The sequence below is a fragment of the Mus musculus genome, chromosome 4 (genome assembly GCF_000001635.26).
Source record: "Mus musculus strain C57BL/6J chromosome 4, GRCm38.p6 C57BL/6J".
NCBI lineage: Eukaryota > Metazoa > Chordata > Mammalia > Rodentia > Muridae > Mus > Mus musculus.
In genome coordinates this window covers 80,736,792-80,808,880 of record NC_000070.6, presented here as the reverse complement: position 1 = coordinate 80,808,880, position 72,089 = coordinate 80,736,792, and the positions used below count along the sequence as shown (strand labels likewise).

At 39.4% G+C, this 72,089-nt stretch overlaps 1 long non-coding RNA gene and 1 other non-coding gene across 2 annotated transcripts; both read right to left on the bottom strand.

Moving 5' to 3' along the window:
• Nucleotides 1-39,627: 39,627 nt before the first annotated feature.
• Nucleotides 39,628-39,765, bottom strand: LOC115490061. Its single transcript, XR_003955494.1, has one exon. It is a non-coding gene; the product is annotated as a small nucleolar RNA SNORA48 (small nucleolar RNA).
• Nucleotides 39,766-64,752: 24,987 nt separating this feature from the next.
• On the bottom strand, nt 64,753-68,582 carry Gm42304. The gene is made up of 3 exons (XR_881377.1): nt 68,454-68,582; nt 65,675-65,788; nt 64,753-64,805 (listed from the first exon to the last, which is right to left on the bottom strand). It is a non-coding gene; the product is annotated as a predicted gene, 42304 (long non-coding RNA).
• Nucleotides 68,583-72,089: the final 3,507 nt, after the last annotated feature.

Genomic DNA, 72,089 nt, shown 5'->3' with positions numbered 1-72,089 from the left:
GTAAATATGGAACCAATGCTAATTTTACCTTGGTGCAGTTAGACAGGCTTGCCGGCATGGCACTAACTCCTGCCGACTGGCAAACGATTGTAAAAGCCGCTCTCCCTAGTATGGGCAAATATATGGAATGGAGAGCTCTTTGGCAAGAGGCTGCACAAGCGCAGGCCCGAGCAAACGCAGCTGCTTTGACTCCAGAGCAGAGAGATTGGACTTTTGACTTGTTAACGGGTCAGGGAGCTTATTCTGCTGATCAAACAAACTACCATTGGGGAGCTTATGCCCAAATTTCCTCCACGGCTATTAGGGCCTGGAAGGCGCTCTCCCGAGCAGGTGAAGCCACTGGACAACTAACAAAGATCGTCCAGGGACCTCAGGAGTCCTTCTCAGATTTTGTGGCCAGAATGACAGAGGCAGCAGAGCGTATTTTTGGAGATTCAGAGCAAGCCGCACCTCTGGTAGAACAGCTCATTTATGAGCAAGCCACACAGGAGTGCCGAGCGGCCATAGCCCCAAGAAAGAACAAAGGCTTACAAGACTGGCTCAGGGTTTGTCAGGAGCTTGGGGGACCTCTCACCAATGCAGGCTTAGCGGCCGCCATCCTTCAATCCCAAAACCGCTCCATGGGCAGAAATGATCAGAGGACATGTTTTAACTGCGGAAAGCCTGGGCATCTTAAGAAAGATTGCAGAGCTCCAGATAAACAGGGGGGGACTCTCACTCTTTGCTCTAAGTGTGGCAAGGGTTATCATAGAGCCGACCAGTGTCGCTCTGTGAGGGATATAAAGGGCAGACTCCTTCCCCCACCTGATAGTCAATCAGCTGATGTGCCAAAAAACGGGTCATCGGGCCCTCGGTCCCAGGGCCCTCAAAGATATGGGAACCGGTTTGTCAGGACCCAGGAAGCAGTCAGAGAGGCGACCCAGGAAGACCCACAAGGGTGGACCTGCGTGCCGCCTCCGACTTCCTACTAATGCCTCAAATGAGTATTCAGCCGGTGCCAGTGGAGCCTATACCATCCTTGCCCCCGGGAACCATGGGCCTTATTCTCGGCCGGGGTTCACTCACCTTGCAGGGCTTAGTAGTCCACCCTGGAGTTATGGATTGTCAACATTCCCCTGAAATACAGGTCCTGTGCTCAAGCCCTAAGGGCGTTTTTTCTATTAGTAAAGGAGATAGGATAGCTCAGCTGCTGCTCCTCCCTGATAATACCAGGGAGAAATTTGCAGGACCTGAGATAAAGAAAATGGGCTCCTCAGGAAATGATTCTGCCTATTTGGTTGTATCTTTGAATGATAGACCTAAGCTCCGCCTTAAGATCAACGGAAAAGAGTTTGAAGGCATCCTTGATACCGGAGCAGATAAAAGTATAATTTCTACACATTGGTGGCCCAAAGCATGGCCCACCACAGAGTCATCTCATTCATTACAGGGCCTAGGTTATCAATCATGTCCCACTATAAGCTCCATTGCCTTGACGTGGGAATCCTCTGAAGGGCAGCAAGGGAAATTCATACCTTATGTGCTCCCACTCCCGGTTAACCTCTGGGGAAGGGATATTATGCAGCATTTGGGCCTTATTTTGTCCAATGAAAACGCCCCATCGAGAGGGTATTCAGCTAAAGCAAAAAATATCATGGCAAAGATGGGTTATAAAGAAGGAAAAGGGTTAGGACATCAAGAACAGGGAAGGATAGAGCCCATCTCACCTAATGGAAACCAAGACAGACAGGGTCTGGGTTTTCTTTAGGGGCCATTGGGGCAGCACGACCCATACCATGGAAAACAGGGGATCCAGTGTGGGTTCCTCAATGGCCCCTATCCTCTGAAAAACTGGAAGCTGTGATTCAACTGGTAGAGGAACAATTAAAACTAGGCCATATTGAACCATCTACCTCACCTTGGAATACTCCAATTTTTGTAATTAAGAAAAAGTCAGGAAAGTGGAGACTGCTCCATGACCTCAGAGCCATTAATGAGCAAATGAACTTATTTGGCCCGGTACAGAGGGGTCTCCCTGTACTTTCCGCCTTACCACGTGGCTGGAATTTAATTATTATAGATATTAAAGATTGTTTCTTTTCTATACCTTTGTGTCCAAGGGATAGGCCCAGATTTGCCTTTACCATCCCCTCTATTAATCACATGGAACCTGATAAGAGGTATCAATGGAAGGTCTTACCACAGGGAATGTCCAATAGTCCTACAATGTGCCAACTTTATGTGCAAGAAGCTCTTTTGCCAGTGAGGGAACAATTCCCCTCTTTAATTTTGCTCCTTTACATGGATGACATCCTCCTGTGCCATAAAAACCTTACCATGCTACAAAAGGCATATCCTTTTCTACTTAAAACTTTAAGTCAGTGGGGTTTACAGATAGCCACAGAAAAAGTCCAAATTTCTGATACAGGACAATTCTTGGGCTCTGTGGTGTCCCCAGATAAGATTGTGCCCCAAAAGGTAGAGATAAGAAGAGATCACCTCCATACCTTAAATGATTTTCAAAAGCTGTTGGGAGATATTAATTGGCTCAGACCTTTTTTAAAGATTCCTTCCGCTGAGTTAAGGCCTTTGTTTGGTATTTTAGAAGGAGATCCTCATATCTCCTCCCCTAGGGCTCTTACTCTAGCTGCTAACCAGGCCTTACAAAAAGTGGAAAATGCCTTACAGAATGCACAATTACAACGTATTGAGGATTCGCAGCCTTTCAGTTTGTGTGTCTTTAAGACAGCACAATTGGAACTTCTGGCGGAATCACCATGCCAGACCTAAAGCTTTACTACAGAGCAATTGTGATAAAAACTGCATGGTACTGGTATAGAGACAGACAAGTAGACCAATGGAATAGAATTGAAGATCCAGAAATGAACCCACACACCTATGGTCACTTGATCTTCGACAAGGGAGCTAAAACCATCCAGTGGAAGAAAGACAGCATTTTCAACAATTGGTGCTGGCACAACTGGTTGTTATCGTGTAGAAGAATGCGAATCGATCCATACTTATCTCCTTGTACTAAGGTCAAATCTAAGTGGATCAAGGAACTTCACATAAAACCAGAGACACTGAAACTTATAGAGGAGAAAGTGGGGAAAAGCCTTGAAGATATGGGCACAGGGGAAAAATTCCTGAACAGAACAGCAATGGCTTGTGCTGTAAGATCGAGAATCGACAAATGGGACCTAATGAAACTCCAAAGTTTCTGCAAGGCAAAAGACACCGTCAATAAGACAAAAAGACCACCAACAGATTGGGAAAGGATCTTTACCTATCCTAAATCAGATAGGGGACTAATATCCAACATATATAAAGAACTCAAGAAGGTGGACTTCAGAAAATCAAATAACCCCATTAAAAAATGGGGCTCAGAACTGAACAAAGAATTCTCACCTGAGGAATACCGAATGGCAGAGAAGCACTTGAAAAAATGTTCAACATCCTTAATCATCAGGGAAATGCAAATCAAAACAACCCTGAGATTCCACCTCACACCAGTCAGAATGGCTAAGATCAAAAATTCAGGTGACAGCAGATGCTGGCGAGGATGTGGAGAAAGAGGAACACTCCTCCATTGTTGGTGGGAGTGCAGGCTTGTACAACCACTCTGGAAATCAGTCTGGCGGTTCCTCAGAAAACTGGACATAGTACTACCGGAGGATCCAGCAATACCTCTCCTGGGCATATATCCAGAAGATGCCCCAACAGGTAAGAAGGACACATGCTCCACTATGTTCATAGCAGCCTTATTTATAATAGCCAGAAGCTGGAAAGAACCTAGATGCCCCTCAACAGAGGAATGGATACAGAAAATGTGGTACATCTACACAATGGAGTACTACTCAGCTATTAAAAAGAATGAATTTATGAAATTCCTAGCCAAATGGATGGACCTGGAGGGCATCATCCTGAGTGAGGTAACACATTCACAAAGAAACTCACACAATATGTATTCACTGATAAGTGGATATTAGCCCCAAACCTAGGATACCCAAGATATAAGATATAATTTGCTAAACACATGAAACTCAAGGAGAATGAAGACTGAAGTGTGGACACTATGCCCCTCCTTAGATTTGGGAACAAAACACCCATGGAAGGAGTTACAGAGACGGAGTTTGGAGCTGAGATGAAAGGATGGACCATGTAGAGACTGCCATAGCCAGGGATCCACCCCATAATCAGCATCCAAACGCTGACACCATTGCATACACTAGCAAGATTTTATTGAAAGGACGCAGATGTAGCTGTCTCTTGTGAGACTATGCCGGGGCCCAGCAAACACAGAAGTGGATGCTCACAGTCAGCTAATGGATGGATCATAGGGCTCCCAATGGAGGAGCTAGAGAAAGTAGCCAAGGAGCTAAAGGGATCTGCAACCCTATAGGTGGAACAACATTATGAGCTAACCAGTACCCCGGAGCTCTTGACTCTAGCTGCATATATATCAAAAGATGGCCTAGTCGGCCATCACTGGAAAGAGAGGCCCATTGGACTTGCAAACTTTATATGCCCCAGTACAGGGGAATACCAGGGCCAAAAAGGGGGAGTGGGTGGGCAGGGGAGTGGGGGTGGGTGGATATGGGGGACTTTTGGTATAGCATTGGAAATGTAAATGAGTTAAATACCTAATAAAAAATGGAAAAAAAAAAAAGACAGCACAATTGCCAACCGCAGTTTTGTGGCAGAATGGGCCATTGTTGTGGATCCATCCAAACGTATCCCCAGCTAAAATAATAGATTGGTATCCTGATGCAATTGCACAGCTTGCCCTTAAAGGCCTAAAAGCAGCAATCACCCACTTTGGGCGAAGTCCATATCTTTTAATTGTACCTTATACCGCTGCACAGGTTCAAACCTTGGCAGCCACATCTAATGATTGGGCAGTTTTAGTTACCTCCTTTTCAGGACAAATAGATAACCATTATCCAAAACATCCAATTTTACAGTTTGCCCAAAATCAATCTGTTGTGTTTCCACAAATAACAGTAAGAAACCCACTTAAAAATGGGATTGTGATATATACTGATGGATCAAAAACTGGCATAGGTGCCTATGTGGCTAATGGTAAAGTGGTATCCAAACAATATAATGAAAATTCACCTCAAGTGGTAGAATGTTTAGTGGTTTTAGAAGTTTTAAAAACCTTTTTAGAACCCCTTAATATTGTGTCAGATTCCTGTTATGTGGTTAATGCAGTAAATCTTTTAGAAGTGGCTGGAGTGATTAGGCCTTCCAGTAGAGTTGCCAATATTTTTCAGCAGATAGAATTAGTTTTGTTATCTAGAAGATTTCCTGTTTATATTACTCATGTTAGAGCCCATTCAGGCCTACCTGGCCCCATGGCTCTGGGAAATGATTTGGCAGATAAGGCCACTAAAGTGGTGGCTGCTGCCCTATCATCCCCGGTAGAGGCTGCAAGAAATTTTCATAACAATTTTCATGTGACGGCTGAAACATTACGCAGTCGTTTCTCCTTGACAAGAAAAGAAGCCCGTGACATTGTTACTCAATGTCAAAGCTGCTGTGAGTTCTTGCCAGTTCCTCATGTGGGAATTAACCCACGCGGTATTCGACCTCTACAGGTCTGGCAAATGGATGTTACACATGTTTCTTCCTTTGGAAAACTTCAATATCTCCATGTGTCCATTGACACATATTCTGGCATCATGTTTGCTTCTCCGTTAACCGGAGAAAAAGCCTCACATGTGATTCAACATTGTCTTGAGGCATGGAGTGCTTGGGGGAAACCCAAACTCCTTAAGACTGATAATGGACCAGCTTATACATCTCAAAAATTCCAGCAGTTCTGCCGTCAGATGGACGTGACCCACCTGACTGGACTTCCATACAACCCTCAAGGACAGGGTATTGTTGAGCGTGCGCATCGCACCCTCAAAGCCTATCTAATAAAGCAGAAGAGGGGAGTCGAGACTCTACCCCGAGTACCAAGAGTGTCTGTGTCTATGGCACTCTTTACACTCAATTTTTTAAATATTGTTGCTCATGGCCATACTGCGGCTGAACGTCATTGTTCAGAGCCAGATAGGCCCAATGAGATGGTTAAATGGAAAAATGTCCTTGATAATAAATGGTATGGCCCGGATCCTATTTTGATAAGATCCAAGGGAGCTATTTGTATTTTCCCACAGAATGAAGACAACCCATTTTGGATACCAGAAAGACTCACCCGAAAAATCCAGACTGACCAAGGGAATACTGATGTCCCTCGTCTTGGTGATGTCCAGGGCGACAATAATAAAGAGAGAGCAGCGTTGGGGGATAATGTCGATATTTCCACTCCCAATGCCGGTAATGTATAATGCTCAAGTATTCCCCTCCTTTTTACCACTAACTAGGAACTGGGTTTGGCCTTGATTCAGACAGCCTTGGCTCTGTCTGGACAGGTCCAGACGACTGACACCATTAACACTTTGTCAGCCTCAGTGACTACAGTCATAGATAAACAGGCCTCAGCTAATGTCATGATACAGGGTGGTCTCATGCTGGTTAATCAACTCATAGATCTTGTCCAGGTACAACTAGATGTATTATGGCAAATAACTCAGCTGGGATGTGAACAAAAGTTTCCGGGATTGTGTGTTACTTCCATTCAGTATGAGAAATTTACTAGGGCAGCTAATTTGTCAAAAAGTCTTTTTCAGTATATGTTACAGAATTGGACGGCTGAATTTGAACAGATCCTTCGGGAATTGAGACTTCAGGTCAACTCCACGCGCTTGGACCTGTCCCTGATCAAAGGATTACCCAATTGGATCTCCTCAGCATTTTCCTTCTTTAAAGAATGGGTGGGATTGATATTATTTGGAGATACACTTTGCTGTGGATTAGTGTTGCTTCTTTGGTTGGTCTGTAAGCTTAAGGCCCAAACTAGGAGAGACAAGGTGGTTATTGCCCAGGCGCTTGCAGGACTAGAACATGGTGCTTCCCCTGATTTATGGTTATCTATGCTTAAGCAATAGGTCGCTGGCCATTCAGCTCTTGCACCCCACCAGGCTAGTCTCATTGCACGGGATAGAGTGAGTGTGCTTCAGCAGCCCGAGAGAGTTGCACGGCTAAGCACTGCAGTAGAAGGGCTCTGCGGCATATATGAGCCTATTCTAGGGAGACATGTCATCTTTCAAGAAGGTTGAGTGTTCAAGTGTCCTTCCTCCAGGAAAAACAACACGGGACCAGACCAGGACCCCTCTAGGTGATGAGCCTGGAAGGAGGTTATGTGTACGGCTCCTTTACCTGCACACTGGGGATTTGACCTCTATCTCCACTCTCATTAATATGGGTGGCCTATTGCTCTTATTAATAGAAAAGGGGGAACTGTGGGAAGCCGCCCCCACATTCGCCGTTACAAGATGGCGCTGACAGCTGTGTTCTAAGTGGTAAACAAATAATCTGCGCATGTGCCAAGGGTAGTTCTCCACCCCATGTGCTCTGCCTTCCACAACTCAGCCATGGGCTGCAGCCAATCAGGGAGTGATACGTCCTAGGCGAAGGATAACTCTCCTTAAGAGGGACGGGGTTTCGCTTTCGTTTTTGGGCTTGGGGCTTGCACTCTTGCTCCTGAAGATGTAAGCAATAAAGTTTTGCCGCAGAAGATTCTGGTTTGCTGTGTTCTTCCTGGCCGGTCGCGAGAAAGCGTGTAAGAAATAAATTTTCAGTTGAGTGTAGAGAGTAAAGAAGTTAGTCTATATCATACACAGTGGCAAATAAGGGCTGCATGTGCTGTTGCTCAGTATGGCTTTTTAGAATCAACAGCTTTCTAGAGTGGTGAGTCATCTTAGAGCCAAGTAACAGATCACGCTGTTGTTTTTTTAAGGGCATTGATGGTTTCCATCAAACATGGAATAGGGTCCTAATCCTTTCTGATGCTACAGGCCAAGAAGAACTTATCATTTCAGGTCTCCTGGATCTTGCTGCTTTTTCATTAAGTGCATCTAACTGGGTGGTTCTCAACCTGTGGGTGGAGACCACTTTGGGATTGACAGACCTCACATGAGTTGTCTAAGACCATCAGAAAATACAGATATTTACATTATGGTTCATAACACTAGAAAATTATAGCTATGAAGTAGCAATGGAAATAAATTCATGCTTGTGGGTCACCGCAACATGAGAAACTGTGGTAAAGTTTCAGAGCATGAGGAAGGTTTAGAACCACTGATGTAAACACTGCTGTGCATCCCTCAGCCTCTTCCTGTGACTTCTGGTTAGAGCTCAGCATCTTTCTTTTCTTGTGATGTTTGCATTTGCTGTCCTTTCTCAAAAACCCTGTAGATCTTAACTAGCTTTAAAAATTAATTAGGACTCAGTTACAACTCTGAATATGAGGCTCTCACCCATGTTAGCCATCTTAATTTTTCTCCCACTTACCCTTTCAATGAAATAGTTTTGTATGTTTCCCTCTTAGTCCCCATTTTTCTTTATGTTTTCTCTTTCACCAGAATGAAAGTTGCTAAGGTAAAACCTACTTGCTGTTCTTCTTCAGTGTTGTAGTTGCAGTTTGTGGAACAGAATAATGAATATATAGTAAATATCCACTGCAGAAATGAATGTATGAATTTTGAGTTTTTAATCAATAGAAATGAATAGGCAAAGGTGGCCAGTCTTCTCACTGTCTATTCAACCCCCAAAGTTCTTATAGAGGTTGAGAGCTTACCTGCTGATAGTAATAAAGAGAATTTCTTCAAAAGGATACCATATTGGAATAGACATACTGTGCTTTACATGTCTTCAGTGGGATCCTTAGGGCTTTCTTAGAACCATGTTTTCCTAAGTAGTCACCTAGTCAGTGCTCAATTCCATCATGTACAGGGAGTAAAGCAGCTTTTGTTCTTCCTCATTGTAATCATGATATTTAATGTCGTGTCTTATATGTTGGCTTAGTCATCTGGTTTCTTTCCTTTCACTCTGTCATACAAGCATAAAACCAGCTTGAACTGTGACTGCGCTGTGGCTTTTACCTGTAACTGCCAAATTTTACTATTTATTTATTTTCATGACTATATCCAACATATATACACACATATATATATATATATATATATATATATATATATATATATATTATATATGTATATATAAAACTTAGATTTTTAAATTGTTCTATCTCCAGGCCAGTTCTCTTAATGTCCACCTAATATGTTTCCAGTGGTTCATGCTACACTTGAGTTGTGCTATATAGAACTGAATTTAGCTTCTCATCATCTCAGCATAAAATAGCAAAGTAATTGTTGTGTATCTTATTCTTCAATTAAAGTAGTAGTAACATGCTTGTTACTTGGTTTTCCAGTAAATCCAGAGTCTTCCAAACACATACAGCTGGTAAAGAAGTCTGTCCAGTCAACTCCCTCTTATGTTTTTGGTGCCTAATTTCTACCTGCTCAAAATTTCTACTTCTGTAGAATGATCATTCTAATTTTCCCAAAATTCGTTATATCTCATCTTGTCCCTTTTGAATTTGATCCACACATCTACTCTCTTTTTGTTCAAAACATTGTCATAATCTTTATGTTTGACTCTATAATTCTGTATTTTAGGTTTTTTTTTTTTTTTTTTTTTTTTTGTTGTTGTATTTGGCCTTGCTAGCCTAATGACAACTCTTTGGAAAAAACCTGTTATTTTACTGAAAAGCCACTTTAGTTCAATCCTCGTTGTTTTTTGATTTTACAAAATGAATTCATAATGACATAAAAAAGACTCATTTGAAACCAGAGATACTATGTCTACAGTATTCTAGTGACTTTTCTAGAGACATGATTTTAACTGAGATCAATGGATAAAATTAAACTAAGATATTCAGATTAAGACTGTAACTTTAGTTTTAGTGTTTTTAGTTAATTTAAAACACTAAATTTTGAACATCAATGCTCCAAAATCCAAGGGCACCCACATTCATAAAAAAAACTTTACTAAAGCTAAAAGCACACATTGCACCTCACACAATAATTGTGGGGGACTTCAACACCCCACTCTCATCAATGGACAGATCAGGGAAACACAAACTAAACAGAGACACAGTGAAACTAACAGAAGTTTTGGACCAACTGGATTTAAAAGATATCTATAGAACATTTCATCCTAAATTAGAAGAATATACCTTCTTCTCAGTACCTCATGGTACCTCCTCCAAAATTGGCCATATAATCAGTCACAAATCAGACCTCAACAGATATAAGAAGATTGAAATAATCCCATGCCTCCTATCAGATCACTATGGATTAAGGCTGATCTTCAATAGCAAAACAAAACAAAACAAAACAAAACAGAAAGCCCACATACACATGGAAGCTGAACAACGTCCTACTCAATGATAAGTTCGTCAAGGTAGAAATAAAGAAAAAGTAAAAGACTTTTTAGAATTTAATGAAAATGAAGCCACAACATGCCCAAACTTATGGGACATAATGAAAGCAGCCCTAAGAGGAAAACTCATATCTCTGAGTGCCTCCAAAAAGAAACTGGAAAGAGCATACTCTAGCAGCTTGACAGCACACCTAAGAGCTCTAGAACAAAAGGAAACAAATTCACCCAAGAGAAGTAGACGGCAGAAAATAATCAAACGCAGGGTTGAAACAAACCAAGTAGAAACAAATAGAACTATACAGAAATCCACCTGCCTCTGCCTCCCAAATGCTGGGATTAAAGGTGTGCACCACCGCTGCCTGTCTATATAGTCATTATTAATGTTATTATTTGATTATAGTCATCAACATTTGTGTAAAAAGTAATAATAATAAATAATAATAATAAAGTGTACTTAGCATCTGTTATATGCCAGGTACCTTGAAATTGCTAACAAATTTTACATAATTTTATAATCTTATGAAAGATATCTATTAGTGTTAATTTCTATATTAAAGATAAATGTGGAGAATTTAAACTTATTAGCTATGGAGAAGTGAAGGAAAATAGAGGAACCAGAAATTTCATTCAGGTCATTTGTGTGAACTGCAATACTAATGCTATCCATTAAATACAAGGGATAATGTATTAACTATGGACCTCAAATATCACCTGATACAGCTGAAACATTCACAATGAGAAAGCAAAACTCAGAAGGCAGGGACAGTTTGAATCACACTGACCAAGCCAAGTAGGGAAATTCTAAAGCCAGAAGAGTAAAACCATTTCACTGTTTCTTCTTTATTTTTTAAAGAAGAAAAAACCCAAAGAAATTTTTATAAAAGGATGTAATTGAATAAGTTCTATGGGTGCAGTTCTCATGGATGCTTGGCATTATTCACAGAACCAAGTGACGTCAGTCATGTACGCAGGATTTGTACAAGTTCCTCATGACTTGCGAGACAGACAATGCAATATTGTCTCCCTTCACAAGTATGAAAGTTACCAGTTTAAACCGAAAATGTTCTGTCCTCAAAATCTAGCACCACCACTTCTCCTTCCTAATTAAGTTTGTCATGCCACAGTCAGACTCTTGTCAGAGTCACAGATCTAAGACTGAGACCATCAAGACAAAAATAGCACCTTGAGATAAGTGCAAATAGTTGAGAAGTAGATTACTAGTTTTCCAGAAAATCTGCCAGCTCCTGAAACAACACTCTACGTTGACATTAGCATCTTAATTATATAGGCACAGTAATTAACTTCTGGGAGCTATTGACTGCTGAGAAGCAACTATAAATGTACCTACCATGTTGCTTATTCATCAGGAATATGAAAAACTATTATTTTTAAAACTTATAAAGTAAATCCTCATAACTTAAGTCTGAGAATCTCATAACTGATTCTGGGGACAGTGACAAAACACGGCAACATCATAGAAGAAGAAAGAAGACACATTGGTGAAGAAGATGCAAAGGCTGTGCTGTGTTAGTGGTTTTTTTTTTTTTTTAATTTGCTTTTTTTTTCTCCTTGGTTACATATAAAAGGTAAACCTTACCTTATGTGGGGGCATACACACACACCCCCCACACACACATTGCTGCATTTATGGCTATTGATTTCCTGAGACCATGTGCTCGGCCATAACAGAGGATATTTGAAATGTACTTGAACTAGTAGCAGGTCTTGGTTTTCCAGGCGTGAAGGTTTTCTGTATCATTTAATATAGTTGTATATATTTGATGAGAAACTTGAAGGAAAAAAATAGCTTAATCTTAGACCTGATTATTTTCTATCTGTAATGGAGATGACACATAAAACTTCACTCTTCTACAAAATAGTTCAGGTTCTTTGCTATTTTTCTTTATGAAAATACTCAAGTTTGAAAGGAAAAAATGTGTTTAAATGCAGTAATTTCAGTGCAGTGAGACACATTAGCATTTTAAGTTGTACATGAACACAGTAGAAAGTAAACTCACCAGGTTCATTCCCTAGGATTTTCAATCCTAAAACATCAAAAACACGTGTGTCAGAAAACTGAAGCTACAGAAAAGTTTCACAGGAAACATACACACACACACACACACGCACGCACGCACGCACGCACGCACGCACACGCACGCACACTTGCACACACATACCACACACAGGCACACATACACACCAGTAAACAAATTCCAATATGATGTTAAAATATAATAACCCTTAATTGTGAATTTATTTAGGGTATATAAGTAAGCATTTGGTTTCAGAAAAATTATTAATGTATTTGATGAAGAAAAAAAGAAGCTCATAGTTTACAATAATGTTTAAAGAGCCCTTGGGGAAAACAAATAGCCATGTCTGACAAACACAGAACACGGTAGAACTATGAACAATTTGTTCCCTTAACTTCAGTGGAAAATGTATAAAAAAGCTGGGAAATACTAATATGGTTCAACATAAAACACTTCATTAATTTTTATTAAAATCTAAATGGGGTTTTGCTCTTGCCATGATTATGGTTATTGTTTTAAATTGTTTTTTCCTAGTGCAGTGAGACATGTGATAGAACAAAACTCTATTTACTGGAACTGAAGACACAGTCTATGCTGCTGCTGGTGGTGACAATATGGCAGAAAATCAATTAGAGCATTTATCTAGGGGCTGGAGAGATGGCTCAGAGGTTAAGAGCACTGGTTGCTCTACTAAAGAAGGGTTTGACTCCCACCACCTACATGGTAGTTTACAGACTGTAGCTCCAGTCTTAACAGTCTGATGCCCTCATCTGTCCTCCAAGGGTTCTAGGGAAGAGCATGGTGAACAGACCTTTTCTTTCTAAAACTAAAAAGTAAATTCATTTCTTATAACTCCAGTTTCATACTGGTGCTTCTGGATACAATAACAAAACCAGCCAACCAACCAAACCTACAAACAAACAAACAAACAAACAAACAAAAAGCAACACACAAACAAAAGAACACACATTGGTGAAGAAGGCAAGTATAAAGGTTGTTCCATGTTAGCTAAACATAGCAGACAGTTAAACACCATCCACATAAAATAAAATTCTAAAAAGATTCTTGTGTTATGTTAATAAGACCAAACAGGTAAATTAAAATAGTTGTATAAAACAAATGTAAAATATCGACTGAAGAAAAGGGGAGTGTTTGACATAAATTAAACAGTATTTTTCACTACAAAGTCTTTATTGGCTGAAAAATATCTATACTATTATAGATCAAAACCACAAATTGTACATACAGATTTATTAAAAGTTTCAACAAGGGAAAAGTGATGGGAAGAAGAATAGGATGATGAAGGGTGGATTTGATCAAAGCACTTTATATGAATGTGATGGTTTGTTTAGCATGGCCCTCATAAACTCTGATTTGAATGCTTATGAAGTAGCATTAGGAGGAGGTATGGCTTTGTTGGAGTAGGTGTGGCCTTGTTGGAGGAAGTGTGTTCATGGGGGCGAACTGTGGGGTTTCCAATACAAAAGCCAGGCTCAGTGTCTCTCCTCCTGCTTCCAATCTAGATGTGGAACTCTCAAGCTCCTTCTCCTGCACCGTATCTGCCTGTGTGCTACCATGCTTCCCATGACCGATGAAGAACTATAACCTCTGAAACTGTAAGCCAGCTCCAATGAAATGTTTTTCTTTCTAAGAGATGCCATGGTGACTCTTTATAGCAATAAAACCCCAACTAATAAAAGGCTTTACAAATTTCTCAAACAATAAAAATATCTAGTCAACTGAGTAGCAGGCACGTGGTTGACACAGGCAATTTAAAGAAAATACCAGAGACTCTCAATAAATTTACGAAGATATACCAAACTATAAAAAAGTTAATATCAGATGTCCTTTATGACTATTGGTAATAATTTTTTGGAAGGATATAAAGCCCCCAGTGTATAATGTTGTATACCTTTACATATTACAAATAAGCATGCAGTTATTTATAGCACCTTTTTTTTAAAGAATAATTTTATAGCATGTGCCCCAAACTTTAAACTTTATATATGTATTACTTATTTTAATGATGCTACCACTAGGGAAAGAAATCAAGGAAATAATCACACAATTATATAAGATTTTAATAACAGTTCTTTATGTTAGTAAAAATAATAAATCTATGTGAATGTAAGATAATGAAGTAAATATAGAGAAGCCATGGGAATAGATGAAAGTCTATGGAGGGTGAAGTAGCTTGAGCACATTGATCCCTGCTATTATGAACATCTCAAACGTCACAAGCAGTGTGCTCTTGAGTGACTGTTGAATGACCTGGAAGCCCAGAAGCACTGCAATGAGGACTGAAATTTTGGGGAGAAAAACTGAGACATCAAGATATATCAAACCACGCTATGAATAGGATACACAGTGAGATCTCAGGTTGAAAAATAAGCTTATGTATAGTCAAATAAAATAATACCCAGGGAAATTAAAATCGTTAGTGTTAAAATGATAGTTTTGAGTCTTTCTTTTAGGACATTGATATGGTTTCTAACTTTTGTACAATTGTTTTGCGATTATTGGAAAGAGATGCAGCTATATTAACTTTATTCATACTAATTTTATTCACGTTAATTTTAGATTCATATCTGGACAAAGAAAGAAAACCATTCTTGCCCAAAGAAAAGTACCGTAAGTCCTGCAAGGTTTGCTTCTTTTGTTCAGTTTCTCTAGTGACAGTCCATCACATTCTTTGACTCAGCCTATGTGTTCAATATTCGTTCACAGAATGAAAGAACATATTTTGATTCTGATAGTTGCATGTATAGTCAGTCCAATTCTTGCAAGGCTAGCTTACAATCTCATAATGAATCCAGCAGTCTGTTCACCTCAGGTGAAATTACAGATAATCTAACACTACACTTTTTAAATTAATTCTTTCATTTTTAAGATTACAATATAATTGTCAATTTTCCTCTCCTTCATTTATTGCAAACTCTTCCATTAATGCATCCTTGCTCGATTTTTAATTCATGACTTTATTTTTATTATCTAGTGTTGCATGTGTGTCTTTATGTATATATGTATTTCTAAATGCAACTTTCTTAGTCTATATAATGTTATTGAGATGTAGGATTTCAGGGCTGACCATTTGGTATTAGATAACCAACTGTTGTGCTGTTCAATGGGAAAGAATAGTTCTTCCATTCTCAGCATTTTCTACTTGCCCGTGGTTTTTTTGTGCAGGGCTGAGGCCCTGTGGCCTTTCTCTAGTTATCTTTTTTTTAAAAAATGCTCTTTATTATTATTATTATTATTTTTAATTAGGTATTTTCTTCATTTACATTTCCAATGCTACCCCAAAAGTCCCCTCCCCCTCCCCCCCACTCCCCTCCCCCTCCACTCCCACTTCTTGGCCCTGGCGTTCCCTTGTACTGAGGCATATAAAGTTTGCAAGACCAATGGGCCTCTCTTTCCACTGACGGCCTACTAGGCCATCTTCTGATACATATGCAGCTAGAGACACGAGCTCCGGGGGCGGGGGGTACTGGTTAGTTCATATTGTTGTTCCACCTATAGTGTTGCAGACCCCTTTAGCTCCTTGGGTCTTTCTCTAGCTCCTCCATTGGGGGCCCTGTGATCCATCCAATAGCTGACTGTGAGCATCCACTTCTGTGTTTGCTAGACCCCACCATAGCCTTGCAAGAGACAGCTATATCTGGGTCCTTTCAGCAAAATCTTGCTAGTGTATGCAATGGTGTCAGCGTTTGGAAGCTGTTTATGGGATGGATCCCCGGGTATGGCAGTCTCTAGATGGTCCATCCTTTCGTCTCAGCTCCAAACTTTGTCTCTGTAACTCCTTCCATGGGTGTTTTGTTCCCAATTCTAAGAAGGAACAAAGTGTCCACACTTTCATCTTCGTTCTTCTAGAGTTTTATGTGTTTTGCAAATTGTATCTTGTAACTTGGGTATTCTAAGTTTCTGGGCTAATATCCACTTATCAGTGAGTACATATCATGTGAGTTCTTTTGTGATTGGATTACCTCACTCAGGATGATGCCCTCCAGGTCCATCCATTTGCCTAGGAATTTCATAAATTCATTCTTTTTAATAGCTGAGTAGTATTCCATTGTGTAAATGTACCACATTTTCTGTATCCATTCCTCTGTTGAGGGGCATCTGGGTTCTTTCCAGCTTCTGGCTAAAAAATGGGGCTCAGAGCTAAACAAAGAATTCTCACCTGAGGAATACTGAATAGCTGAGAAGCACCTGAAAAAATGTTCAGCATCCTTAATCATCAGGGAAATACAACACTACACTTAATCATCAGGGAAATGCAAAACAACCCTGAGATTCCACCTCACACCAGTCAGAATGGCTAAGATAAAAAATTCAGGTGACAGGAGATGCTGGCGAGGATGTGGAGAAAGAGGAACACTCCTCTGCTGCTGGTAGGATTGCAAGCTTGTACAACCACTCTGGAAGTCAGTCTGGAGGTTCCTCAGAAAATTGGACATGGTACTACCAGAGGATCCCACAATACCTCTCCTGGGCATATATCCAGAAGATGTTCCAACCGCTAAGAAGGACACGTGCTCAACTATGTTCATAGCAGCCTTCTCTAGTTATCTTAAGCATGTCTACTGATGTTATCTTTGTCCAGCTCATGCCTAGACAGTCATGTTTGAGATCCTTTGTAGGTATAGCTTACAACATTCCTAGGAGAAACAATCTCAGAGCAAGGAATTGTCTTGTAGCTGTAGCAAATGGGACTAGGCTCCAGATCTCTGCATTTGATTGGTTGTGGTTTCTGTAATCGTCTCTGTCTGTTGCAAAAAGAAGTTTCCTTGATGCGGGCTGAAGACATTTATCTATAGCAATAGGAATCATACTGGTTTAGTAAAGTGACGATTGAAAGGTTCTCCTCCAAGATCCATAGCTTTACTTGCCCTGGGTAGTTGCTTAGATTTCTTGTACCAGGCATAGTTTCCTCCTTGTAGAGCAGGTTTTAAGTCCAGTTAGAGAGATGTTGGTTATTATCAAGGTATGTGTCACTATCGCACTATCGTACCAGTGTGTTTACTGTGCCATGCTGGTTGTTGTTGTTGTTTAGAGTCTAACAATTGTTTTTTGTTTTTGTTTTGTTTTGTTTTGTTTTGTTTTGTTTTGTTTTGTTTTGGGGGGTGGTTCGAGACAGGGTTTCTCTGTGTAGCCCTGCCTGTCCTGGAACTCACTCTGTAGACCAGGCTGGCCTCGAACTCAGAAATCTGCCTGCCTCTGCCTCCCTAGTGCTGGGATTAAAGGTGTGTGCCACCATGCCTGGCTCTAACACTTGTTTTTTTATCCATCAATCTTTCAAATCCTTTATCAGCTTTATTTTATATGAGTTTGAAAAAAATCTTGAAAGTTGGTCTTGAAATAGTTTACATTTAGCAGAGTGTTTCCTTGTTATGGCTGGTTTTATTCCTTTCCTCCGCAGAAGGTCTCTGGGACTTCTTCATCACTTTCTAGAATTATCTTTCTCCATGGTAACCATTTTTGTCACTCTCACTTCTAACCATGTATCCCTTTATTTGTACTTCTGATTCCTCCACAGCCTATTATTTCCTTCACAGAGGCTATTCTTGATTGCCAACTTGATTACATCTGGAATTAACTAAAACAAATGACTAGACACACCTGTGAGGGATTTTTTTTCCTAAATGAAATCATTTCAAGTGGGAAGATCCACTTCTAATTTGAATATTTGAAGTAGGAGATCCACTTCTTTTTTAATCTTTTTTTAATTAGGTGTTTTCTTTATTTACATTTTAAATGTTATCTCCTTTCCTAGTTTCCCCTCCAAAAATCTCCTATCCTCTCCCTCTCCCCCTGCTCCCCAACCCAACCACTCCTGCTTCCTGGCCCTGGCATTCCCTATACATGGGGCATAGAACCTTTACATTGTCAAAGGCCTCTCCTCCCATTGATGACCAACAAGTTCATACTCTGCTACATATGGAGCATGTATGTGTTTGTTTGGTGGTTTAGTCCCAGGGAGCTCTGGGGGCCCTAGTTAGTTCATATTGTTGTTCTTCCTATGGGGCTGCAACCCCCTTCAGTTCCTTGGGTACTTTCTCTAGCTCCTTCATTGGGGACCCTGTGCTCCATCCAATGGATGACTGTCAGCATCCACTTCTGTATTTGTCGGGCACTGACAGAGCCTCTCAGGAGACAGCAATATCAGACTGGTGTCAGCAAAATCTTGTTGGCATCTGCAATAGTGTCTTGTTTTGGTGGTTGTTTATGGGATGGATCCCCAAATAGGGCTATCTCTGGATGGTCATGCCTTCAGTCTCTGCTGGAAGATACACTTTTAATCCAGATCTTTTGAGGTGGGAAGATCCCTCTTTAATCAGGGCCACAGTTTCTGCTGGCAGCCTATATACAGGACATGACTAAGGAAGCTGTCTCTCATTGCCTGTTTGTTCTCATTTTCATTAACAAGTTCATTCCTTCAATGGCATTTGAATGAATCTACTTCATATTTATATTGAAGAGAAACTGCAATATCCAACCTCATGGACTGTACAATTGCTGGATTCTTGGACCTTCCATTGGTAGACAGCTATTGTATATATGTGTGTGTGTATACACACACACACACACACACACACACACACACACACACACATATATATATATCTTTAAGTCTCCATTCCTAGAGAATCCTGCTAATGTTGTGTTATTTAATTTTTTTCTAGATTTCAAGATAGTTTCTACCACACAGGAGGCAATTCTTCATTTCCACATACCAATCTGTGTTTTTTGCCAACAAATCTCTTTGTGTCTTTTAGATCCTGAATATTATATTAATCCTTCTATAAATAATTTATGTATTTCCACTAAGGAGAAATAATTGTTGTATATAGTAGAGAAGCTCACAGTGCCTGAGTAAATAAATGATAAACACTGTGGAATAAGCCTCAGATTCTCCAGGCTCCTCAGTGCTGACATCAGAATGGCAACAGGATTATACACTGAAGTCTCCTTGCAGGGACTCCAAATATGATACAGCCTGAGATATTGATCTAGTAGAGTAAACAAGTATCCCATTCACTTTGAAAAATGAAATATTAATTAGGGATTGCAAATTTCCTTTCAGTCAGTAGATATTAAAGTGTTCATTGTACCATTAGTGTTGAATTTTAATCAATATTTCAAAAATAACCTGATGAAATATTAATGTTACATTACTTTGAATATTCTTGATAATGAATGGAAAGGATTAGGGGGAAAGATGCTCATTTTTATGTCACTACACACATGGCAAGTTACCTGCTTCAGGGAAACAAGAAGTTACTTGTGCATGCTGTGGATGGTAGTTCTCTACAGCTCTTCAGAACAATGTGGCAATCATTTTTATATTTCACAATGATAAACAAAATTGGATGGAAAACAAATTTCTTTTCAATTTTAATTTCTAATTTGTGACTAATAAGTTATGTTAATGACAGAGATCCAGTTAATAGCACCATATTCAGGAAATCAGGAACTGTTAGTCTTCAAAACAAATATCCTAGGTATGATTCAATAAATTGCAAGGGAACATGCAATGAAAAAACTGAGGTCTGAGCTTGAAAAACACAATAAACTATTTCAAATATGCAAGTATGTATGTGAAATGTGAATGACCTCTTTATCTGCCAGTATTAAGGCTGATGGTAGTTATTTTCCTTCTCCCTGTGATTTTATAATAGGTCAGAGGTTATTTAGGCCTCACATGCATATTTCTGAAAGGGCAACACACTTTGCAAAAATGTCACTGCATTAATGTGTGCCATTCTGGGCTTATTTGGCCATGCCCACATGTCACAGTTATTGCCAAAGCAATGCCTTTGTGTGTCCTGTGATTCTCTGCCCATGCAGTTTAGTCCACCCCATTTCCATGTTTTTAAGGTAATTATGTCCCACTAAATGTCAGCTAAATGATTTTGACATTCAAGATTCCTAACAGCTTTTGAACACCATGTTATCTGTGCTCTTTGTAATTCATGTTCATTTAAATCCCCAGTCCCAGCCACATTATGCCATCCCATCTGCTAGGATGGGTTCCACTCTTCTCTCTTGGCATTGTTGGCTCAGGAAGAAATACCTTTTGAAAAGACTCTTACAGTGCTGGCGGAACCCACAGATTCAACTGCTGGATGTTCTGACCATTGCAAATGAAGAAAGAGATATTTCTCTTAATGGAAAAAATCTACTTAAGATTCACCTTTTAGTGTGACCTTGTACAAAGCAATCATTATTTTCTTTCTTTGAGGCATAGCAATAAGTTTATCAGAATCAAAAAGCCTCTCTTATCCCTATTTTCAATAGCCTCTTTCTCTCTCCCCTCTCTCTGCACACTCTTTTGCCCCAGAAGCAAATGAAAACATATTGCTTATACTGTACAGTATAAAAATAATCATAGAAGAACAAGCGAAACAGACTCTTTTCTATTTGCTTTTATTTGGGGGAATTTTTATACAGGAATATTGTCTGTACATTCTTTTTACTCCTCTCTTAAAAGCTCACTTAAAACAGTTAGGTTTTCTCTAAATGAATTAGGCTAAATCCATTATCTAACTGAAGTTCTGAATTTGTTAAGAAAAATGCTTTCTCTTCTGCATTTTACTGGCTGCTTCTTTAGCCATATTTGCTTTGAAACATTGTGAGAACAAAACATCCCTTGCTATGTATTGTGTTGTTTGTTTATAATGAAAGCCTCAGACTGTTACACTTTAGTTCTTTGGCATCAGGACACAATAGCACACTGAGATAATCTGAATCATGTTTTAAAAGAATCTGCTAAGAAGGAATACATACTTTAGGGCATTTCAGAGAGAATTGTGTTATAGATTGAAAGGGTTAGTAGATTAGCTTAAGTTTTGTATATTTAACACGAAGTTATCCTACATCCCTAGAAAGCAAAGGAGAAGGAAAACAACCCTTTCAAAGAGCATGCTAATTTTGGTGCCATACCAAGCTAGACATTCATGCGCTACAGTGCTTTTTGCTCATACTTGTTTTTGGTGTCATCATCAATGTCAAGTGACAGATACTGAGAGAACTGTGGTTGATAAGGCCATAAATTCTAATACTCTGTTCTTTTATGGTGAAGGGTCACAAACTAGTATCTGCAAGTCTAGGTGAAAGGCAGTGTAGACAGACTCTAGTGAAATGCAGTCATCACTTAGCTGCTTGGATTGCTCACCTTTAATGGCCACTTCTTTTGGCTTTGGTTGTTGATTATGTTTTTATACTACCTAATGTAAGACACACGCTCAAAGCTGTTTTGATTTACATTTCCCTACTTACAGAAGATAATGATATTTTAAAGCAGATGATTCTTAGCCCTTTGTTTTCTTTTCTGGAAAACTCTCACATTTTCCTTTTTAAAACTATATATTTTATTATTTAAAATAATTTAAAAATGTATTGTATCTGCCAAGTCCTGCCAGATCCTCTTCCCCTCTCCAACCACCCAATTTTAAGTTCTTTCTCAAAAAAATAAAATAAAACAAAACATAAAAGCAAAAACCTCAAGTAAAAGCACATGAGACACTCTGGAGTCCATTGTATGTTGCTCAATGACTGCTGAATGTGAGGCCTGTCCTGAAGTGGCTGAGATTCCCAGTGTCACTCTACTGGAGAAATCTCATTTTTTTTGCCTCCCAACAGGTGTAAATGACAGTTCAGTTGTATATGTTTAACCTAGTAACTAGTTTCTTATTCATTTATTCGGTTTTCAAAAAAATATAACAAGGTAAAACAAAAACTATCACTTTGGTGTTGGATGAGACAAATCAACAGAAGGAAAATTGCCCTAGAGAAGGCACAGACAGGAACCAGAGATCTGCTTGTTCATTCTCTCAAGAATCCCATAAAACCACGAAACTGGAAGCCATAGCATAAACACAGAGGACCTGGTGCAGACTGTGCAGGCCTTCCCTGTGCATGCAGCTTCAGTCTCTGTGAGCTCTTAGGAGTTTTGCTCTTGTTAGTTTAGAGTCCTTTTCTTGTTGTCTTCCTTCCCCTCTGGTTCTTACCCTTTCCCTGCCCCCTCTGTTTCAGGATTCTCTGAACCTTTCTGGGATGGAGTTGAATGGGGACACCCAGTTTAAGTATGAGTGTTTCAAAAACTCTGATTCTCTGCATGATGTATGGCTGTGGGTCTCTCTTTTTTTAATTAGGTATTTATTTCATTTACATTTCCAATGCTATCCCAAAAGTCCCCCACACGCTCCCCCACCCACTCCTCCACCCACCCACTTCCACTTCTTGGCCCTGGCATTCCTCTGTACTGAGGCATATAAAGTTTGCACAACCAATGGGCCTCTCTTTCCACTGATGGTCGACTAGACTAGGTCATCTTCTGATACATATGCAGCTAGAGACACGTGCTCCGGGGAGTACTGGTTAGTTCATATTGTTGTTCCACCTATAGGATTGGCGATTCCCCCCAGCTCCTTGGGTACCTTCTCTAGCTCCTCCATTGGGGGCCCTGCGATCCATCCAATAGCTGACTGTGAGCATCCACTTCTGTGTTTGCTAGGCCTGGGCATAGTTTCACAAGAGACAGCTATATCTGGGTCCTTTCAGCAAAATCTTGCTAGTGTATGCAATGGTGTCAGCGTTTGGAAGCTGATTATGGGATGGATCCCCAGATATGGCCATCTATAGATGGTCCATTCTTTTGTCTCAGCTCCAAATTTTGTCTCTGTAACTCCTTCCATGGGTGTTTTGTTCCCAATTCTAAGAAGGGGCAAAGTGTCCACATTTGGTCTTCGTTCTTCTTGAGTTTCATGTGTTTCACAAATTGTATCTTATATCTTGGGTATTCTAAGTTTCTGGGCTAATATCCACTTATCAGTGAGTACATATTGTGTGAGTTCTTTTGTGATTGGGTTACCTCACTCAGGATGATGCCCTCCAGGTCCATCCATTTGCCTAGGAATTTCATAAATTCATTCTGTTTAATAGCTGAGTAGTACTACATTGTGTAAATATACCACATTTTCTGTATCCATTTCTCTGTTGAGGGGCATCTGGGTTCTTTCCAGCTTCTGGCTATTATAAATAAGGTTGCTATGAACATAGTGGAGCATGTGTCCTTCTTACCAGTTGGAACATCATCTGGATATATGCCCAGGAAAGGTTTTGCGGGATCCTCTGGTAATACTGGTGGTTATCATGTAGAAGAATGCGAATTGATCTATTCCTATCTCCTTGTACTAAGGTCAAATCTAAGTGGATTAAGGAACTCCACATAAAGCCAGAGACACTGAAACTTATAGAGGAGAAAGTAGGGAAAAGCCCCGAAGATATGGGCACAGGGGGAAAATTCCTGAATAGAACAGCAATGGCTTGTGTTGTAAGATCAAGAATTGGCAAAAGGGACCTCTTAAAATTGCAAAGCTTCTGTAAAGCAAAAGACACCGTCAATAAGACAAAAAGGCCACCAACAGATTGGGAAAGGATCTTTATCTATCCTAAATCAGATAGGGGACTAATATCCAGTATATATAAAGAACTCAAGAAGGTGGACTCCAGAAAATCAAATAACCCCATTAAAAATGGGGCTCAGAGCTGAACAAAGAATTCTCACCTGAGGAATACTGAATGGCTGAGAAGCACCTGAAAAAATGTTCAGCATCCTTAATCATCAGGGAAATGCAAATCAAAACAACCCTGAGATTCCACGTCACACCAGTCAGAATGTCTAAGATAAAAAATTCAGGTGACAACAGATGCTGGCGAGGATGTGCAGAAAGAGGAACGCTCCTCCATTGTTGGTAGGATTGCAAGCTTGTACAACCACTGTGGGTCTCTTTATTGGCTCCTAAATCCTGTAGGAGGAAGCTTCTTTAATGATACTTAAACAAGATACTGACCAATGAATGTAGCACAATATCAATATGGAGACATTATTACTACATTATTATTATTATTATTATTATTATTATTATTATTATTATTTTCTTTTTTTTAAACAGGTGTTCTTTAGTTTTCCCCCAGGAACCTGGGTGTTCTAGTCTCTGGTTCTTGATCATCCAAGCATATGGGTTATATCACATCAAGTGGGCCTTAAGTAAAATCAGATTTGTGTTGGTTACTCCCACAAGATTTCTGCTACTATTACCCTAACATTTCTTGTAGGAAAGACACCATTGCAAAGGAAGTGTTGTGTCTGACTTGGTGCTTACTCCCCCACGCAAACCCACCCTCAACAGGGTATCTCTGTGTAGGCCTGGCTGTCCTGGAACTTGCTCTGTAGACTTGGCTGTCCTTAAACTCAGATATATGCCAACCTCTGCTCCCTGAGGGTTGGTATTAAAGGCATATGCCACCACTACCCAGCTTATGTTACTCTTTTGATAGTATGCAGAGTACCTCCCTGCCCCAAGGACACTGGAACGTAGAGGTGATGGCTCTATGTAGGCACTAGCTATACCTTCCATGTTTAATATAGGTGTTGTCTTCATCAGTGGGCCCTTCATACTGTTTGTGGAGAGCAACTTATAGTCTTGGCAATTGCCTGGGTTGTTTGGAGGATTTCCATGGGGCCTCTTTGGCCAATATGTCAATAAGTCAATTTGATGTAACCCAATTCCAGTTCTAGAAGCTTTGTTGTTGGAAGGCAAGACATGGCCATTTGCAATTCTGTCTTCCTCATTATTTGGTGATTTTGTTTAGATCTCCTTCATGTATGTATGTATGTGTATATATATGTATACATATATATACACACACATTAGAAATTTTTTTAAGTGTATACACACACACACACACACACATACTAGAAATTTTCTAAGTATTCACACCATCCCTCAATTGTCCCTTCATTTCAGTAGTCTCTTCTTATATTCCCTCCTCATCCCATCTTGATCCTCCCATTCTAGCCCCCCCATTCCACTCATAACTACCCATTTTATTTCCCTTTCCCAATGAGACCTATCTATTCCCTCAGATTCCTTACTCTATACCTACCCTCTGTAGTTTCATGGATTATAGCTTGGCTATTACTGACTTAGCTAATATATACATATAAGTGAATATATGCCATATATATATATATATATATATATATATATATATATATATATATATATATATTTCTGGGTATGGGATACCTCATGCAGAATAACTTTTTCCTAGTTTGGTCCTTTTGTTTGCACATCTCATGATGTCATTAAAAATAATTGTTGAATAAAACTCTATTGTGTAAATGAACCACATCTTTATCCATTCTTCTGTTGAGAGACATCAAGGTTGTTTCCCATTTATGGCTATTATGAACAAACAGAACAGCAATGAACATGGTTGAGAAAATGTCACCATGGTAAGATGAAAGGTCCTCTGGGTATATGCTAAAGAGTGGTAGAGCTGGGTCTGGAGCTAAAGCAATTCCCATCTTTGTAAGGAACTGCCACACTGACTTCTTTAGTGGCTAAATATTCACACCATCCCTCAATTGTCCCTTCATTTCAGTAGTCTCTTCTTATATTCTCCTTATATATAATAAATAATATACATTATTATATATATAATATATATATTATATTGTAGTTTGTACTTCCACCAGCAATGTATGAGTGTTCCTCTTCACATTCTCACCAGCATGAGCTGTCATTTATACCTTAGCCACTGTGACAGGTATTAGCTGGAATCTTAAAGGTGCTTTTGGTTTGTATTCCCTTGATGACTAAGGATATTGAACCTTGACCAGTTTTCTGGACATTTATCCAACGTGTAAAATATCTTTTCAGATTTGACTATGCTTCTGTGAGTAGTAAATGTTGCAACCTCTGTTGTGTTATTATCAGTATATTTATGAAAATAACATTCTGATTTATTCTTAATACTGTAAAATTTTTACACTAACAAATACATCTATGTACCATTTAATCTACTAATACAAGAAGTGTGTGATGCTCTTGAGAGTCTATTTTATAGAGCATCTCCTGGGTCATAGAAGATGTGTATGCCCTGTGTTAGTAGATATCTCTAAGCTGTTTTTTTTTTCCAGTAACTTGTACAAATTCTTCTCAGCCACATGTTGAATTGGAATTGTCTCATCCTTTTCTGTTTATTTGACCTTTTTTCTAATGTGTATGTGTGATCAATAGGTAGGTAGTGACTGAAAACATCTTTTGTTATACCTAATTTTTCATGTCAATAGGTGAGATTTTAAGTAACACTTTTAAAATTTACTTTTCAACTTGCCTGTCTCTAGTAAATAGAAGTGAAATTTATTATTTACATGTATTGATCTTGAATTGGCCTCTCCTAAATGCTCTAATTAATTCTAATAGTATTTTTGAAAATTCTTTTTAAATTTTCTGTGCAGTTTATTTATCCACTTGCCAAGCATTTTTTCCCTTCACTCAGTTTAGCTTTGATTTTCTTTTATACACTCACGGTACTTATAAGGCTCTCCAAAACAGTGCTCACTAACAGTGGAAACCCAAGTAGAGCTGCTGAGCTCACCGCCTTTACAGATCTATTTAGAAGGGATATTTGCCCAGTATTTTATTTTAAACTCCCTGCTGGATGTTTGTGTTAACACCACACCATCAGTAAAGCAACTGAAAATGTCTCCTCTCTTTTTGTCATCTGGAAGAATTTCTGAGTTACGGATACTGAATCTTCCTTCTTTGTTTAAGAACAGCGGAAAAGCTACTGTGTTGCTTGGGATCTGACTTTTCTTTATATGGTAATTCTTAATCTTTTCTTTCCCTTTTTTTTTATTTCTTTCCTCATTCTCTTCCACATACTCTACCCTTCCTCCTCCCTATATTCCGTTTCTTTCTTTCTGCCTTTTCTGACAGGTCTTTCTGTGTAGCCCAGACTGGTCTTAAAATTTGCTACCTATCTAATTCCTTTAGGTGCTGTAGCTGTATGTGTAGACCACACATCAGCACACCTTTCCTATAGAGTTGTAATGCACTTCTTATTTTCTACGTTTTTGACTTTTTAAAGTTATATTTTCATTTTTTCTCTGCAATCTAATGCTAAGATTTTATTATCTATCCTTGCAGACCTGAGGGATATTTTCTATAGTTCTAACTGTATAAAGTTGAGAAAATGCCTGATTTATGAGCTAGAACATATTTAAGTTCAGTAAGTTTCCATGCACACTTGAAAGAAGGCAAATCATTCATTGTTAATGGAATGTTCTACAATCACTATAGAGAAAGCTGGTTAATAATGCTGCCCCAAATTGTGTTTTTTGAAGTTTTTTCTTCATCACTTTCAGTGGATGTAATGATGATTTGAAAACAACTCCTTTTATCTTCTTGTAACTATTTTACTTCTTCATGTGACTTGATCAGAAAAAAAAATTATAGCTCTGATTTTGAAATCTCAATCTATTTTTAAGTCAATTAAGGTAGTAAACATAGCATAGTTCTTCTGGGTCCCATTTCTGAAGTTCACAGCATCTTCATAAATACAGACTTACCCTCCACCTGTTAGAGGTAAGCAAGGGCAACAGCAATAACCTCTGATGTTTTGGGAGTCTTTTGAACAACTCTGCCCAACAGCATAAAAGTGGTTATCTAATGACCCAGTCGGTTATCTAATGTCAAGTGGACAGCCCTGAGATAATATACATTCAGGTAGCATTGTATTCACCAAGCAGATTGTAAAATATAAACACATAATTATATATTCCTAAATACATATGTATAAACATACATATGTAAATATATAGATATTTATATAATTATATTTATATTAATCTATATTTCTAAATTCTGTGTGTGAACTTGAGAGAGTAATAGAAGATTTCAAGAGAGGGGTTGCAGGAATAAAAAGGAAGAAAGAGAAGTAATTATATATAAGGAGCAAGTAAAATATATATCCTTTAAAATGGGAACCATATGGCTATCTCTAAAGAGCTGCTGGGAACAGTGATAATTCTGTACACATATCTAACTCTTCCCAGACAAATGGGGTACTTTTGTTTATTTTAAATAAGAGTAAGAACCATTGACCAGGAAAACAGGAAACCACATGTATCTCATCATAATGAGGGAAAAAGTCATTTTAAGCTCTAAATTATGCAGATGGTTGTCTGTGTCACTTTGGGAGATGTCAATAAAAATGTGTGTTTTCCCAGCTCCGTGTAAATAAAAATCTGTATTTTTACCTAGGAAGTATACAATATCTTCAGATTTTAGTCTATATGTTTTGAAAGCTGAAACTAGTTGACTTAGGGAAGTTTACACTTTAAAATTGATTTCTCATGGTGTGCTAACTAGTTTCATGTCAACTTGACATGCAGCTAGAGTCATTTGGGAAGTGGAAACCTCAACTAGGAAGATGCCCCGGTAGATTTGTCTATGGACAAAGCTGTGGTGCATTTTTAAAGTAGTTATGTTTGTGGGAGGGCCATGATCACTGTGGGTGATGCCACCCTTAGATAAGAAAGCAGGCTGCTTTGCGTACCTCCCTACCCTGGAACATCAAGTTGAAGCAGGAATAAGTACATCCTATCTCACTGCAGCTAGAGAAGTTGGCCCAGGTAGAGGAAGGGAATCTAATGGCAGGCAACAGAGTCAGAGACAGTCCCTGCTCCAATTATTAGGTGATGCACATGAAGATCAACATACACATATGCTACATATGTGTAGGGAACCCAGATCCAGTCCCTGCATGCACTTTGGTTGGTGGTTCAGTCTCTGTTCTGTGAGCTCCCATGGGCCCAGGTTATTGGCTGTGTAAGTTTTCTTATGCAGTCTTTGATGCATCTGGCTTGCTTAATACTTCTCTCTCTCTCTCTCTAGACATTTTCTTTATTTACATTTCAAATGTTAACCACTTTCCTGGTTTCCTCTCCAAAAACCCTCATCCCTTCCCTCCTCCCCCTGCTCACCAATCCACCCACTCCCACTTCCTGGTCCCGGCTTTTCCCTATACTGGGGCATAGAATCTTCACAGGAACAAGGGCCTCTCCTCCCATTGATGAACAACTAGGCCATCCTCTACTACATATGTGGATGCTCACAGTCATCCATTGGTTGTAGCGCAGGGTCCCGAATGAAGGACCTAGAGAAAGTAACCAAGAGCTGAAGGGATTTGCAGTCCCATAGGAGGAACAACAATATGAGCGATGCAGTACCCCCAGAGCTCCCTGGGACTAAACCACCAACCAGAGAAAACACATGGTGGGACTCATGGCTCTAGCTGCATATGGCTTGCTCAATTCTATCCCCTACTCTTCCACAAGACTCCCAAGCTCCACCTGTTGTTTTACTAGGGGATCGCTGCAATCTCTTTCCATCAGGAGACAGTCAAGCTAGACTCCTGTCTGCAAGCATAGCAAAATATCATTAATAGTGTCAGGGTTTGGCTCCCTTCAAAGGGATGGGTCTCAAGTTGGGTCATTTATTGTTGGACTGTTCTCTCAATGTCAGCTTCTTCTTTATCTCTTCATATCTTATAGGCAGGACAACTTTGGAGATGAAGGTTTTATGGGTAGGTTGATGCCCCACCCCTCCCTTCACTGGAGGTCTCACCTGGCTATAGGAGGTGGCCTCTTCAGGATCCAAATACTCTTCTGGTAGAGTTCTCAGCTAGGGTCACACCCATCAGCTCCCTGAGGCCTCTCCCATCCCAGAGATGCCCTTCCCCGCTCCCACTGATTTCTGTTCTCTCTTCTAGTTTTTTAATTAATTGATTTATTTTTCATTCTTTGGTGATTGAGTTTATAAAAATTATGCCATTTCTCTTTCTACCTGTCTCTGTGCCTGTATCCTTACATGCCAGAATTCCATCAACTCTTCATGACTTGCAGTTGGAAATGTCTCTACCTCACCTTTCTAGCTCACTGATAGTTAATTTGGCTCATTGGATTTGGCTATGTTCATTCTGTTACTTAACACTTTTTGATGTTTTATAAAAATGATTTTTTTTCTGTATCCCATATTTTCTGTGGTGTTCCTGTTAGTCCTTGTTTTCTAGTCTTGTCATTACCTCCCTCAGTATTCTTGGAGATTATTGAATATAATTACTTTAATTCTTGTGTTTGAAAAGCACATTTGACATTGTTTACATGCTTTTTGGATTGATTCGTGTCAGAATGTGTGCTTTGATGATGTTAGAGTCTTATCATTTTCCTAAGAGCTATAAATGCCCTATGAATACAAATTACATTTCTCATTGTAAAAAAAAAAAGCTTCTCTGACAAAGGCTGAGAGCAGCACTAGTCTGTGGATACAAACACAAATATTTGGAAGGCAGTTTATCAGTATGAGCATCTGACCAACCTAGAGTAGTAAGCTTCCCTGCTGATGATTTATCCAGCCTTTGGCTTTGACTAAGTTTTCAGAACCCAAAATGAATTGCCTTTTAGGAAGTGGCCTCATATCCAACCAAAAACTGGTTGGTTAGGCCATAACCTTTATGCTATTTTAGTATCAGAGGGCATATCTTGCCTGGCAGGTCAGTATTGTAACATACGTTGTCCAGTCCCAGGTAAGACTGTCTTTTCTTTCTCCTGTGGTTTGTATAGCACCTTCTTGTACCATGAAAGCTAGCCAGATGTTTGAGAATGATTTATCTCTGTATGCTTATGCTGAATTGAAATTTGTATTTCTCAGATTATTTTGGATTGAGAGAACTCCATAATAGTGCTGTGTCCATTGTAGTTATTTTTTCAAGCAAAAAAAAAAAAAAAAAAAAAAAAAAAAAAACCTCTCCTATTAATGATGTATGTGTGTACACATGTATATATATGGGGTGTGTGTGGTGTGTATGTGTGTTTGGGGGGCGGTGATGGATCACATGCATCTGGAAATCAGAGGTAGACCTTGAGCATCTTTTATGTCTTCTCAACATCATTTTATGAGCTAGGGTCTCTCACGAACCCAGGAGTACATCAATTCAGCAATACTAGCTGACCAGAAACTTCCAAGGATTCTCCTCTTCCCACTTTCTCAATGCTGGGTTATAGTCACATACCGTCATGTCATAATTTGCACATGGGTTTTAGAAATTCAAAGTCATGCTTTCGTTTCAACTACTTTATTGACTGAGCCATATCTGCGGTTTCACAGTTTTAAAATTTAGTTTAGAACATCTAAGTGTAGAAAGCTGTGGGTCTTTGCTTTTGCACTACTTGTGAGTTATATTTAATTGCAGAGATAGCTATCTTAATTCCAGGAATAACGGATTTCAGAATTAAAGAGATAGTCATGGGACATGTAATTGAACTTTCTCAATTTTGAAAGACGAAATAGGCTTAAGGAATTTGAATAACTGGACATATCAACTAGGTTATGCCTTGAAAGAAGTAAAATCACTTTATTATTTTTCTTGAGTGCATCTGTGTTTTGTTTTGTATATCAACGATTTTATCTTTCTAGTTATATAAAGTATGCTTCATGAAAAATGATTCTCTTTTCTACTAAAATCACTATGAGCTGTAGATTTAAAATGATGTTACATATTTCATTAGGTTAAATATTATCTTTTGGAAATAAAGTATACAATTAAAACTTTGATTAAACTTATCTAAAAAGTAATGCAAAATTAAATGTTAAAATTATTGAAAATAGGAAGGCATATTTTTGTACTTCAAAAGAAAATGAAATAAGACATCTTCACTTTAAGGCATTTTACACTGATAAATTAGTAAAGTAAAAAATTACAATTGCATGAATTTTAATTATCTTGGAAATTATATTATGGTATTCAAGGCATTACAATAGTCATTTAAATTTAAAACACATATAAATTCTTTATTTTAAGTAATTTCTTATAGCACCAAGACAATTGCATCTTTGTGAGAGCATATGAATATATTTTACAGTTCAAATTCTGTGCTATAGTTTCTGAATAGCCAAGAGTTGATGATTCTTTCTCTCTTCCTTCCTTCCTTCCTTCCTTCCTTCCTTCCTTCCTTCCTTCCTTCCTTTCTTCCCTCCCTCTCTCCTTCTATTCTTTCTTTCTTCCTTCTTTGATTTCTCATTTGTACCCTGCCTATATTATTAATTTAATTTTCTTCTATCTTGGTGTGTCAAGGATTTGTGCACATGCGTACTTTGAATACATGTATGTATGTGCACTACATATATGCCTGTTGGACTTTGAATTAGTCAGGGTTCTCTAGAGTCACAAAACTTACGGAATGAATCTCTCTCTTTCTCTCTCTCTCTCTCTCTTTCTCTCTCTCTCTCTCTCTCTCTTTCCCTCTCTCTCTCTCTCCCTCTCTCCATACACACACACACACACACACACACACACACACACATATGTATATATGGAATTTATTGGAATGAAAATCAGCAATACAGCTAATCTAACAATGGCTAGCTGTGAACAGAAAGTCCAGGAATCTAGCAGTTGCTCAATCCACAAGGCTGAGTGTCTCAACTGATCTTCTGTATATGCTGGAATCCTCAAGAAGTGATCACCAGTGCCAGTGAAGAAATGGATGTGCTATCAAAGCTAGGGCAATGAGAAAAAGAACATGACCTTCCTTCTTCCATGTTCTTACATAGACTTCCAGCAAAAGGTGTGGCCCAGATTAAAGGCATGTGTCTTTCTGCCTCAGGATCTGTACTGAAAGTTTATTATCTTCTTACCTCTTATGCTGTGCTCTCTACTTATGGATTGTAGGTCATTTCAGATATATTCAAGTTAACAACCAAGAATAGCCATCACACACATGGAATTCAGAAAAAAAAATTGCCAGATCTTCTGGTACTATAGTTACACATGGTTGTGAGCCTACATGTAGGTGCCAGGAACTGCACTTGTGTTTCTATAAGGGCCAAAAGTGCTCTTAAGCGTGATCTATCTCTTCAGTCCTGGCAAAGACACTTTTGAAAACACAACTTTTCAAAATTTCAAAAATTTAGGTTATTATTTTAAGCTCCTATCAGATAAATAACTACATTATCAAAATAAAGTCAAATAAATATGCCTTGCCAGTATACCCTATTGCTTTTGATTAATTTAACTTGATTTTTTTTTCTTTTTTAAACAGTTGTATTCTAGTGCTGGGGGAATAGGAATAACACATTAGTCTTGAGTTCAAGTTTGCTTGCTTTTCGGCTTGTCAAATTTGCTTCTTTAGATCTGCTCACTTTTATTACCAATGCTATAGACTTATGGCAATACTAATGGACCCTGCCCCTATACTCTTGTTACCCTCTGCCTTGCAGTTGGGTGTCTCAATTTCAAATAACATCAAAGTTTTTAGTTCCTTGTGCAACTCACACCGAGTAAGGGACTTGCCTCTAATAACTCCTCAAAGATACTTCCTACATGCAGACCTCTATTTCTATTCCGATACTTGCTCTTTTTGTTGTTTTTAAGCAGAGTTCCAGTAAACAGTTTCTCTTTAGATGGGACTGTGTTGGTATTGGCACATTCACCCTTGTTGTTGCCAACTATCCCTTTATTAAGCTCTGTTGCTCCATGCATGGGCACCTTCTGCATCTTTCCCAGAGTACAACAGAGACTGCTTGGGTTGGAAACATCACACGTGAACTTGAATCTCAAAATCCTGTTTATGTAATGTACATAATAATGTCCATTACTGAGTTGTTTTGGCCTCTTTTAACTTGACTTTGGTCAGTCTAGTTAAGGCTTATCCCTTCAGCTTTACCTTTTGTGATAGTCCCTGTTCGTATCCAAGCACCAGCTATACCGAAATCATTCTAGTGTCCCCATTCTTCAGTGGGCTGGTTCAAAACATGGAGAACTCACATTATTTGGGAACCCCTTCTTTTCTCTCATCTGCTTCTCAATTTCCTTTAACAAAGCATTCTACCACTTACTTAGACTAGAATGACTATCCTGACTAGTCTCAGCTTCAATCTAAACCCAATAGTTAAAAAAGATTTGTCACCATTTGGCTGTTACCTCATAAGGCAGCACGTAATGAATGGCCTGCTTACTTGTTGGTTTCCCATTCTAGAATAAAAATGTCTGAGTTACTTTCTGAGCACCACATAGTGGGTAGCTAATAAAACTATGGAGAGAAGCTGGAGAGAAGGTTCAGCAATTAAGAGCACTGACTGCTCTTTCAGAGGTCCTGAGTTCAATTCCCAGCAACCACATGATTGCTCCCTCTTCTGGTGTGTCTGATGAGACCAATAGTGTACTCACATACATAAAATGAATTAATAAATATTTTATTAAAAAAACCTTTGCTGCATGATTAAATGTATAAAAATACAAGTTTTCAAAAATTTCAAAAAGCTAATTATTTTAATATTTCAAAGAACTTTTATCAGGTAAATAACTATGTTAAAACAAAGTCAAGGAAACATAATTCAACAGTAGTCTTTATTGTTTTTGGTTAATTAAACTTTATTAATCTTTTAAAGATAGACCTTGGAGGTTGGAAGTGGGAGGGATTTTCCATTCCTGATGGTATGGAGGCTTGGGTGGGTGTGGCCTTGGCAAACCACCTGCCTGGAAGTCATGCAACAAGAAGATTGTAGTTATGGTATCATAGAACAAGCTTAGTTTTCTCATTTCTTTTAAGAACAAACATGTCCCTTTAATAACCTGAGTTTTAATATAGTTTGTAATGAAGTTGTCAGGCAGTGTTCTTACTTCCAAATTTCCCATTCCCTGTAAGATTTGATAGGTGTAATATACTGTGTGAAATAATTTCAATAGTTTTGGAAATACAGCCTGGCAATAATTTCTTAGTCATTTGCTATGTTCTTGTTTATACTTGTGTGGACTAGATTGAATAGCAGTGATTTAGCATACAATCTTGCAATATTGATTCACACATTGGGCAATGGAGCAGGTCTATTGTATGTGAACTCACCCAATCTTGACTCCAAGCCTCTACTCCACAGAAATCTAGGAAATTCTATTTCCCCATTTTTTAAATATGTGATCACGTCATGGAAGTCTATTGTGCATCTGCTTTATAGATTGCAAAGTTTTATTTGCCATCTTAGTTATGTAATTGGAAAAATAACAAACAAAACAAAACCAGTTTTAAGCCGCACATTCACATTTCTTGTTTTATACAATTTCACTTCTTGATTGGAACTCTCTTTTTATTTTTTCCACAGACAGCAGGAAGCTGTACTAAATACACAAAAATGTCTTTGCTATGACAGAAGATCAGCAGAGACTATTTCAATAAGCCTTGCAAACAGAGATAAAGCTCTGAAAGCCACTACTGCTAAATGCTCAAAGTTGCCTACCAGCTAAATTACACATGTTCTTATTGTGGTCCTATTGAACCTAATATTTGCTCAGATGAATTTTTTTTTAGTCAGATGTTACATTTTGCCCATTAGTCATGCTAAAAACAAATAACCAAACAAACAAGAACAAAAACAACAGAAAAATTACTAGCAAGGCTACTCACTCACATTTTAGTTTTTACTGCATTTGTTGAATAAGGTTTCCTGTAACATAGTAGATGGGAATAAAAGAGTTCTTACTCTTCTTTTGCTATAAGTGACTGCATTATTTTAAGGCTTTGCTTTTTTCTTTATTTTTGGATTCTTGCGACATTATATTTCTATGTAGTGTGGCTCACTCTTCACCTGACGTTTTCCTATTTTAGTTTCTTGGGTGCTGGTGTGATAGGTGTATTTTACCCTACCTTTTCTATCTGAATTAAACAGAAACATCAAAACAACAACAAGAATGAAAAAACATCCTAACACATATAGACTGGTGAGACTCAGGGTAAGGAAACTTTCACTTCATCCCACTATTAGAGTTGCCAGGAAGAAATACAACAGGCTTCTCTCTGAAATTTAAGTACCCAGATTGTCAGGAGCAGGCTTAGAAGATGCTGCAGACTCTAACCCTTTGTTCTAACATCCCAAGTGCAGATTGTTCTCCTACCTAGCATGAAGATACATGCAGAGACTTGTGTTGAGGTGAACAGGCCACAGTGGGAAGAGAAATGTGATACCAAGACGCTGTGCAGACTTTATCTCCCCAACCTGTGGATTCTGAGTGGGCAAGCGAGGTAGCACAAAGGAGACCAAGAGACCTTAAGTTGTGAGATCAAACACTTGGGAGGCAGCTTCAGTGAGAAAGCTCATTTTAATGGGAGGGATAAAGGCTATTTAAAACTTTGAGGTATGAGTCAGGGCTGAGCTATGGGGGAGTGAGTGTAGGTCATTGGCCTGAGCCAAGGTGCTGGGGATGCCTCATTTGCATAAGGAGGAATTCCAGGTGTTATGATGTTTAAGGGAGGAGGAAGTTTAACCTGGCTACCAGGCAACAGGATCTCCTCCAGTGGGGCAAAGGTTGGGGCACAGGGCTAGGTCCACCTACCCTGGGCTGGGTGGTAGGGGGAGCAATCTTACTCTTGCAGATCTCAGGACAAAATTTCCCAGGTTTGGACACAACTTGGTCCAACTCTTTCTCAAGGCCAACTCTCCATGGCTTCATGGCTCCCAGGCCCCACACCAACAGAAGGAGGAAAATAGTACTTTAACCTCCACAGCAAAATGCACAAGGGCTGTATGAAAGGGAGCTGAAAACGTGCACTTCAAAGAAGCCAAAGTGTTAGTGTTGAAAGGCTTTCACCTTAATAGAGGCGCTAGCCTTGTGCTTGGAATCACATGTTGTTAATGCTGCCTTCTTCACAATTTTCGGATTTGAGACAAGACCTACTCTTTGTACGACAGTCTGTTATCTAAAGGGATACAACTTATAGAATATATATTAATATGGGGAGATCCCATATTAATTGGCTTATGTTCAAAGGCTGAGAATCGGGCAGTTGTGCAGTTGTTAAGGCTAGATGTCTCAGCAGTTTCAATATGTAGTTGGAGTCCTGGAAAGCTGCTGATCTTCATTGTGATTCAAAAATAAGTTGGTTCTAGTACCACCAAAGGAATGCCTAAGCGGCAGTGGAGGTGGACTGGCCAGCAAGAGGGGAACAAGCAGGCAGGAAGGATGGGCTTTGTCCATGTCCTCTCATGGAGGCTACAACCAGAGGTGCTGTCCACATTTTAGGTGGGGAAATCCCTCACAGGCTTGTTCAACCAGTGGCTTTTCACTGAGTTCAGTCGCAGTCTAGTTAACAAGCAAGTTTAGCAATCACATTTGAGACCAGGCCAAGGGACATAGTGAAGCCCCATGGCAAAGAAACAAAACAATAACTACACCAATAGACAAACAAAACCAAAACCAAAAGAGAAATAACAAAACCTCAACCAGAAAAGTCTCCATTTAACTAATCTTCAATTTTCTGAAATAGTTGCTATATATAAATAAGAATTAAATTTCATTTATTTCATTCTTTCTTGATCGTTGTAGACCGTATTCTGTGCTTATTTTAAGAAATATATCGAAAGACTGTTAAGTACTTGAAGCAAATCCATCTCTGTGCATTAGTGGTACCTGCTCAGAATTCTTTTTCCTAGTGAGTATCCATCTCCCCTTATCTCACACCTTCTCCAGGTAACCAAATCCAATGAAATTTGTTTAGATATTTCTAACTCACTTAAATATAAAACAAACTAGAAAAAATGTATAGCAAATGAATGGGTACTTAGGAAATGAAACAAACAGTGCTAGGGATTGTAATTGCATTTACTTGTCTATTTTGTGGAACTTTATCATGTGAGCATTTAAATACTCTTGAGAAATGTTGAACAAAACATAATTACATGCATACTCACAGAGAGAAACTTCTGTTTTCTGTCTTAATTGAAAAAATATATTTTCAAAGGGACTTGTTGATAGTAAAATATACAGTAAAGCCAACCATTAAAAATACATTTACATGAATTCAAATAATGAAAAGATGCTTTCTTGAATATAAAAAGAAATATGCATATAATTTTGTAGGTGATCAAAAGGGAGCAAACAGCTATGAATAGCTCTCAGCACTCCTTAGCAGGAAGGACTCAAGAAGTTTCTTATTTGGAAAACAGTTATTCTCCTTGATAATGAAACTCCTTATATTTTTAACCATTTTGGCAGTTCAAGAGCTTGAACCAAAGGGCTTTACTGTGCTAGGCAAAACCTCTACCATTGAGCTGCACCCTTAAATCCCCAAAGCTGATTCCTTTTTTAAAGACAGAGAATAATTTATTACAAATTTATTAAAGAACTGGAAAGCTTGGGCTCTGTAACAAAGGTTTTACAGTTAAACCACACACAAGTAATAATATATGAGAGCCTACAGAACCCCCAACTCAGCTGGTCTGAACGTGCTTCAGCGTCTAAAACACCGTAATCTCTCTGTGACAGCAGTACTTCCGTGATGGTTTAACTTGGGTGTTCTTCATCTTCAACAGAATCCATAATTTCCTCACCAGTTCTTCTTTAAGGAAGCACTGTCTTTGCAGCCTCAGAAATTCCATACCACCCTCATAAGCCCTGGCTACCATGCTATCTCTCCTTTATCCGAACCACCAGGGCCAGCCCCCAGCACTGCTGAGGCTAGGTCACCTAATGCCTTCATTGGCAGACAGGACCAGTCTTCCTGCTCTCCTGCTCTCCAGCCAGTTTACCTACATCTATACCTCCAGAGCCAGCTCCACTGTGCTGCCCAGTCACAGAGTTGGCCCCACTCTCCCAAGTGCTGCAGTCCAGTAGCTGAGCCAGCTCTCCTGCTCTTACCCGCAGGCCTGTTCACCCACACCCCTGCTTCTATGGACAGCTCTACTGTGCTGACTGGCTGAGGGACAGGGCCTGTTTTGCTGAGAGGTGGGACCAACTCTCTAGAGCACTGCACGTAGTGAGGGGAGGGATCACTTCTACACAGTGTTTAGACATCCATGTGATCTACAGTGGCTTCCTGGACCAAGGGCATCCCCATGTTCTTTAGTGGTAATATGAGCCACAGACATCAACACTAACCTCTGCTGCTGCATAGCCATGAACCTGACCATGACTCTAAGCAGCGTCTTTTGCTGGAATCTCACCACAACCCCAGATAGTTAGGCTGGCCACTCACACCAGGCTATTCCTTTCCACTATCATAATACTCTAGCTGGTTCACTTCTGTTTCTCTTCCATCTGCCTATCATATTCTTGTATCGTGTGGTTGCTCGATGCAGAAGAGCCATGTGATGGGTGGGCCCTTGAGGGACATCTTGTCACGCTGCTTGGCATGCCAGCAAGCAGACACAGAAGTGCAGGTCTCTCTTTGTCTTCCTCCTCCCTCACTGTGCTGGGTGGTGGAAGGCATAACTCTGTATGTCATGGCCCACGTATCCCATGGGGTGAAGGGCAAGACTTTCCTCACTCTCACCATGTGGCATGTAGGAACACAAGGTCTCTGTCTTCCGTTTTCCTCCTCCCACACTGTACTTCCTGGATATTTAATTTAATTTAATTTAATTTAATTTAATTTTAATGTGTCTTAAGCATAAAACAGCTTTGACCACCAAGCCAGGCAACACGCTAGGATGAACAAGAGACTGCCATTTGCTCTGTCTCTGACTGCTATAAAAACACCATCAACTCGGTGTCTCTGCCCATTGCAAGGATAGGGGTAGGGAGAAACATATTTCTATGGGTGACATTTCACCACCTGGTTGTTGGTTCTATACAGGCCTTGGAGACTCCACTAAATGCAGCCTGTACTTCCAGGCTTTCTCAGCAGAGATGGCAATGGCGGAAGTGACACAGGGGTGAGAAGACATGAGTGTGGGCTACAGGGGGATCTGCAGCTCCATTACGATAATGGTCAGAATTCCATCAATCCCAAGTCAAGCAGTGAGGCAGAACACAATTTGGCCTATCTTCCTATTCAAGATAGCATAGGCTGAGCCACAGAAGTGTTGGTGCTCCTGTGTGATCCCCAGAAAATTCACATTCACAAATGTTTGTAACTGAGCCTTCTGTACATCACTAAATACCAACTGGGCTTAGTGCCTGCTAAACCTCATCTGGGAGACAGTTAAAAGTTCCATAAAATTTTCATGAAAGCTTACCTGTTAAAAGCAATCCCCGTGTGAGAGAGATAAAGACAGACAGATACATGAGAGCTGAAATGTGACACGGGAGTTTTCAAGTGCTTAACAGAAAGCCAACTGGTACACACGTGAAGTCATATGACAGCCTAAACACATCCTGAAATTAGAGTATGTGGGTCACAGAACATTGTCTGTCATTGGTTAGAAGTCCTAAGTTTTTAAGAGGATCAGAGAGATTGGGCCTTGTTGCTCAAGCACAGCAAATGAACGCAGGTAATCCAACACCTTAGCTATAATCAGAACCTGAAAGCATACTAAGTTAAATGCATTTAAGGAGGCCTGCTGTCATTTCAGTTTCTAAAAGTGCCCATTGCTGATGTCAAGAAAAAGTTTAAATTGGGGTTGCAATGTCCTGCTAGCTACCTAAAATTAAGATCAAACCAGTTCCATGCCTCTTTAGGCTGTTTGGCATTAGACACCACTATGAAGCTAGAATCAACCTGAAGAAACCTTTTCTTGGAGAGCTCATTGTTTTCTGCAAAAAATTTAGTGGAAAGCTCCCCAGCCCCCAGCAGCGGAAAGTCTCTCTCACTCTTACTCTTCTTGGTCCTAGCAATGGGGGTGGGAGGGGGATGAAGCTTCATTTTATTTCCTATTTTGCTTGCTGTGCCCTGCTAAGTGTGATTGCGTATAAGATCTTTACCTTTTGTTGTCCAGTGTAGGAAGGAGTTTAGGATTCAGACTCAGAGCCGAGCCGACATGGCTACTTCTTCTGTACATGCTGCAATCCAGGTCAGAGGCCATGGAAGGGAAATCAAATGATGGTGAAAGATATTTTGTTAAAAGCAACATTGTTTGCCATACATCTACTGAGCTGTTCCTGAATCTAAGGAAGAACGAGGACAATTTGTTTGCCTTGGAAATGGGCAGCTGTTCAACGTGGAGAAAGTGGAGACGCCTTACCGTGTTTGGAGACCTTGGGGCCTGACATTTTCAGGCCTCATTAATCTTCACTTAAGTTCTGTAATTCCAGAAGGCACACTAGGCCTGCTTAATTACTCAACACTGTAGAGACAGTGTCAGTTTCTTTTCTAGAGCTAATTTATACATTCTAATATTTAACCCTGCTGCCCTTTGCTTGGAGACCCACATTCTGTGGGAGACGAGAAAGCAGAATAGTTCTGATCCAAAAAGATAAGGTTTTCTCAGAGAAACTGCCACAAGGCATTCTTCTGGAACCCAGTGAACACTCACATTTACTTGGTGTCTTGATTAGGGGTTCTATTGCTGTGACAAACCCACCATGACCAAAAAAGCAAGTTAAGGAGGAAAGGGTTTATTCTGCTTACACTTCCAATCATAGTCCTTCATTGGAGAAAGTCAGGTCAGGAATTCAAGCAGAGCTGGAACCCAGAGGCAGGAGCTGATTCAGTGACCATGGAAGGGTGCTACTTGCTGGCTTGTTCCTCATGGCTTACACAGTCTGCTTTCTTATAGAACCCAGGGCCATCAGCCCACGGATGGTACCACCCTCCATGGCCTGGCCCTTTGATCACCAATGAGAGACAATATCTGACCATTGGATCTCATGGAGGCATTTTCCTTTTAATGACTCTAGCTTGTGGCAAGTTGACTTGCAAAACCAGCCAGTACACTTGGTATCTGGATTTTGTTCTTTAATTATGTCAAGAGGTTGCTCCAAAAAGAAGACCCATTGCCTATGATGAATTGCAGTTACTATTGAACTAATTTGGTTTACCTTCGATAATTGTAAAAATTGACAGTGATTCTAAAAATATTTTCACAAGTCAAATTTCCCTATCAAGTATTTGCAAGTGAAGATAGCTGATGACATTTTGAGGACATTTATACATTTACCCTGGGTTTAACATCTGCTTTCAGTAAGGAGTTAATTTGACCAGAATCAAAGCAGGCTCCACATAAGAAACCAAGACAAGATGTAATTTACTGAAGCAAGATAACACCCAACTTAAAAAACACATCCTCTATCCACTTGCAGTTTATAGAGTCCATCAAGAACACCCCAGTCTAAACATCCAGAGCTTGCTTGACCTTAATAGGAAGTTGCCCGATTTCTTTGAGAATTATGGGTCCATCTTAAAGTCCCCACACTTAGGGGACTGAGTCAGCCAAAGGGAGAGCTCAAGGACAGACTCAGGCACACAGAATTGTAGGCCAGCTGGCGCCATCCAAGACTGCTTCAACAAAACAACACAATGAGAAAAAAAAACACAACCAACCAACCATCCTAAACAAAACAACAAACAAAGCAAACAAAAAGCAACGCTGGATGTGTACTGTTGCTAGAGTACTTGCCTAGTATGTGACAAGCCCTGACTTTGATCTACTACACATACTGGGCATTCTGACACATGCCCATTATCCTAGTATTCTCCTAGGTGGAAGGAGAATCATTAGCTCGAGGTCATCCTTAGTCATATAGCAGTTCACAATCATCTTTAATTACACAATATGTTCAAGACCAGCTAGGTCTGTAAAAGAGCTTGTCGTTAAAAAAAATAGTGCTTAAAGAGCTGCACTGTAACCTGTCATTACGATTATGTATTTTACACATGCATCCATGTGGGTGTATGCACAACGCTAGCAGTTTGCCTCTGCTGGACTTTCAAACCTCTTTTTGAGATTGATGGCAGTCCTATGCAGGTTGTTCTAATTATGTCATTCATGTCAGCAAAAGACTGGCTTCAGCAGAATATCAACCATTGACCAGAAGGTGGCAGTGTCAGACCATTTTGGATTAACAAATTACAGCAGCCCTCTGATTGCACGTTAAGACATTCATGCAAGGGACTATCAGAAGGATGGCTTTAAATGATTTATTTTCTAATACAATCTTGATGAAAAATGACCTTTCAGAATAGAAGTAATAAGTTTGCTCCCATTTGGTTTAAATTGAAATACAAGGGCCACTATGCAGAAAGCTGCAGATTTTTTTGAAACTAGCAGATTTATGAGATCTAACTTTTAGGAACTCTAAAAACACACATTTAAAAGTAAAAAATTCATAGCTTTGTGCTTGGAATCTGTAAAGATACCACAAGTGCTGGTTTAAAGTCTTGAACACAGTTCTGAGCATGCAAAGAATAAAAGTAGGACCATCTGGTCATGTCACCTAAGTAAGGTTTGTAGACTTATTTAACAATAGTATTATGTACTATTTATTACTTATGTGTAGGCCACAAGAGTTCACGTGTCCCATGTATGTTCAGGTGTATGTAGATTCCCACAGAGACTACAGAAGTGGTTATCAATCTGTAGGTCAAAACCTCTTTGGAGGTCAACCAACCCTTTCACAGGAGAAACCTAAGACCATCAGAAAACCCAGATATTTACACCGTGATTCATAATAGTAGCAAAATTACAGTCAAGAAGTAGCAACAAAATAATTTTGTGGTTGGAGGTCAGCACAGCATGAGGGCTGTATTCAAGGGTCTCAGAATTAGGAAGGTTGAGAACCACTGGGCTAGAGGACCGCTGATTCCTAGAGTTACAGACTTGGTGAGCCACCTGATGTGGGTGCTAGAAACAAGACCTGGATCTGCTGCAAAATCAGTAATGATCATATTGACTAAGGTACGTCTCATTAATGATCTCTAATCCCTGAGAAACTTACTTCCAAGTGTCACTGGCAATGATGATGGGCAGAGGAAAAAAATAAGGTGGGTGATGGGACTAGCTTGGATTTGATATGGGCAGCCATGGTTCCTGCCACTGGAAAAGGGCCAACAGGGCATGGGCCTCCAGTGTCATTAGCTTTTGTGGGCACAGGGCATGTTTATATATTTACTGTCCATAGTTTTATGTTTCTCCTCCAAGGAATGTCTTTTCTATTAGCATTAATGATTACTTGATAATCAGAGACTGTACAAGTCTGGTAGGCAAAGGCATGGCTAATGTCTCAGTAAAAATGGTAAACACTAGGACATTCAGGTCAGCCCTTAAGGCTGTGGAAAAGAACTCTAAAAACATGAATTCAAAAATATATAACTTCTCAACTATGCAAAATATAAGGTTGAAATATGAATTACACGAGAGGCTTTGCAGATTTAAAGGAACAGAGGCAGCTACACTATGAGCCAGCTTGTCAGAAAGATACAAAGACAGCAATATACAAATACAGGCAGATTCCTCAGTTTAAGGTCAGCCTGGGTCAGAGTGAATTTAGGTCCAAGCATGGTTGGAAAGGTGATTCCAGGGCAGTGCCCCACCCAAGTATCACATTGTCTAAGCATGTGCTTTCTTTCTCCTCAGAATGAAGAGGCTGGGATCAGGGCATGCGGATGCATAGCACAATCAAAGGGGAAGCTGGAGCAAATGACTGGATTGATATTTAAAATACAAGACTGGGCTTATGATATGTAAGCGATGAGGCACCCAGAGACTTTTATTTTAGAATAGAAAGAAAGATCTGCTTGGAGACCTGCCACAAGCAGAACATAGAGAAAGCAGTCTGGAGATCTACAGAGAAAACAGAACACAAAGACAGTAGATAGAAAACTGTCTTGTGTAGAGCATAGGCCACTGGCTTATACCTACGATTTGACTTTGAGCCATTTCTTTTCACTGCTCCCAGGTAACCCCTTCTCCCAGAACCCCTCTCCAAGCTGAGACTGCCCCTTGGCAGGTGGAAATCAGTGCTTAATTAATCTCTGTGTGTTCTATAAGGCTTTCAAGATTCTTTTTTTTTCCAATTACAGTTTTTCTAATTATATCAGGAACGAAAAAAAAAAAAGTGAAATCAGGCAAACAACTACAAAATGAGCTATTTTGTGTTTATTTTTGTGGTTCAAGTTGACATTCTATGTCAACACTAAGAGATGCTGATGTCTGTCACTGCATCGTTGCTACAAAGCCATCCAAGGACTTCTTTTTGTTGTTGATGTTTATCTGGTTTTCTTCCGATAGCAAGAGCCAGCACTCAGAGACCTTGCATTTATCTGCTGAGCACATGGTCTGATGCTGAGCTTTCTTTCTATCCTCTTTTCATTATGTAGGATGGTTTGTCTTTACTTGAAGTGTGCCTGAGCATTAGAATTTATGAAATGACAAGCAATGCTGGAGGACTAGGTTAGTCTTTTTAGAAATATTGCCCCTCTCAGAACTAATAAGAAAGAAAAATAGAGGGCATGAGATCTCATTATAGATGGTTGTGAGACACCATGCGGTTGCTGGGATTTGAACTCAGGACCTTCAGAAGAGCAGTCGGTGCTTTTAACCACTGAGCCATCTCTCCAGCCTAAGAAAGAAAAATAGAATGATAGAACATGATTAAAATCATCCCTGGCCACTCAGTTTCAGTGTATGTTTCATATATGTGCTTTTAAAGAGTTACATAGACCACAGCGAGTCCTCCCAGTAATATAGTGATAGAACATGACGATTGGATTCTGTGGGAAAGAAGTACCCTGAACTAGAGAATTGCTCCTTTCAGACTCATATGTAGGCACCTCTGTGAAACATTTCCTTGAAGAGGATTGGTGTGGGATAGCAAGCCCACTGTGGGCAGCATCAACCCCAGGCAGGAGGGCCTTCAAAAAACAGCAAAGGAGGCTGAGCAAGCCATTAAAATAAATTTAGTAAGCAATACTCTTTCTTTTTTAAATAGTGCTTGTGTGTTTTTAACGTATTCACCTTACATCTTGTCACTGCCCCACTTCTGGTCACCTTCTCCCACAATTCTCTCCCCAGCCCACCCCACCTTTCTGCTCAGAGCAGGTGAAAGCCACCTGGGTATATCCCCCTGCCCAACTTTGGCATTTCATGTCTTTGTAGGGTTAGACTCTACCTCTCCCACTGAGGCCAGACAAAGCATTACAACTAGTAGAACATATCCCACATACAGGGAACAGCTTTTAGGATAGCCCCTGTTCCAGTTGTTCAGGACCCACATGAATGGAGGCCTAGGTCCAACCCACGTATGTTTTTTTTTTTTTTTTTTTTTAGTTGGTGGTTCAGACTCTTAGAGCCTCAAGGGTTCAGGTTAGTTGACTCTGATGGTCTTCCAGTGGAGTTCCTATTCATTTCAGGGCTCACAATCCTTCCTGCTCTTCTTCCATAAGGGTCCCCAAGATCCATCCACTGGCTGTGAGTGTCTGTATCTCTCTGCATCATCTGCTGGGTGAAGTCTTTCAGAGGTCAGCCATGCTCCTGTCTGCAAGCATAACAGACTATCATGAATAGTGTTAAGGATTGATGCTTGCGCTTGGGATGGGTCTCAAGTTGGACAGTTATTAGTTGGCCATTCCCTCAGTCTCTGCTCCATTCCCCATATCTGCATTTTTTTGTAGACAGGATAAATTTTAGGTTGAAAGTTTTATGGGTGGGTTGGTGTCTTTATCTGACTCTTTTAGCTGCTTATTGGGTCTTCTGGAGTGTGGTCATGCTACGTCCATTTTTATGAGCACTTCATAGCCTCAGTAATAGTGTCAGGTCTTGGGACCTACCTTTGAGCTGGATCCAACTTTGGGCCAGTTACTGGATCTTTATTTCCTCAGGCTCCTCTCCATTTCCATCCCTGTAACTCTTTAAGACAGGAACAATTATGGGTCAGAGTTGTGATTGTGAGATGGCCTCCCTCTTCCTCATTTGATGCCCTGTCTTCCTGCTGGAGGTTGGCTCTATAAGTTCCCTCTCCCCACGGTTGGGCATTTAATTTAAAGTCCCTTTGAGTCCTGAGAGTCTCTCACCTCCCAGGTCTCTGGTGCATTCTGGAGGGTCCCTCCAACCTCCTACCTCTCAAGGTTGCCTGTTTCTATTCTTCCTGCTGGCCCTCAGGTCTTCAGTCCATTTCCCTCACCCAATACCAGATCAGATTCTTCTCTCCACTCTACTTCCTCCTCCCTTCACTGTCCACTTTTCCTCCCAGAACCCTCCCTCCCTTCCCACTTGTGATTGCTTTCTTCTCCCTCCCAAGTGGTACTGAGGCATCCTCTCTTGGCCCTTTCAGCTTGTTCACCTTTTTGAGTTCTGTGGACTATATCTTGGGTATTCTATATATTTATTTATTTTTTTTTGGCTAGCATCCACTTATTAGTGAGTACATATCATGTATGTCCTTTGGGGTCTGAGTTACCTCATTCAGGATGATATTTCCTAGTTCCATCCATTTGCCTGCAAAACTCAGGATGTCCTCATTCTGATTAGCTGAATAGTATTCCATTGTGTACATAAACCACATTTTCTGTATCCATTATTCTGACATGGGACATCTAGGTTGTTTCCAGCTTCTGGCTATCACAAATAAGGCCACTATGAACATAGTGGAACATGTGCCCCTCGGGCATGGTAGGACATCTTTTGGGTATATTCCCAAGAGTTACCAGCTGGGTTTTCAGGTAGACCTATTTCCAGTTTTCCGAGGAACCTCTATATTGATTTCCAGAGAAGTTGTACCAGTTTGCAATCCCACCAGCAATGGAGGAGTGTTTCTCTCTCTCCACATTCTCTCCAACATGTGTTGTCACTTAAGGTTTTGATCTTAGCCATTCTGATTGGTGGAATGTGGAATCTCAGGGTTGTTTTTATTTGCATTTCCTAAGATCCCTAAGAACTTTGAACATTTCTTTAGGTGCTTCTCAGCCATTCAAGATTTCTCGGGTTTGAAATCTCTGTTTAGTTCTATACTCCATTTTTGATTAGGTTGTTTGGTTTTTTGGTGATTCGCTTCTTGAGTGCTTTATGTATTTTTGGATATTAGCTCTCTATCAGATGTGGGATTAGTGAAGTTTTTTTTCCCATCTGTAAGTTGTCCATATGTCTTATTGACTATGTCCTTTGCCTTACAGAAGCTTAATGGCCATCTAGCCATCTCTCCTGGCCTTTTCCAAATTTGATCCTGAAACCCTCATTTCCTTCCTCATCCCTCTTCCCCCATCTGTTCCCTCTCTCTACCTGCTTCTTATGACTATTTTAGTCCCTCTTCGAAGTGAGATTCAAACTCTTACCTTGGTCCTTCTTTCTTGTTTAACTTCTTTGGGTCTGTGGAGTATATCATGGTACCTGTATTTTATGGTCTTTCTGGTTACCTTACTCAGATGATATTCTCAAGTACCATCCATTTCCCTGCAAAATTCATGATGTCTTTGTTTTTAATCGTATTTCTTTGTATAGATATACCACATTTGCTTTATCGATTCTTCAATTGAGGGACATCTAGGTTGTTTCCAGTTTCTGGCTATTATGAACAAAGCTTCTATGTACATAGTTGAGCATGTGTTTTTATGGGATGTTACAGCATCTTCTGGGTATATGCCTAGGATTGGAATACCTGAGTTTCGAGGTAGAACCATTCCTAGTTTTCTGAGAATATGCCAAATTGATTTTCAATGTGGCTGTATGAGTGTACACTCCCACAGGCAATGAAGAAGTGTTCCCCTTGCTCTACATTCTCACAAGCTGTCACTTGAGTGTTTGATTTTAGCCATTCTTAAAGGTGTGAGACATAATCCCAGAGTTGTTTGTAAGCAGTACTCTTGCATGACTGCTGGTTCAGATCCTGCCTCCAGGTTCCTGGCTTGAGTTCCTATTCTGATTTCCTTCAGGGATGGACTGTAACCTGCTAGCCAAATAAACCCTTTCCTCTACAACTTGCTTTTGGTCTGAATGCTTTGTCACAGCAACTTAAAAAAGCAAACTAGAAGTTAGATATTGAATATCTCAGATGGGCTTTTACATTTTATTGGACTAGCACAATGAAATCACATAAAAGCATACATGAATTAACCCTCTCTGAAAAGTATTTGTCACATGACTATTCAATTGACATGCTGTCTAGAGTTACACAGGCATGAGAAAAGAAGGGCAGTGAGTTCTAGTGGAATTGACAGAAAGAAAAAACTTAAATGAAGTATTAATTCCAGTGGAGCTCATATGTGTGGTGTGGTTTATAACCTTTCGTTGATGTGTGGACCATGCTGAACATTTTTGCAAGGTATTCTCTGTAGTAAGACAATGTATTAAAAATGGTCTTGTTCCAACTCAAATACCTAGCTGCTATGTAATATATATGTAGTTCACAGTAAAACTTGAAATCAAAATGGTGAAGATCAAAAGAATGAAAGATCTGCTGTTAAACCAAATATTAGGGCTTTACTCAGTTGGTGTCATAAGTTTTATCACTGAACATTAGGCACAAGGAATCATTCTTCAGTCTGTGTGTGGTGATATACTCAGAATGAAACAAGGCCCCTGAAAATCTTCCCAAATAAACCAATTTTAAAAATAACATGAGCACTCTAAAGTCTGAAGCCAGAATTGAATTTTCAAATTGTATTAATGCATGAAAGAAAATATAATAATTCTAAACTGGGTTCACTGGATCTGAAGTAACTATGTGGCTATTATAACTATGAGTTATTGTTATTACACAGTGATGCCTGATACCCTGGTTAAGACTAATAAGCTGTGTTCTCTGAAGGCTTTTAATATATGGTGTACTGATATAACATTTTTATTGGCCCTGTTTTTAATATTAAAATTCGGGTAGTCTAGGGAGCAGGCAGAAATGGCACAAGCATTTAGAATCATTTATATTACTAGAAATTTCCATGTGACAACAAAAATTAATTCCTGAAAATCTAACCAGATTTAAGACTTGAATAGCTGGCGAATGCTTGCAATGGTACCCACCATGCTGCCAAATGAGCACCACAGCTCAGGCTCATTGTGCTGCTTTGACAGTCATGAGACATTCATTGAGACAGGGATTATGACCAAGTGGTATTTCTACCTGGGAAAATAATGATATAATCTCTTGACAGCTTTCTTGATGAGTTAGCAACTGATTTTTCAATCACTAGATAATTTAGTCTCTCTCTTTCTATTTCTTTCCTTTGTAGACAAGAATACTTTATAAATATGTTTAAATTTAGCCCTGTCTTGGACTGCCCTAAACTGTGTGTTTCTTTTGAGTGCACCATGGCATATGAAGACAAGAGAAATGAATAAGAATGCTTCTAATGCTGTTTATTTTCCTTGGCTGTAAAAATACTTCACAGCATGCTGGAAATACACTGGAGGCATTTTTTTTTTAAATCTCCGAGTGACTACCTGTTGATGATAAATCTAAATTAAGCCAATTTTATTTTCTAAAATTAAAATAACATCGACAAATGGCTCATTTTTCATACCTATATTTTCTTAATAACTGGCCTTTTATTTTCCTTAGGTATGCAGTAGTTAAGAAGTTTCTAATTTCATAAAACAAAAATACCAGTTATTAGTATAATGACTCCCATTTATTTTGAATTCAACAATATTTGTGAGTTTGTTTGCTGATGCAGTACTGTGTGAGTGCTGGGCCACGTTCTTGTGCTTGCTAGGCAGTCTATCGCTACATACATACAACATTCAACACTATTGTGAATTTATTTTATAATGGATCTTGGGGTCAACTCTAATTATAAAGGGATGCACAGGACATATTTAGTTCTCCAATCCTAAATTTAAAAGAATCCGGTAATAGTTACATAAATGAAAAACAAATTTACCATGAGTTGTGGAAGAAAAGAATGCGTTAGGTACAGTGAACCCAGCAACCAGATGGATGTAGAATGGGTAGGAACAAGCTGAGTGCATACTATATGTGAGTTAAAACTAAGAATACCAGTCCATTAAACAAGAGATGCATTCTGCTTTTAGGAAAATTAGTACCCATACTGAAGACATAGTTCTCATAGATACATACATGTGCAATGCTAGGCACAAGGAAATGTCAACAATCTGGTTGAGGGAAGAGCTGAAGAGAGAGCTTTTGGGAGATGATGAGTCTAGTAGCCCAAGTGAGCATCCGTGAGTCTCCTGGAGATCCGAGGAGAGACTGAGGACATAATGGGTGTAAAAGACCTACTATCACTTTGTGCTTGGCAGAGTTCACTGATAGTGATAAAGGTGTTCATGTTGGAGGAAGGAGGTGATCTGAGGGCTATTCTGTTGGGAGTTTGCCAAGGTTTGGGACACAGAATATTTGGAAAAATTATATTTCCTCTGATTGAGGTGAAATGAAATTGAGATGGTTTTGGTCAGCCAAGTGAAATCTGGTTTTAATTTTAAATGTTAGCTTCAATTGTCATGAGAAGAGTCAAATGCACATTACTATGATGATAGCAATATGGTTAGTTGTTCAGGTTTTGATGGGATGTTGGGCTCATGTGGCAATGCTGGAAGGTATGAGAGGTAGTTATATTTAGAGTCCATTTCAAACACATTGCTAGCAAAACCCTGATGCATTCAGTATGCTGTCTGACTAAAAGAATAAAATTCAATCACGATGTAGATAATTTTTTGAGTGAGTCGCTAGGTTAAAGTAGATTATTTTATCAACTTGAGAGTCAATTTTGAGAGTATCAAGAATGAAGGGTGGGAGAAATGCTTAGAGTTGCTCCTTGAAACCACCAAAACTTTAAAGGAGATGAATTTGTTGAACTTGGTAGATGAGTGAAAAGTTAGCTGAGATTGTGGGAGGAAATGAGGGCATCACTTTTCACTTTACCCATAGTTACTGAGACCAGCTATTGAACTGAGCTGAGACGTAAGTGACTCTGGCATCCACATCTTCCCACTATTGAACTCTCTGTTTTTACTGATCAGCCCAGGGATAAGAAGCATTTGTCTGTTGCCCTGTGTTTATCACTGTTAAACAAAGTAAGGCTAAACAGCACTTAAGTTCATAAACAGAGGGATTGTGGCTAATGTTGCTTGCTATTATAAAGCTGTTTCCAAATTGAACTATAGAGATGGCAACTCCTCTACAACATCACTCTAACATTTTAATGTTTGTAATAAATGATTGTATTTGATTATGTTCAAATATGCATGTAAATATTAGTATAGAAATATATATGCAAGTATTTAATAAACTATTTTTCTGTGTTCTAGTATGATGTGCTTCAGGTCATTTCTCTTTTAAAATCATTAATGAATTGCCTGAAAATGAGATAAAAAGCCATGGCTCACAAGGAGTATAATCTAATCTTGAACTCTTTATCTTTTAATCTTTTCTTTATCACTTTTGTATCACAAATTTAATGATTTACAGTGTCCAAGAAATTCTTAAAGAGCAAATTAAATCTCAAGACATACATAAGTATATATTATTTTATGAGTTCTAGTTTATATTTATCTATTCCTATCATGCTTCACAATATCTACTGCTTTGCAGAAGGAACATGATGATTTCAGTGCATTTTCGTTGTTCTGGACACATAGAGTTCAAAAGATATTCCATGTAGAAGTTCCTACACACCTTGCCTTCAGCTTTTTTACATACTTATGCTGTCTTCTGTAATTGCAGAGTGGACACTTGCTCTTATCCGGCCTGGAATATTTTTCTCCTGGATGTGCCTGTCCAACTCAATTTTATAAACTTAGCTTCTGACTACACAGTGTGCTATATATATTTCTTTTTATAGAAGTTGCTATCTTATGCTATTTCTAAACTTTCTCTTCTTATTTTTTTCTATTTCAGGAGTACTGTAGGGACAAAGAATTTTTATTTAACTCTATGTACTCTGGTATGAGTTGCAGTATTGTAAAACATGTAGTGTTTATGTAAGAGATGCTTATTGAGTGAACAAATGAATTCAATGTTGGAATATGCTACATATTGGGGAGAGTTCAACTTTGCTCACTTTAAGAAATTAGGCTGTGTCAAAAACCATTGAATAACTGTAAGATCAAGGCTTTTACATTGTTGTAGATTTGACAGTGCTTCTGTTCCTATCTTAAAATCAGGATTCACTATGTTTAGCACAATGGATTGCTGTTTGATATTATTGTCAATTTATAAAAGGGCAAGTGTCCAGTCTACAATTATAGAAGAGAACCTAGTGCAAAGCCAGGAGTGTGTGTGAAATTCCATGTTGAATATCTTTCTAACTGTGTTTGTCTAGAAAACAGAATCAGGACTAGGGCATAGACCTGCTTCACTACATGTCTTCTAAAGTACAGTGAATAATAGATACTGTAAAATGTGTCAGAAATAGATAAATACAAAAAGCAATAACAAGCAATACTCTACTAATTGTTTTCTAAGTATCCAGTTTAGGTACTACATTTTCCAGTTCTCATGTGGTTCTATTAATGTGAATACGAACAGTGTCAGCAAAGGCATGGGGAAGATTAAAAAGAACACACTCTGTAGAATATGCAGAGAATTATTCTGCTGATAACCGGCCTTAAGCCAAAGAGTCAGAAAATAAAGTTCAGAGAATTTGATTAGTGTTGGGTCAAACTAGGAGGTAGATACTGCAGGTACATGCTTGTTGACTGACTTCTTTTCCACAAGGAAGGAATTAAGATCATCATTAAAACGGAGCAATTCCCTCAACACAGGTGGAGGAACAATCCAGAAGAGTTTGGGATGCTGGGAAAAGCTCATTCCCTGGAAAGTACAGAGACGAAGAGATTGTTAATACTCCCCTGGGATGAATGGACTTGCTAAGCCGTAGTTTGTATGTGATGCAGAGACTGGGGGTTCTCATGGTTGGCATGGTTTGCTTTTCTAAATACTACATATGGTGAAATAAAGAAATGCATCAGCAGCTAGAGAGGATTCTTTATTGATTTTCTAGCTCTAGAGGCTCCCCTGGAATCTTGCCCAATTAATCTTGTCAGAGTGAATGAATAAACATAATTGATCAATGGGTAGGTTAGAGATATTCTGAACCCAAGAGAAGAGATGCAATATTTCAGAAATTCAAGCACAAAAAGATGAACCAATGTGAAGAGATAAAGTTAAATTGGGAAAATAAATTTGATACACGATTAATAGATTTTGATGGTCTTCAGAAAGGAAAAGGCAGAGGGCCAGAGAGAAGAGTCTGTGACAGCTTTACAATTTCCACTCTCCCTACGGGAACACAGGAAGAGATAGCAATGTGAGGACTGGGGAAGAAGAAGAATTGACAATGAGTGCCTTTGAGTGTGTGGAGGTCCTCAAATCTAAATTAGCAAGGGACAGTAGAAAGGACATTCAGTCTTATCTACCATTTTAGGAAGCAGTCGCATAGTTACAAGTGTAAGTTGTGACAATGGCCAACTTCAGTTTTAAAAGAGCCATTGGTTTACATGTTCTCTCTCCTCCAATCCTTCTGCCCCTTGTTAACAACACAGTCATTCACTGATTTATCCATGGTATGCACTGCTGAGACCTTTATCTTCTTAGTCACGTGGTCTTCACTGTTATGCAACAAGGCAGGTGATTCCTTCCATAAGAGAGAAAATTAACATGTTGTAGAGTCAATAACTAACAAAATAAGAAGAAGCACTTATCTAGAAAGAACAGCTGAGATGGGATTTGAATACAAGTCTCATCCATGCACAAACCATGCTCTTTTATTAGGTTCATTGTCTGGTTGAAGGCCCTTTCTTCAATCACGATAAGCACTTTACCAGAGAGGGAGGACTAATGAACAGGAATGCTTACTCTTTTCAGTAAAACTCTGTAATAAAATGATTTTGTAAGCAAATATTTTGGGCTTGACAGAGAAACAGTACTTGCTAGGTGATTTGGACTAAGAACAGAGGACGTAAAGACCTGGGAGGAAGAACTTGATGCAATGTTGTTAATCCCCTGTAGTTTGGGACTCACTGTTTCTTTGTTATCCCCCCTCCCCACTTCTTTTCTCTTATTTCTGATTTCTACATTCATATGTGGGCCTTCTGTGATTTTTCAAGATCCGTGGATCCTCTCTTTTTTTTTTAAATTTAGTTGCAGGACATTTCCACTAAAACTTAACATCGCAGACAGCATATGTACATAAGATCTACATAAGGAGAGTTTTTGCTTGAAGTGCAGGGCTCTCTGAACTCTACTCAGTGCTTTCTCTGGTTCACTGTCTCAAAGCACTCTCTGAATTTGAAAAAGCAGGCTTCTTGATCTTTCCTTCCATTCACAGTAGCTGTTCCTGCTTTGAACAAAACACATGTTTTAGTAACAGCTAGTGAACTATTGGCATTTCATTTCTTCTGGAGAATCTCTTTCTAAATATGCTCTCCACCCCCTTTGAAGTAGCTACATTGCCCCCAACCCCTTGGCTTTTTGCCTAAGTGTCTTCTTCTGAATCTTCCAAGATTCAGTTTTAAATTTATTGTCTCCATGGAGTAGTCACTTATAGTACGAGTTTCCCTGATCATATGGACTGTCACTCTTCTCTAGAAAACGTGTATGTGTGCACATGTGTGTGTATGTATGTATGCATGTATGTGTATATGTGTGTATGTATGTATGTATGTATGTATGTATGTATGTGTGTGTGTGTATATGGTGTGTGAGTGTATATTTGTGTGCATGTGTGTGTTTGTGTGTGTATGTATATTCATATGTCTGTTTGTGCATGTATGTGTGAATGTGTGTGTATATGTGTTTTTGTCGGGGGGGGGGAGAGATCATGAGGGAATAAAGGGAGTGGGAGATGGCCCACATCCTGCCAGAGTTCTGGTGCTCTGGGCAGGTGGATGTGGAAGGACTGCCGCATGCTTTCCATGTAGCCCTGGGTGGGTGTCTGGCTGTGTGAAGCCACTAAACCCCAACTCAGCAGGTGGTGAACAAGGGGCAGTCCTAGGTATCAGGTTCTCAGCCTCGGTCATCCCAGACACCACTGGACACCTCAGAAAAGCTGAGAATAAATGGGAGCCCTTCTTCCCCCCACCCCAGATCAGTCAGCCCTGGGGCCGAAGGGAGAAGAGGTCAGAGGGAGAGGGAGGTGCTGTGTGGTTCTCAAAAGAGTCCTTGGTCCAGTCTGTGGCTGGAACACAGGAGGGCTTTCTAGCGGGAGGTTAGGCTTGTTAGGGGAAAGCCTATCCCATCATTCAAGCACGGTGGGCCTTGATGAGCAGAGACAGTCTATGGTTTTAGAGCTTTATTGTAGAAAGGCAGGGGAAAGAGAGAATGTAGAAGAGGGAGAGAGGCCGGCCATGGCCATGTGGAGGGAGGGGGAAAGGGAGAGAGAGAAGGAGGGCTAGAGATGAGAGTAAGAAAGGTGAAAGCTTAAAGAGAGCAAGCAGGAGCCAAGCAGCCTCTTTTATAGTGGACTGGGCTATTTTGCTGTTGCCAGGTAACTATGGGGAGGAGCATACCTGGCTATAGTCAGGTAAATGTGGGGGTGGAGTCTAGCCAGAATGCTAGGAGCTTGGGACATTGTCTGTGTGACTGATAGTCACACACCCGTCCTGCGGGGAGGGGTGTGCTGTGGGGGCGGTAACTTCGACAGGAGCCAGGGGTCCAGGAGACATGATTGAACACCTTCTGTCCAATGTAGGTGGAAATCACCACCCATTGGATACCCCGGGGTTCAAGACCTATGTTCGACTGGAAACCAGACTGTCTGTGTGCAGCTCACTGTCCCACATTTTTGTATGTGTGTATGGGGTGTGAGTGTGTGTGTGTGTGTGTGTGTGTGTATGAGTGTGTATATATGTGTGTGTATGTATGTGTGTGGTATATGTGTGCATATGTGTGTTTGTATGTGTATATATGTATAGGGTATGTGTATGTGTGTGTGCATGTGTATGTGCTGTGTGTGTGTGTTGGCAACTGTTAACTTGTATACACTGTTGTCTTCACCATTTACAATTTATAATCATATATTCTTTCTGTATCTTTGAAATTATCCTGCAAACACACGTAAAGAATGCAAGTGTGTTTTTTATAGAAAGAATGAACTTTTTTTAATAAATGAGTTGATTGTGTTTTATTTTATAACTTTGACATTAAGTCACAATCTATAACTTTCAACATTTTACTCTGTGTTTTTTGTTTTTGAGGTAATTCTAAAATCTATAGGCTCAGATTTCTTTCTTTACTTCCCCATTTCAGCATAGTCTATTAATTATACTCTTGGGAATGTGAGAGCTGATTGTGACTCTCAGTGATAAATTGCAAGTAGAAGTGCTGATTTCTACAGAAGCTGCTTTCAAAGTTGCATCACAAAACAGGTATAAAATTTGCAAAATGAGAATAAATATGATTAGATTCGGTTCATGATTAAAGCAGTTTTTTTCTACATTAAAATACTTTAATGATGTGTATGCCATATACTAAAGAAACAAAAACTTCATAGTGAAACTACAAAATTTGAAGAGTTTGGAACTCACATGACTTTATGTTCTTTGCCAAAATCACGTGAATATGTGTGTGTGTGTGTGTGTGTAAGTGTGTGTTGGTGCATATTCATGTATATGTGTGTGCATATGATGTGTGTGAGTATTTCTGCATGTGCATGCATATGTGTGTGCATGTGTTATGTGTGTAAGTGTGTCTTGTGTTTTCATGAACCTATCAGTCAACTATGAAGAAACATGGTCGAAATAGTCTTGGTGTCACATATTTCTAGATGCCTCTGAAAGAGGAAGCCAATTGTTTTCTTTGACATTGTTTTCCTTCTCAGGCAGCTGCTGAGCACTGTCAGACTGTTCTGATAGTTATATGTCATTGCAGTGTCATACAGGCTGAACCTGAGGCATGGTTCCTTCTTCTCTCCTAAATGATGATGGTATTTCAGAATGTCCCAGTGTTTCTCTGACTATTTCTGTTGCTCAGCCTGGTTGTAGAGTACCCGGGACAAGTATGGACATTTTATCTTCCACCTTCCTTTAATCCAACTTACCTCAGCAAGCCTGGTATGGTATAAGGAGCCCATGGTGGGAAAGGGAGCTGATTTTGGTTGTTTCACTGTCTGTTTTGTTTTGTTTTTTTGTTTTTTGTTTTTTGTTTTTGTTTTTTTTTTTTTGTATTTGGCATCCTATGTGGGTCTACCTCACTCAGTGTCAAAGGAAAAAATGATCAAAGTATGCTAATTAGATTTTCTTTCCCCTTGTGATAAAAACAAATGTTTATATTTTGTTCTCTGACAATCACATACTTTACATTCTCTTTAGCAACAGTTCATTTATGATGAGGGTCAGTTTTCCTTAACTGCCTTCCTCTGAAGGGAAAAATCAAAGTAGCACCAAGTGTTGTATCTTTCCTACTGTCAGATTCGGCCTACTTTCTTTCTAAGGGAAATTTTATTTCACCATCCTTCTTCTCTGCCCTGTCTTTCCCCAGCAGCTCACCTTCCATGGCAGGCTGCTTCTGCCTGGCTCTTGTGTTCTTACTTCTTCATGAAACTAGAGAACTTCATTCCTAGTGTGGATGCGCCAGATATTCCACAGGATGAATATCTATGGCACTATCAGGACCATTCTTACTGTGGCCAGTGGCAGCAAAGACAGGCTGACAGATTCTCTCTGCAAATGCCTTTCTGGTACACAAGAACCCTTCCTTGGAGACCTGTTTCTACTTGTGGCTCACATGAGTTGGCAGAAGGAAAAGTCATTTTATCATATATGGTAGCCATCATCTTAAAAAATTTTCTTTGATGAATCTCTAGACTTTTCTTGCTCTGAGTGAGGAAGCAGTCGGGATGATGGGGGTGGGGTGGGGTGGTGGTGCAGATTAGCAACACCTTGGTAAGTGATTGGAAGACTGTTTAGTCCTTCCATCAAATACTGAAGAAGCCTCATGGTCCTCAAAGCTGACAGTTCTAATTTAGAATTTTGGTAAAATTTCAAGACAGTAGGAAAGCCTAGCTGCAAATATTAGGTAATTGTTTCCTTTATTTTTCTAAGTTCCTTTACCCCACAGCACAGTTCCAGATACATCAGAACCTATGTAAAAATGAGAAATGATTTAGTCAAATAAAAGTACATTCCAGGCAAAACATCAGAAAATATTTTCCTCTCATCATAATTAAAATTTTTATTGTAAGACTCTGGAGCTTTTGTTTACTTAGGCAATTAATCTAGATAAGCCTTCTCTTAGCCAGAGTAATTTGTATTCATTGTAAAACATTTTCTTGGGATTACTATGTGCAATGACATTCTGAGACTTCAAGGCACCATTTCTTCCTTCCTTCCTTCTTTTCTGTCTTCCTTCCTTCCTTCCTTCCTTCCTTCCTTCCTTCCTTCCTTCCTTCCTTCCTTCCTTCTTTCTTATTATTGACTGGGAATGTAAAGATGGTTTTCCATATAGATCTATTTCCACTTCACCATCTACAGTGTAAAAAAGAGATAGTCTGTCATGAAATAGGATAGATAGACTCTTTGGATATAAAATAAATGAATCAGAATCTCTCATTCATGTGAACCTACAAGTCTCAGATGTGTAAAATATTATATGGGCCCTGAATAGATCAAATGTCACAGTGGAAAGATTTATAACGATGGTAGAATTTCTTAAGAATTGTGTGTGTGTGTGTGTGTGTGTGTGTGTGCGTGCACACGTGCACATACACACATTCCTATAATCTATACCTTTATCATAAACAGACACACACACACACACACACACACACACACACACACACACACACACACACACACACAGATACACACACACTAATGCACCATGTAAGATGTCTGTTTCCTATAAAAAAGACTAGTGTGATAAAAAGTAGGCAAAGTTTTTATGGTTCTCAAGGATTAAACAAGTTATTTATGAAACTATTTACACATTATTACTAACTAATGTTACCTAAAAAAATACAAATTAAGAAATTGAAGTGTAATTTGTGCCCATGAGTCTATATAGTCACTGTGGAATGCTGTTTACAAATATTATTTGTGCACATCAGTAGCTTATTTTCATGAAAACATTTCACAGATTAGGTCACTATCAGAAATCTCTAATTTTTATTATCATATAGGGTAAATATTTTCCTTAAATAGTGTTCTCTTGTTTTTCCTATTATAGTACTTAACATTAAAGTCAAAATTGTGTGGTGAACAACTAGTGGATTTTATTTGTTAATAATGAGAACAGAAGATTGAAATTAGTTAGACAATTTAGGAATAGGAGCCTTGATTTGTATTTTTCAGTCAGAATCCAGAAACGTCTTTAATTTACCCTACACCTCTTAGATGATCTAGAAACACCGAGGACACCTGTAGTTGAAAAGTAGGTAGGTAGAAATAGGTATCTATAGTTTTAGGTGGGTGCCTGAAGGCCACTCCCTTTCTCCTTTGAGAAAAGTTAATAGTGCTACTACCATTACCACCAATATAGACACCAGTACTTCATTTCTTCTAACTTCATTGCCATGACTACAGGCCAAAGGTATTCTAGAACATCTCAGGATGACTGCTGGTGATGTCAGGCCTAGAGATAACTGCTTCTTGCCATTGATTCTTCCAGAAGCGGGTATGATGAACTATTGTAATAGAACAGATTAAAATTTACAGAGAGAAAACAGAAACTATACATTTCCAGGAAGTAACAGTTTTCTTTTGCTATGTTTTTTTCCATGACAACTAAATCCTACCAACTCCATTTTCTTTTCTCCTGCACAATCTGTGACAACCTACCTCTTGCCCTTTATGCTCAAATTGCACTTGTGATTTTCCTTCTTGCTTTTGCATAACACCGTTTTTCATGTGTGAAACCTGTGTGTTGTCAGGGAGAAAGGAGAATGGCCTAAAGGTGATTTTGAAAAGTTATAGTAAGAAAAGAAAAAGACTGATGAAACGTCTCTCCAACAAACTGTTCACAGAAAGTCCCAGAGCACAACACACTTGTCCCAGCTATGGACCATTCTACCAGTTATCACCCCATGAAAACCCCAGACTTTCTCACTCTTTCTGAAGATTGTGTGAGACAAATGGACTTTGTTGTGAGACACATAGACTCTTGTCTTTCTAATCCTGGACTTGATTAAACTACCCTTATTATTCTTGGTCTCCCAGTTTGCACTGGTAGGAGCAGAGTGTGGTCGAATGTCCAGGACCCTATAACTTTATTATCTATAGGACATCATCAAGGGAGTTAGTGGAGAAATACTTGGTAATGACTACTTTTTTTGCCATATCTTTGGTGTTTTAATAAATAGCAAGAAGTAACTAATGCAGGACATAGGTAAGTATACCATTTAATACAGCAATATTTGATTGTAGAAGAGACATTGTAGCTTCTTTTAAAGACAAACAAAGCATTCACTACTAATATTAGATTGTAAATCAGATGTGTATAAGCACTAAAAAAACTAAAATTTAAACTTAAGTCATATGTAAAAGTTCCACTGACATTTAAAAAAAAAGAAACCAAAAAGATCACTTAAGTGGCTATTGAGGTTGGATATGTACAAATTCTTTTCTGTTTTTAAATATAAACTACAAAATTATTCTTACATTACACCCTGACCACTGTTTTCCCTCCCTCCATTTCACACAGTTTCTGCCACCTTGAACCTCCTTTCCTTAGATCTATTCCTCCTCCCTTTCCTCTAAGAAAAAAGGACACCTTCCATGGATTATCAACGAAACATTACATAATACATTATAATCAGACTACACAGAAAGCCCTTGTCACAGCTGGATGAGCCCAGTAGGAAGTAAAGTGTCCCAAGAATAGCAAAAGAATCAGAGACAGCCCTTGCCCCCAATATTAGGAGTCCACAAGAATATCAAGCCACACAATCTTAAATATATGCAGAGGACCTAGCTTAGACACATATAGGCTCTATGCGCTAGTCTCTGTGGGCACCTATGAGCCCAGGCTAGTTGACTTTATGGGCTGTGTTCTCATGGTGTCCTTGACCCATCTTGCTCCTACAATTCTTCCTCTCCTACTTCCATGGGGTTCCCTCAGCTCTGCCTAATATTTGGCTGTGGGTCTCTGCATCTGCTCCCATCAGTTGCTGGGTTCTCTTCAACACTAATCTCTGCCTATAGCAGAATGTCATAGAAATAATTTTATTGACTTTCTCTTCTCTCTCTCTCTCTCTCTCTCTCTCTCTCTCTCTCTCTCTCTCTCTCTCTCTCTCTCTCTCTCTCATTCATTGCTTCCTTTATTTCTTTCTTTCCCAGTTATGTTTGAACTTGAGGTCCATGCCATGAGAGGAAGCCCATGCTTGATATTGCCTGGATAACCCAGAGACCTGAATATGTGCACATTCTGAAATGACCAAAATATTTTGTATTGAGCATAGGAATTAAGGGTGGTGTATCTTTTGACCACTAAGACTGACCAGCAGAGTAAAGATCACCTGAAGCAACTGACTTTGTAAAGTTGCCTTCTGACCTCTATTTATGCTATATGGTACAGGTATCCAAATATGTACAATATTCACTCATGTACACAGACAATAGTAAACAAAATAAATTGGGAAGAAATTGTGAGGAGAGAAATTTGAAAAAAGACAAAGGCAAGACAGAAGGAGGGAAATTTTGGTGGACATGAGAAGGAAAAGGTGCCCTACCAACGTCTGGTTAGCCATTTAGAGTCAGAGAAGCAAACATTCAACACAATTAGCTTCAGACCTTTCTCCCTCCTCCACTATAAGCATACAGTTATCCAGGAAGCTCACTGAAAACACAAGAACAAGGAAGGAACATGTACTAAGTTCCTTGTAAAACATACATGATGAGAGCTCAAGAAGGTGTACTGAGCTGAAAGGGGTGTGCAACTCATAGGAAGAACAACAATATCAACCAACTAGTACCTTCAGAGCTCCCAGGGACTAAACCACCAACCAAAGAGTACACATGGAGGGACTCATGGCTCCAGCTGCATATGTAGGGGAGGATGACCTTGTTGGGCATCAATGGGAGGAGAGGCCCTTGGTCCTTTGAAGGCTCGATGCCCAAGTGTAGAGGAATGCCAGGTCCAGGAGGGGAAAGTGGGTGGGTGGGTGTGGGAGCACCTTCATAGAAGCAGTGGAAGGGGGGGGGGGAAGGGGTTTTCTGGAGTGGAAGCAGGAAAGGGGATAACATTTGAAGTGTATATAAATAAAATATCTAATAAAAAATGAAGGGGTACTTCGAAAGAGCTATGTAGGATAAATTTTTATTAGAATAATTATTAATTTTGTGGATAAACATATAGGTAGGGAACAGCATGACAGCAGCTTGACAACTTTCAGGCTCCAGCCACAGAGGCAGCCATCAGTAAGGTCTCTGAAGAGAGGAAATCAAGGCCCATATGGCAGAAGTGGGAGTCTCTTTTTACACCCTTCTTAGGATGGGGGAGGTTTCACAGCATAATCCTGCAACTAGCCTCTGATTCTCTGGCAGGAGGCTAAGAAAGGGGGGTGGGGAAGTATGTGTGTCTACCAATACCTGCTTTGAAGCAAACTCACTTCCCCAGTGAGAAACCCTGGAGTCTGGAAGATTATTAGCTGGAGACTCACAGTGACTCAGTAGGGTGCCTGTCAGTGTCTGTGAGAGAGGAGGAGCTGCCGCAGGGATGTTTTATAGTCTGAGTAGCAGCTCCATTCTAACATTACATTCTTACACAATACTAATGGCTTTGGGTTTTTCTTTGTCATATTATAATTTTATCCAAGGCACCTCCAGAGTGACCTCACTTTCCCCATTCATCCAAAAGGAGAAAAAGCCTTATCAGTAGGCTTTTGAGATGAAACCTGAGAGACACTAAAAGGCCCTGTAAGGGGAAGGCTAAGGCAATTAATTGTGGCTTTCCCTTGAAGTCCAAACCCCCCTTTTATGTCTTTCTTCCTGAGATGCTCTTGGAGAAGCCCAAGTCTATGCTCTAGGGGTGTGTCTTACTATATTCTTGAGCAACCTTTTTTCTCCCCACTTTTATGTGCTTAAGCTTATATGAATTTCTCTTTAATGAAATCTCCAACTCTGGTTTTGTGTGATTATGCCTGAACTTTTTTCTTTCTGTGTCAAAGCCACAGATGCCAATCTAGCCTGGGTTAAGATACCTTTAAGATAAAGAGAACTCCTCAAGCTGTTGAGAGGACAAATCCATTGAGCACTAGTGCTATGTAGCTGGGTAGATGTTATCAGGTTTGAAAGGCACTGTAGAGAAAGTATCCAAGAAGGGGTCTGCAACCCTATAGGTATAACAACAATATGAACTAATCAGTACCCCCAGAGCTTGTGTCTCTAGCTGCATATGTAGCAGAAGATGGCCTAGTCGGCCATCATTGGAAAGAGAGGCCCCTAGGTCTTGTAAACTTTATATGCCCCAGTACAGGGGAATGCCAGGGCCAAGAAGTGGGAGTGGGTGGGTAGGGGAGCAGGGCGGGGGAGGGTATAGGAACTTTCAGGATAGCATTTGAATGTAAATAAAGAAAATATCTAATAAAAAAAAAAGAAAAAGAAAGAAAGGCACTGTGGCTGGAGTCTCAATCCCTCCAGCCAACAGCCTATAAAAGGGTTGTAATTTCAGGCTTTTATTTTTCAGAAGAATAACCCTATGAGACATCTATCTTAATTACTTTTCTATCACTGTGATGAGACACCATGACTAAGACAACTTTTAAAAGAAAACATTTAATTGGGGGCTTGCTTTCAGTTTCAGAGGCCTAGTCCATTATCATCATTGTAGAGAGGGAGTCAGCAGGAAGGCAGGCATGGCTCTGGAGTAGTAGCTGAGAGAGAGTCCATCTTCAAAATCCTCATAGTCTTTCACAGTATCAACATGGTTTAAAAGTCCAAAGCCCAAAGACTGACAACAAGCAGGGGCAAGGAAAACTCCAAATTCTTTATCTCTATGTCTGATGGTAAAGGAATTAGATGCCTCTATCCTCCCAGCTTTTCTTCTTGGGCTGGCTTCTCACTTTGTCTGCAGCTATCCTGGGCAGGAAAATTTACCTTAACAACTTCAAGCAATGGTCTGCACAAGCTTTCACACAGAGACTCATCTACTGCATGCCTAGCCTCCATGGCTTTCTTTATGCATGGAGGAAGAACCCACAATGCCCGTCATACCTGTATCTTCCTTGAGAAAACCAAAACCACTGGGCTATGGTTGCCAAATTCTTCTGCCTGTTTGGGATGGAATCTGGCAGATTCCTTAAATAGCATTTGCACAAGCTTTAACTTGTTGATACTTTTAGGTTAAAGAAATTCCTTGGACCCTTTCCTCTCCCAGTTTGCAGAATTAGCTTGGTAGGGTCTTGCCCTGAGGATTTCACTCCCTTTACCTTATTTAGCACTAAGCCTTTTAAAAACTTATCTCCTTGAGCACAGGAACTGGCTCCAACATTGCATTTCCTGGTGCTCTTTTTCTCTGTGAACTGTACATTTTGTATTTTTATTACCCTCCTCTTTATAGATATGCATAGGAGTGAAAATTAATAATCACATGACATAGCCAATACTAGGTTGTCTTCAGATTTTTCCCAAATTCTTCAATTTAGCTTCCAGCTTTTTTTTTTTCACTAGGGAAAAAGCAGCTACATTCTTTGCCAAAATATCACAAGTCTGGTCACTAATATTATTTTATTCTGAAGCATCTTGATGTTGGTATCCACAGTCCATATGCTCTTAACACTACAGTCTTCCATGCTCCTAAAGACTACATTGTGCCAACAAGCAGCATGGTCAGGATTTCTACAGCAGTAACCCAATCCTGGTACTAAATTCTGTTTTAGTTACTCTTCTATTGTATGGAAGAGACACCAGGACCAAGATAACTTTTAAAAGAAAGTTATTTACCTGGAGGCTTGCTTACAGCTTTAGTGGGAGACTCCATGACCAGCATGGTCAAGAATATGGTGGTAGGGTACGCAGGCAGGCACAGTTCAAGAGCAGTAGCTGAGAGCTTCTGATCTATATAGCCAGGAGGAAAAGAGAGAGAGAGAGAGAGAGAGAGAGAGAGAGAGAGAGAGAGAGAGAGAGAGAGAGAGAGAGAGAGAGAGATTCAATAACAAGGCCACACCTCTTAATTTGTCCTAGATAGTCTAGAAACTAGGAATCAAATATTCAAATATGAGTCTATAGGGCCATCCTCAATCAAACCACCACAGTTTGCAAGGCTAAACTGGATGGAGAATCATTAATTCATAAGAATATACACTTGATTCCAAGAATCCTATAACTTATGAAGCTATTTATTTAGCAAGAGATCCTCTGGTAAATAGCAAAGACTTCTAAAGGAGTCAATCCAATGGAGTCTGGCAATTATCTGGATAGGATAATGTCCCTCAGGAAAATTAGAAATGGTATAAAGTTGGCCTGAAGTATATCCACTACTGTTGGTATCAGGACCTCCAAAACCAGTGACATCACATATAGGTGACAACTAGACCAGTACACCTGTTGCCAAGGCAACAGCCACCATATTCCCAGAATCCACTTGGCTCCCCTCCCACCTTTACCTGTGTCTATGTCACTATCCATATATAAAAGGGAGGCTTGTCTAATCTCTCTCTTTTTTTTTTACCCTCTTTTCTTTCTGCTGCCACCTTGTCCTTTTCTCTCTCAATGAACTTCAAGTGGAACTGCTTGTCCTGGTGTGGTCTTTCTGGAACCACATGACTATCACAACACACACAGTGGTCCCTTTGGCCGTGGTTCATTCTTACCCTTTGAACATTTGTTCTGCCCTAATGTAGAACAGACTCTGATTTCTGCTCTACACTTTCTTGTCTACACTGTTTCAATGGAAATCACAAGGACCTTGGAATAGTAAGGGTCCAATGTGGACTTTGTGACAGTGGTACAGTTTCCAATTCCTCCTGGTGAAATATGAGCTCTATGCAAATGAAATTGATGCAGTATTGTTAAGCAAGGCTTGTGAAAATACAGACAACTGGCTTTACTAGTTTTTATTTTAATGAGCTGTAAGCCAACCTTCTCCAGAGAAACAGAATCAGCTCAGCATGCATGAGCTTATTAGTGATTATATACACACACATACACACACACACACACACACACACACACACACACACACACAGAGACACATACACATGCAAGTGTACACACACACACACACACACACACACACATAGACACACACTTTCAAATACCCCTGTATATACAATATTTATTTATTTAAAATATTTTTATTAATTTCTTGAGAATTTCATACACTATACTTTTGTAATCTTCATCCCCTTCCAAATTTCCTCCAGCTACATCTGAAAAGGTCAGCTCATAAACTTTTGGAAAGTCATGGAACACTTGCCCCTCTGGAAGGGAGAGGCTAATTAATATTCCTCAGACCACAGTGGGGGGGGTACCAACCTTCGGGTGGGACACATTCCATAGGCCACCATCAGACAAGGGAAGTCCTTGCCATCTCATTCCCTAAAGACCAATCAGTTTAAAAAGTCACACTGTTCTGCCAATCACATTGTGCCTAATGGCTGCTGCCCTGAAAACTGTACAAAAAGCTCACTGAATGAGCTGCATGGGGTTGCTGCCTCACTTTCAGGTCTAGGATGACACTAGTGCACTGGAACAATAAATTCTTCATGCTTTTTTCATCGATTCCCAGCTCCACATGTTTTACTCGGGGGTACCCATAAGCTAAGGCTCACCAGTCTTATGCAACCACCCAACTATGAGTCTTCATTGTTTACAATGAATCCCAGTAGTAGTGTGTGGCTATCTACTGTAGCAGATTAGACCTACCAGGGGCCACATCATTATAAACAATGAATTCTCCTTCTGGAAGCTCTTCATGACCAGCAGTTCTTCATTTAGGGGTGGGAATTTCTGTTCACTTCTCCCCTCCATGCTGGACTTTTCCCTGACTTGCACAGGTCTGTTGCAAACTGAGAGTTCATATGTGTCCTTGTGTCTGAAAAATTGTTTCATTTTGAAGAATTAGAAGCTGTTAAGACTGCAGTGCTTGGGACAGTGCTATCGAAGAAGAGACTTTGCTGCACAACTCAGGAAGTCATCTCTTGGCTGAATTTATCTTTCCTGACTTGGGAGACTTACATGTTTTTCTTCTAAGACCAGAAGTTGACCAAATAAAGTTTGTATACATTATGAAAAGTGATCCATTTTGGACAAAGCCTACTGATTCAAATGTTAATCTAATATTAAAGAATAAACTCACAAGAAAATCTAGGATAGCTTTGGCCTAATCTCACCGACTCTTAAAATGCCACCCATCAAAGAAGTCTAAAATAGGACCAGTTAGCCTGTAGCCACTTTCAATAAAAATCCTTTTACTCCACTTGACCAGGGCTACTTAAGCTTTATGCTCAATCCTAGGTTGGTCTGTACTGATTGGGCTTTTGATGGGAAAAGTGAACACAACAGAAATCTATCATGAGCAACTAGCAGATCGATTACAATATGGTACAGCATGGATCTCACTATATTAATATAGAATGAGTAATTTCACATTGTGTAAGTTACATAATAGTGTTTATCACATAGAAAGAATCTTCATAACATACTATATATTTGCAAACTAAACTAGTATTCATAAGTCAGTACATTGTACTTGGAAAATGAAGAGGAGAGGTTTACCTACCAAATTTGTGGTCCCTAAGTCTCCACTGAGCCAGGGTCAGCGAGCCTGCCTTTTCATTTCAGAATATATAATTGTGTCAAGTACTTCCAATCTGCTTAATAGAGTTTCTCTACTTTTATGGGGCCATGGTGGTAGTTTTAGGCAGGCTTCCTGAGTGCTGTAAGGAGTCAGTAGGAAAGAGAAGCAATCATTTATGCAATCTAAATCCTTCAAACAAAAATTATTCTTCTCAACAGTACAATTTAAGCAAAAAAATAAGCAGTTCAATTGTCCAAAACAAACCATAGATTTAGAACTTCTGTCTTGCTTAATTATATTCCTTATTTTGCAATATGAAAACCAATTAACATCAGTACTATTGAACAATGGCATTGACTAGTAAACCTCATGTCCTTTCTCAGAGAAGCATTTTTGTATGTTTTTATGGGCCCTGGGTACTCCAGGGTATGAGACTGTTAGCATTTCCTCGGGAATGGTGGTAGAAACCAGAATTAGTAAGGAGGTGGTAGGCCAGGTTTAAGACACATTTTATTTTTGGTATAGTCAACAAATGAGCCATGATTCACCCCTGGAACTGGTGCAGTTTGACTGTTGAGCACAAATGCTTCCACATCAATCTCACAAATTCTAGTTATCTGTGATGTATTACAAGAAAGCACTTAAGTAGGACATTTGCTCAGTTGGGAAAGTGTATTCTTTGGGTGGTATCTCCTTTGGTACTTGTAATTGACTTATTTTGTTAGATATGTGATCATACCAACCTTATGGGCCAGCATGAGTGATTAAGAAATATCTTATTATTTTACACATATAGGTGTTTTTCCTGGATCTATGTCTGTGCTTCATTCACATGCAGGCTTGAAGTCCACAGAATCCAGAGTAAAGTATAGAAAACCCTGAAATCAGAGTTATTAATGACAGTTCTGAACTCCCTTATGAACTTGTGTTTGCTGGCAGAACAGCCAGTGCTCTTAACCATGGAGCCATCTCTCCAGCCCCTGGCATACACATTTTTAAATCCATTTTCATAGTTGTCATGTTCATTCATCAAAGCTGTACTTTTGTCTCCTTATGCATCAGCTTGCCATTTCACCTTGGCAGCAACAGGCTGTGTGATAAGCATGAGGTATTCAGCATGGATCTACCATTGTATTAGTTGCCAGGGTAGAGAACGGAGGTTGTTTGTTTGTTTGTTTGTTTGTTTGTTTTTACACTGTACCAGTAAGGATTTCTGAGAGCCTGCCTTTTCAAGGACATAAGAACAGAAGCCACTGTCAATTCAACAGATGGCAGGTCACAGACACTGCTAAACATCTCGTGTTTCATTTAATTCCCAATAAACTTCATTCAATTGTTATCACCGCACTGGAAAAGTACAATGACTCATCTTAGTTTTAGAAAGTATTTCTGAAGCTAAGACTTAAAAGTAATTTTAAGTAAGTATTTATAAAACCCCAATGTCAGTGAAATACAGGAGTGGCTTAAGAGGAGCTCAGCTTTCTGTATTAGTAAGTAAATATAGCTGTCTTAGTTTCATTCTGACATCTAAGCAGTTTCCTTTGAAACACAGTATGATGGTTTGAATGAGACAGCCCCTATTTGTTCATATAATTAAATGTTTCTCTTGCATTGTTTGGGAAGGATCAGGAGGTGTGGCTTTATTGAAGGATGTGTGTCATTAGATGTGGACTTTGTGGATTTCAAAAGCCCATTCTATTACCAGTTAGCTCTCTGCCTGCCTTGTGGTTGTTTTCTCAACATATAAGCTCTCAGCTACTTCTCTAGTGCCACACCTGCCTGTGTCCTGACTTGGTCATGGTGTTTTATCATGGCAATAGAAAAGTAAGAAATACATTCAGTATCTCTCCCAGAAAGATATAGTACAGTCTTCTATATCTTCCTTCTTTCTATTACTTCTATAAGGGGGTATTCCCAGAAGCAGGTTAGGCAGATCACTTGCCCAAAGTAGCTACTAGATTGAAAAGGACTTGGGACAAGTGAGATTTTTGCACATCCATTTGGCTTCTTGTTGTCCTACAGATCATCTGCATTAAAGCCTGGGTCCCAGAAATTGTTCATCTCAGCAATGTCGGGGCCATCCTTTGAATGGGAATCCAACTTCAACATGTTCAGGCTACCTATTGTTTGGACAGAAGTTGTCTGACATGAACTCTTTGGCTAATTGTCCCTAGTAAGTCACTACACTTAGCAATTCTTAGAAGATACTCTTCTTATATATAGTTGGAGTAACTACTTTAAGAATTTGTCCTCCCCAAAGCACCTTTAAATGAGTGGATAACCAAGAAACTGGCTAACTAATCATACATATGACTGTTGGCTTTGCTGGCCACAGCTGTCTTTAGTAGGCATATATATGTGTGGATGGTATGTTGGGCCATTCCTTCTCAGTATTCTTCACTATATATAACCTTCAAGTTCCACATTTACTCCTAAGTTTCCGTCTCAGTGCACAGTTCTGCTTATATAGGGCATGTTAGATCATGTGCATTGACTGTCTCCCTTCTCCATTACCTTCTCTTGCCTTCTGATACATCTTTATCAATAGCCATAGAATCTTCACTATTAAGGCTCAATGGCAGATGCTATGATCATGTTTCCCTCTCTGTGTCCATGACCCTTTGTAAATAATTTCATTGTTCTTACAAGCAGAGGAAGAGCTGATGTATCAATTTTAATACAGTTTTTTTTTTTAAGTAATGATCACGAAAGGACTAAAAGTAGAAGAATATATCACTGCATCTTGGCTACTACACAGTGGGCAGAGTTTTAGCAGGAAAGTGGGCAGAGGTTTCTTTGAAAAATGAACAATTTAAAAACACCCAACTGTCCCACTTTTCTCCTTTGATTTATAGTGTTTTTTCCATCCACATATATTCCATATTCAGATGATGAAATGATTAATTTTCAACCCTGAGAATCTTGATTAAAGCATTAATCACCATGCTGCAAATTAGCTTAAGACTTAAGATAAAAAAAAGTGTGTTGGTTTGTGTTGTCTCTGTTTTCCCACCGATTGCTGCCTCTGCATGAAGAAAACAACACCTTAGGTGTGAAATATTAGCACAAAATATCACAGCATCTTGGAAAAAAAGTTATTTTCTACCCAAACACTTCTACCCGAAGTGTTTCAGCCAACAGTTATACTATTTAAAAAACCCTTGTTTTCATAAGTGGTTAGTGTTCTGTGTTTTTTTTTTTAAATAGGTTCTTTTGGAAGCACTCTACTGGGTAGCATAAATCTGAACATTGCTTGTACTTAGAACTGTTAAGCAGTTTCTGAAAAATTTCCCAGAACGAGTTTGTCCATGCTACAGATAGTCGCAGGAATTTAGCTTTAAGGGTGACAACTTAGATCTTTGCTTATTTTTAAAAATTAATACATTTAAGATAAAGGAGAGCATTGAATGCTGAAGTACATATTTTTATCAAATAATATGTAAGGATTAAAGCATTATTTACATACTATAAACCAATCAGATATAAATTCCGAATTCTCTTGTTAGTATATAACTCATATTTTCTAGAAACAGTTACTTTAAGATGGAGTATAAGGGATGTCACTATGATTTTAATATGCACGTTTTTTTAAGCATCAAGGGTTATATAATTCTATTT